We start from the raw sequence: 72,089 nt of genomic DNA, 5'->3' as shown, positions 1-72,089 counted from the left end.
GGTTACCAGAAGGCTAACATAAAACATCTTATAACAGCTGATTTTAAGCTGGTAATATCTTCAATTACATCTATGCTTTGACTTCTTCTCCCACATACTTTATGTTATTGATGTCACTATTTACATAGTTTATATTATGTGTCAATTAATAAATTTTTATAGTTATTCTTAATACTCATATGTTTTAATATTTATACTAAAATTAAGAGTGCTTTTCATACTGCCATTACAATAATACAGTATTCTGTACTTGTCTTATATTCACCTTTATAAAATGAGTTTTCTATTTTCACCTGCTTTATGTTGTTTAGGATCCTTTCATTTCAACTTGAAGAGCTACTCTTAACACTTGTTGCAAAACAGTTCTGAGAATGACAAACTCCCTCAACTTTTGGGGGGCTGAAAACATCTGTATCTCTTCATTTTCAAAAGACTGTTTTGCCAGGTATCAAATTGTTGCCTAGCAACTTTGTCAGGTTGTTGAATATATCATCTCACTACCTACTTTCTTGTAAAATTTCTACTGAGGAATCCACTAATGTTCTTTGGGGACTCCCTTGTACATGACGAGTCACTTCTCTTGCTACTTTTAAAGTCTCTTTGTATTTGACTTAAAATTTTTTAATTATAATATGTCTTTGTAAATTTTGAGCCATCCTGTTTGGAGTCCTTTGTGTTTCATGAACCTGAAAGTATTTTTCCCTTCACAGAGTCATGAAGTTTTGAGCCATTATTTATCTAAGTAAGCTTTCTTTTTCTTCTTCTTTTGGGATTCCTATATTGTATGTATTGACTATCTATCTTGATAATATTTCATAAACCCCTTAAGCTTTCTAGACTGTTTTCTATTCTTTTTTTTTTTTTTTTTTGGTTCCTCTGACTTATCAGTCAAATGACTTTTCTTTGGGTTCTATGCTTCTTTCTTCTGATTGACTGCTATTGAAGCTCTCTATTGAATTATCAGTTCAGTTACTGTATTCTTCAGCTCCAGAATTTCTCTCAGTGTCTTTTTAATGGTTTCTCTTTGCTAATATTCTCATTTTGACAATGTATCATTTTCCTGATTTCATTTAAATGCCTATCTGTGTTCTCCGGTAGCTCACTGAACTTTAAGGCAAATATTTTGAATTCTATGTCAAGCAATTCATAGGTTTCTTTGGGGTTCATTACGTTTTGTTCCTCTGATAGTGTCATATTTCCCTAATTTGTTGTGTCCCTTCTAGCTTTGAATTAGTGCCTGTCCATTTGAAGAAGCAGCCACCTTTTCCAGTCTTTATGGACTGTCACTGGCAGGGAAAGGTCTTCACCAATCAGATCAGCTTAAGATTCTGAGAGTATCTCAAAACTTATTTTTATGAATATGTGCATTTTATTCCTCCTAGGTGGAAGTCACAGGATTGTGCACCTTTTCCCAATCTCACAGAGCCATGGCAGGTGCTGAATCATCTGCTCCTTTCCCTAGAAAAGTCCACCAAAATGCTGGAACATGAGGTGCAGGCTCCACTTCCCTTCCTTCCTCCCTCCTGAAGAAGAAAACTCAGGATTGTACACCCTCTTCCATCCCATTGAAATGTGTTAGGTACTGAGAGCTGCTCTGTTATTTTCCCTTGGGTAGTATACTGAGATTTTGGGATACTAGGTACAGGCTACACTTCTCTCCCTTCCTCCTGAAAAATCTCAGGATTATATGCCATCATTCAATCCTGCAGACCCAAGCTGACTGCTGAGATCCTTGCCATATACTGAGAGTCACCAGCCACTTCCTTGCCTTAGCTGCTCCAAGACATTTCAACTATGCTGGATCCCTCAGCACTCTGGATGAGGTGAGACAGGAATAGTTCCCTCTCCTTGATGCACAAGCTTTCACTCTCTTTTCTCCTCATGGAAAAAGCCACCAAGGGAATCTCACTGTGCTGATTTTGGGGAAGAGGATATATAGATTAAGTAAAAGTATCTTTTTTACCCATTCCAATGTAATTGTTCTTGGTCTTGTGGCTTTCTGGGGTGCTGAAACTTCCTTACTAGAGCTTTGGGGTTGTCATAAAAGTATTATGATCCATATATGATTATTAAATCAGTGTTTTTCTGGAAGGATGAGGGCTGGGACTTCCTATTCCACCACCGTCTTGTAGATGTTGCTTCCTAAATCACTTATTTTGTATTTCTGTGCCTCATTCACACTTGCATTCTATACTCTTAGCCCCACACCAAGCAAGTAATAAGTGGCTAATATATGCTTGTTGAATAAGTGATCTAAATTCAATTTTAATAAACATATACCTCTCTTGTGTTCAGCGTCCTGATAGTTGTGAAGGCAGTACACAGGAAAATATAGTTTCCATTATATAATGTAATGACTTATAATTTAATGGTGCAATTAGATATAAATACCTCTGACAGTCAGATGACTGACTTTTTTTTATTTAAAAAAAAAATATATATATATATATGATGCAATAAAAATTAAATAAGTGCTCTTGATGTGACTCTGGAAAAAAACAATATTCCAGCTTAGGGTAGGCAAGGTTGATTGTTCATGGAATTGGTAGATCTCTAAAAATATCTCAGTGTTTCGATAAGTGGATATTTTAGAAAAGGACATTCTAGAATTATATATATATTCTTTCTGTTGAACAAGGGCCCTCAAGTGGAGTAATATATTTATTTGGGACAACAGTGTTCAAATGAGTATTATTGTGATGTTGGCGATGGATAGGTAAAAGAAAGAATGAAATATGATAAGAAGTAAGGCTATAAAAACAGCACCTCCATAGTAAAGAATCCACAATTGCTAAGTAAATTATTTAAACTTGGTTTTCTCTCTGAACCTTCTAACAAGATTACTTATAACCCCAAACCCACACAAGTGCCACAGAGAAATAGCATAATAAGATAGGATCACTATCTTAAAGATGCTCTCTTGAAGCTGTATTTAACTTTTATTAAAAAAAAAAAAAAGACTAGGGAGTGCCTGAGTGACTCAGTCTGTTAGGCATCTGCCTTTGGCTTAATTAATTTTTTTTTTTACTTTTTTAAAAAATTTTTTATTTATTTATGATAGTCACAGAGAGAGAGAGAGAGGCAGAGACATAGGCAGAGGGAAAAGCAGGCTCCATGCACCGGGAGCCCGACGTGGGATTCGATCCCGGGTCTCCAGGATCGCGCCCTGGGCCAAAGGCCCGCGCCAAACCGCTGCGCCACCCAGGGATCCCTGGCTTAATTTATGATCCCAGAGTCTTGGGATCAAGTCCTACACCAAGCTCCCTGCTCAGCAGGGAGTCTGCTTCTCCCTCTTCCTCTCCCCTTTGCTCATGTTCTCCCTCTCTCTCCCCTTTGCTCATGTTCTCTCTCTCTCTCTCTCTCTCACTCACTCTCAAATAAATAAATGAATACAGATAGACAGACAGACAGACTAAAGGGTAGAGGGCTAAGAACAGCAAAGGTGGCAGAAAGACCAGCTAGGTTTTGGAAATGTCTAAGTAATTCAGTTAGAATTTGCAGTAGAGAGAGACAATGGGAAAAAAAAATGCAGTTAGCTCTGGCTCTAAAAACATCAAAATCAAGTATTTATAAAAAGTTTCTTTTTAATGCTTTCTTTCCCTATGCTCTTTGCATTTATATTTAGATTTTTTTTCATTAATAGATGTTAATGTATGGATGCTTTTGATACCACACTGGGCAACACAATCAAAGGCCTTTAAAGTCACTTGTTTTGCAGAAAAAGATTCCTGGTTTCAATGGGAGTTACATTCACTACCATAAAAAGAGCAGAAACCAACAAGTCCTTGTAAAATCCTACAAGAATCTCTATGTAAATAAAAATACAGTTTTAAAGAACTTACTTCCTTACTTTGCTAAAGCAGATACTAGTAGTCCTGAGCATATTGCTCACAGCTATTTTATGGTGAGAGGTAAAACCAAAGGGGAAAATCAGTGTTATTTACACTTTTTTGATTCATGGAAAAAATTATTTCTTTTTGAAGCTTAAGAAAGAAAATCTCTAATTTTTAAAGAACCCTGTGCAATGAACATACACACACATACACAAGCACCCACGCATGCGTGCACATACAAAGAAATGAGGAGATGCATTTTAATTCATCCACAGGTTTCACTGCAAAACATTTCATAAAACCTTCTGGGTCAAATTTGCCAATGTGGATGCCTGAATTATTTCTGCTAGATAAAATCAAGTCAACCTGTCATTTTGCATTATAAACAGATGATCGAGGATGCACAGTTTAACATCTGTATGCATAGTAAGCAGTTGGGCCAGTACAAACATTTGCTGTGATGTGGACAAATGAGTTTGAATCCACACACATTCTCCATATATTATTCAGATGGCTTCATTTGTAAATTAAGGACTTTAAATATGAAAAAAACAGAAAGAAAATAGTTTGATCAAGTTCAAGTATTTTAAGTCAGAATGTTCCTCGAAAAGAAGCAGATTTGTTAATAAAATGTAGCATATTGGAAATTTGGACACAGGGAACACCTGGCACACAATTTTGGCATATAATTAGATAATTGAATACCTATGACAGCTAGTTAATTGTCATAATCAGTGGATAATTTATTTGAGACATAATCTTATTCATGCCTTTCTTATGTACAAATGGACATGTTGCCAGATGTGCATGAAGCATAATTTCAGTTCTACTTTTGCAATGGGATTTGACTTCCATTAGTCTACCTTGGCAAAACATCACCCTTTAACTGGTGGCTTTCAGAAAATAGTGATTTGGAGACAGCTTTTGAAGAGAGGCCTTTACAAGAGAATCATATTGAGTAAACTAAAAGAGAGTCAGTGGTAAAGGGGATGAATAATTACACTTATGTATTTTGAAATGAAAGTTACTTATAAATACTCATTTGTAGTTTCTCAAAGGAAATTTTTTAGATTTCATCACATATTAAGAACTTAGAAAACAGTACACTAATCTGGAGGATACTAGAGATACATTCACATGTGTAAACATTCTTGCACTCTCTTGTAAGATTTAAGGTCTGCATACTTTAGACACAGGCCATCTTACTACAAGTCTCTGTGCTGCTCACTTGAAATCTCTAAATTTCAGGGGGGAAAAGCACATCTCTAGCTCCTTCTATTGATTCATTTAATGGAGAATTGTTGCCATAGAGAATCAACTAGATTTTCAGTAGAAGTTATGAGTCATACAGAATATTTTGTTGAGTTGAGCCATTCAAATTTGGGATTATTTGATACTACAAACAACATAGCCTACCCTACTAGTTTGATCCCTTAGAAATTCTGTATACATTGTCGTGCTCACTATGATATACTCTTCCTAAGGAAGCACCTGAACCTCTGATTTTTTTTTTATACTTCCATGTGGAAGCATCAGTAAACAACTGATATCCAAACCAAGAATAATGAATGACCAATTTTGACACTGGCCCAAAATGAATAATATGTTCAATTCTAACTGGAAAATGTAAAGTATTGCTGGATGAATTTCCCACCCCAATAAAATTGAAGTTCATTGTATAAATAATAAGGAGATAATGATATAGGAAATAAAATTTTCATCTCTGCCACAATCTCCAACCATATTGACATAAACAGGAAAAACTTGATTCAAGGAAGCTGGTTAATTACCTCAAGTGTTAGAATCAGAATTTGAATATTTGAATCCAGATCCCTACATCTCTAGTATATCACTTCTGTTGTCTCAGTTTTGTATCCTCCACAAACGTATTTATGGTTAAAAGAGATAATGAACTTTTGTGGCATAGAAGTCTTGGTGTCCACCAGAAATTTATGTCTTATTTCCATCTGAGAGAGCTGGTGCTAGAAAGCACAGAGCAGCCAGGCAATACATTTCCCACCCTCTTTTGCAATAAGTGTGTGTGTGTGTGTGTGTGTGCTGTTGCCAACGGAACATAAATAACAATGATGTATGTTGCTTACGGATTGAAGTAATTACAGAATAGAGGCTGGTTGACTAATAAAATAATAAACAAACGGAACTAAATGATTTGTATGTCAATCAGGCATCAGTAGGAGAAATGGTATTCTTTGGGAAGAAGGAACTTTCTTTGGCCTAAAGATATGTGATTTACAGGTCCTATCCTAAGGCTAGACCATGAAGTGATGGGAAAGATCTTATTGAAAAGTAGAAGAAAAAAGTTATTATAAAGTGAGCTAAGAAAGCAGAGTTAGTTAAAAGAAACTCACATTTCAATTAATTATGCAAAGATTATAAGAACAAAGGTTAACTAGCAAAACTTCAGTGGTAACTCTGCAAGCAGATATATTCCCCAGAGTCCATTTAAAGTCTGGAAATACTTCAAATTTTATTTAACTAAAAGTCAAAATAGACAATTAGAGGTCCCAATTGCTCTCAGGCTGTGCTACATAATCACTTAGCTGTTGAGTACTTGAAATGTGACTAGTTCAAATTGAGATGTACTAGAAGTCTAAAATACACATGAAATATTGAAGACAGCATAAAAAGAATGTAAAATACCTTGATAATAATTTTTACATTGATTATAAGTTCAAATTATATTTTGGACATATTAGGTTAAGTTAAATATAATAAAAATAATTTTATCTTTTTTTCCTTTTTAAAAACGTGGCTACTAAAACATTTAAATTAAATAGGAGGTTCATATGACATTCCTATTAAACAATACTCTGCTAAAAGATATACAGTGTGTTGCATTTGCTCTGGCAAATTTAGGGTTGGGGAAAGATATGTAATGACAAACACTTATGCAGGAAAGTCAACTTTGTCAAAAAATTATGAAAGAAAATAAGGGGTTGAGTTGGTTCAGTAGATTTCTAAGCATGTTATTTACAAATGAATAAAGAGTGCCCTCTCCAATCCATGTATCAGTGACTCTTGAATAAAAACAAACAAAACAAACTTTAAAAATACATACACATCCATATAACAGTTTGATATTCTCTCACCAATAGCACTCTTGGCCCTTACATACAGCGTTAAAGTCATTATGCTTCAGTTTCCTAGTATTTAAAATAGAAGAAATTGGGGCATCTAGGTGGCTCAGTTAGTGAAGCATCAGACTCTTGGTTCAGCCCAAGTCATGATCTCAAGGGTCATAAGATTGAGCCCTACATCAGGATCTGTGCTCAGTGGAGGAAGATTCTCTCCCTTTGGGCAATCCAGGTGGCTCAGCAGTTTAACGCTGCCTTTAGCTCAGGGCCTGAACCTGGAGACCTGGGATCGAGTCCCACCTCGGGCTCCCAGCATGGAGCTTGCTTGTGTCTCTGCCTCTCCGTGTGTCTCTCATGAATAAATAATTAAAAAAAAAAAAAAAAAGAAAATTCTCTCCCTTTGCACTCCCCTCAAATAAATAAACAAATCTTAATAAAACAAAGTAAAATAAAATGGAAAAAATTTGCTTTCCTTATATAATTATGGCAATCAAATGTGAAAACATGCATTAAAACATGTTAGGAAGTCATATGAGTGCTCTACAACTGTAAGAAAGAAAATATTTGCAAATTAGGAGATTTAATAACTGAACAGAAAATATTACAGCTCTTTCTAAATAATGTTTGAACCTACAGGTATTACATATAAATGATTTAATGGGCATTTAAGAAATTTTTTTCATTCTAAATCATGCCAAGGATTCAATTAGATTCTCATAATAATAATAAAATTACTACTTCTATCATAAATTTTTTTTTAAATGTGATAACATATTTTTTGCATCAAATGTGTTCTATGTCCCTTCACACTCACTCTAAAGAGTGTAATACAGAGCCAGTCTCAGGAGCCAAGTCACTTACATTTGAGGTAAGCCTGGTATTTTAAAATTTATAAAACATACTGCCATATTCCATGAAAAATTGTTATATACATAAAATTTTGAATGGAAAACATGAAGTCATTAAAAATATATCTAAGGTCGGGATCCCTAGGTGGCGCAGCGGTTTAGCGCCTGCCTTTGGCCCAGGGCGTGATCCTGGAGACCCAGGATCGAATCCCACGTCAGGCTCCCAGTGCATGGAGCCTGCTTCTTCCTCTGCCTGTGTCTCTGCCTGTCTCTCTCACTGTGTGCCTATCATAAATAAATTAAAAAAAAAAAAAGCTTTAAAAAAATATATATATATATCTAAGGTCTTAGAGAATATATTCCACAACTTTTTTTGGGAAGCACAGTGGGTTTTATGTTTTTTTAAAATCTGTATATCTTCAAGGATTATTTCAGATTCTTGATTTCAAACAAATGTCAACTTATGTAACCTGTTTTTAATTTTGTCCTTAGTCACATTGGCATTATGTATATTCATTCAATGTAGACAATTACATTTCTGGTTATCTTATATTTTTGTTTCATATATCATTCTTTGGAAAAATTAAACCACTGTACATATATGAATGTGTCATTTTCCCCATCTGCTCTTCAAATTACAAACAATTTTTAAAAAATAACTTTTGCTAACTGTGTAAGTTAAACTGGAATTTCATGAGACTTTTAATTGTGTTTTTTTAGCTATCAGAGGATCTAAACCTACTTTAATTGGCCACCTTAAACTTCTCTTTTCTCATTTTAGTCCATTTAATATATAAGGTGTCTATAATTTTATTATTGTTTTTAAATAGCTTTTATGTCAAAGATATCACTTCTTTTTCATCATATATGTTTAATATACTTATCCAAATATGTCCCATTTTGTAACTTATTTTAGCTATATCCTCAATTGTATATGTACTTTATATGTACTTTGCTGATGCTTAGCACTTCATCATGTAATTGAGAAATACATACCCCTTTGGTTTTGTTATGTCAGTCTGTATAATGCAGTGGTACAAAGAGGACTCTGCTGCTAAAATTCTTCAGTTTAAGTCCCATCCTTAATCTGCCGTATAATCATATATATATTGTTTAACTCATTTTAGCTTCAATTTTCTAATTTTAAAAGCAAGGGTAATGCTGATATCTCCACAATAGGTGCTAATATAGGCAAAAGTAGCATAACATTTTATACACAAAGATTACTCATCATGATAGTTATCATTATGATAACAATTGAATTCTTATGAACCCATGAATCAGTTTTTCATCTCTCCATTCTGTTGCATAGATATAATTGAGATTTAAAGTCTTGGGTTAATTTCACAATGAATGAAATCTTGCCATTTGCGGCAACGTAGATGGAGCTAAAGAGTATTATGCTAAGTGAAATAAGTCAAAGAAAGATAGATACTGTATGATTTTACTCGTGTGTGGATTTTTTTTTATTTATTTATTTTATGATAGGCACGCAGAGAGAGAGAGAGGCAGAGACACAGGCAGAGGGAGAAGCAGGCTCCATGCACCGGGAGCCCAACGCGGGACTCGATCCCGCGTCTCCAGGATCGCGCCCTGGGCCAAAGGCAGGCGCCAAACCGCTGCGCCACCCAGGGATCCCTCTTGTGGGTGGATTTTAAGAAACAAAATAGATGAACATATGGGAAGGGGGGAGGGAAGAGAGAAGGAAAAGAACCATAAGAGACTCTTAACGATAGAGAACAAACTGAAGTTGATGGAGGAAGATGGGTGGCAGATGAGCTAAACTAGATGGGTGATAGGTATTAAGGAGGGCACTTGTTACGATGAGCACTAGGTGGTGTATGTAAGTGATGACTCACTGAATTCTACTCCTGAAACCAATATTGTATTGTTTGTTAACTAACTAGAATTTAAATGAAAATTTAAAAAGAGAAAAATATAATAAAGTTATGGGCTGGAAATCATTGCAGAAATGCAAGGGAAGACTACCAGCGTATCCTTGTCTCCACATCCAGAATATCTGACTCTATCTTACAGAGATGATATGATATTTTATAAATAAATAGATAAATATGCATATCTATAATTACAAGAACTTTCTGAGATTGAGGATTGGGTTTGCCCTTTTTATTCCAAGGAAATAGCAGTATATTAGGGGGAAGAAATTACAGTAGAACACATTATTGAGACCCATCTGCATTTCTGGAGACTGGTATTGCATTGGTGAACCTGTTGAAGGAAATGTTTTTGTTCTGTTTTGTTTCATTCTGATTTTCTTTAGATTCTAAAAGAGATTAATTGATTGGTACATTTTGGATCACATCCAAGTACTTTCTGGTATCTGAGAGGTATTCTTGTGGGATATAAATTTCTATCCGTGCTAAGTTTGAAATTCTCCATGTTGAACTTCCAAAATAGAGAGCATGTATTCTAAAAAAAATTGGACGATCATTCAATTAAGTCTTAACCTGAGTAACAGTACCTTGCCATTGTGTGCCAGTGATTCCCATTTATCACCTTTGATATCTCTCAAGTACTTTGTCTACAAAGTACTAAGGAGCTGTTCACAATGGAAAAAGCTTGAACCCTGGGATCAGATAGTGTGCAATTCATTTTCAGCTGAGTCATTTACTTACTGTGTGACTTTAGACAATATTTATGTTTTCTGACCTTTCATTTTTATATAAAAAGGAATCAAGGTACCTATATTATTGGACTGATGTGAGCACTAGAGAACATGCATGGCAAGAATGTAGCATGTTATTGCTAAATGAATGTTAGTAATATTAATATAAGGTTAATATTTTCATAAGTTAATTTTTCTCAATTGTTTTGAGAAATGTAATGGCTGTGGCAGAATAATCTGATTTTTTGGCTTTCAAATAAATCACGGTTCAATGATTTTAGAAGAGAATGGCATTTTTAAATTAATAACTCTAGGTTAAATTTTATCTATGGTACTGATTTTAGACAGGTTATTTAAACTTCCTAAATATTACTTTTATCATTTAAAAAATAATAGAAATATCTCATAAAGTTGTAAGATAACATGACACTCTTGATAGTGTTTTACATAGTAACTGTTTAAGGTCATCTGAACCTACTGTTTATATGAAGCAAAAATAACCATCGCAGGGCATTATTAATCCTATTGAGGACCTCAGTCATCATAAACTTGAATTTTTGAAAGATAGCCTAACGTTGTGCTTAACATAAGTATTGGATCTTTACTTAGTCTGCTAGATTTGGCTCTTAGGCAAATTAATATTTTCTTTCTCTCTCACTCTCTCATCATCTGCAAACTAAGAGTGAATGATAGAACAACCAGTTTCAGTGTATTAAAAACATTAAATCTAATAAAATATTGAGTCCCCGAGCACATTGCCAACCATGTAAGTATTCAAAAAATAAATAAAATTAAGCTGGAAATTGAGCTCTACATTATGAATTTTAAAAATATGTATATATTTATTTTTTATTTTTTAAGGATTTTATTTGAGAGAGAATGAGCACGAGAGACAGAGAGAGCATGAGTGGAATGAGGGACAGAGGGAGAAGCAGACTCTCCACAGAGCAAGAAGCCTAATTTGGGGCTCTATCCCAGGACTCTAGGATTATCACCTGAGCCAAAGGCAGATGCTTAACCAACTGAGCTACCCAGGTGCTCCACTAATTTGTTTTAATCATTCATGGTGACTTCAGTGAAAATAATGGATTAGAAGCTTTTCAAAGTCTGCCCCTTTATAAATAAACAAAAACAAACCTAGGAACAAACCTAGGATTATCACCTGAGCCAAAGGCAGATGCTTAACCAACTGAGCTACCCAGGTGCTCCACTAATTTGTTTTAATCATTCATGGTGACTTCAGTGAAAATAATGGATTAGAAGCTTTCAAAGTCTGTCCCTTTATAAATAAACAAAAACAAACCTGTTTATTATTTTTAAAAATAAACAAAAACAAACCTCAATTTTTTAAAAATCTGGAAACTAACCAAAGGCTTACAGCAATATAAGAGCATTTAATCAAGAAAAATGGCTATCAGTAAGAGTATCAAGCTTCAGGGTATTTTAAATTGCACTAGCCCATCTCCCATTCCCCAGATAAGTGGTAGGTTTAAGAATAATGAATTGTGTTACCAGAACTATAGGAAAAAGAATGAATCTCATTTCCAATGAATTACCCCCATTTTTTTTTCTTTTTTTGCCTGATGGATACTTGGAAGATCCCACTCAAAAGGTTTCTCTTTACTTGACCTCACCCAAACTCACCTAGTGCTAAACATGCCTCCCTGGTGGGAACCACTAAGCAGATTGAGTGAACTTCAGTAGCCACCAATGAAAAAGATACAGACTTTATAGAATTTGCTTAGAAAATTACTAAATAAACAAGAACGACTACAACAAACAACAGCCATGGCAATCCTTGGAAAGAGATAGGATCTGTTTCCCAGAGTTGCCACATTATATTTGAAATATTCAATTTTCAAAAAAAAAAATTTTAATTTTCAACAAAAACTTATGATTTATACAGAGAAATAAAAATGTAAGGCCTATTCCCAGGGTGGCAGAGGGGAAGTCAATGGAAATTATCCCTGAGAAAACACAGACATTGGATTTAGATGAAGTCTTTAGATTAGCTATTTTAAATATTTCAAAGAGCTAAAGGAAATCACATCTAAAGAACTAAGGACAATATGAGAACATAAATAAAGAGACATAAAAAGAACCATCTAGATATTATGGAGCTGAAAAGTATTCAGAAATATGAAGCTGAAGTGAAAATTCACTAGAGCATTTCAACATCAGATTAGAGCATGCAGAAGAAAGAAGTGGTGAAGTTGAGACAGGTCAATTGAGGATCAAAAGAAGAAGAGGAAGAGGAAGAAGAAAACTAAGAACAACAAGAAGGACAAGAACAGGAGGAGAAGTAGAGGAAGAAGAGCAGGAGGAAGAAGGAGGAGGAGAGGGAGAAGAGTGAGGAAGAGGAGAATGAGGAAGAGGAGGAGGAGAAAGAGAGGAGGAAGAAGGAGAGGAAGAAGAAAAATCAACATAACCCTAGAAACCTGTTCAACATCATAAGCATAGAAACATATGCATATGGTCAAGAATTAGAAGAGATAATGGTTAAAATTTTCCCAAATTTGATGAAAGATATGAATCTACACGTCTAAAGAGTATAGTAACTCCAAGTAGGATAAACTCAAAGATCCTCTCTGAAACACATTATAATAATATTGGTAAAATAAAAAAGAGAATCTTGAAAGAACAGGAAAGAAGTGTCTTACTACATATAAGGGATCCTCAATAAACATAGCAGCTGATTTCATGTAAGAAATCACAAGGGCAAGAAGATTGTGAGATGACACAGTCAAAGTTTTAAAAGGAATGGTCAACTGAGAATCCTATTTCTGGCAAAACTGTTTTTCAAAAATAAAGGAAAATTTTTTAAATTGCAGATAAAAAAAACTAATATTTTTTGTTGCTAGCAGCTTTCCATTAGAATAAAATCTAAAGAAACCTTTCTGGCAGAAATGAATAACAACATTTAGACAGTAACCTGAATCCACATGAAAAGTTAGAGTATTGATAAAGATAACTACATAGGTAAATATAAAAGACAATGTAAATCTATTTTTGTTTATAACTTTAAAAAATATTTGATTATTTGATTTAAAAGGCAACTGCATAATGCAATATTTGTCAATCTAAGTTGACGTGCATGCAATATATAAAGATATAATTTGTGACAAAAGTATAAAGGAGGGAGGAAAGTAAAACTATATAGGAGCATGTTTTATACAATATTTAAATTATAGGATGCGGTAAAATCAGTGCTTAGAGGGAAATCTATAATTTTAAGTACCTACATTAGAAAAGAAACAAGACTTCAAATAAAAAACCTAACTCCTTAGGAAACCAGAAAAAGAAGAGCAAACTAAATTCAAAGCAAAGGAAGAAGAAAAAAATGATAAGAACAGAAAAAAACATCAGACAAGTAGCTGAAGAAAAAAAATAAGTGGCATATTTATTTTTGGCACAGTGTGGGCAAACAAGTGGTTGACTGAACATGATTTAATCTTCCACTTTTCACCTATTTTGGCACCATTCAGAGACATTCATAATGAATGTAAAGCAATAAGATTAAATGGGTCATGAAAGACAACAAAAGTCTTGCTTGCCTTTTTTCTTCTACTTAGAATATGTTTGCCTCTGAATATGTGTCATTTGCATTTCAGACTTAAGCACATCTGCCTCAAAGCCTTGGATAAATGGTTTATGATAGAGGTATACCTGAGACAGTTCCCTTGTATAAGATCAGAGAAATAATGTTGGTTAGTTTACTTCATTTACATTACTTAAAATAATTTCACTGAGAGTAACTGCTACTATATTTTCACAATTATTCTTATGTAAGTTCTAAATTTATATTAATAATCTGTTATAAAGCTTCTTTCATGTGTAAAGTATTTTTCACTTATTGAACACTCATAACCATATGATTTTACTAAAAGATGTCACACCCTTGGACTTCCACAAAGCATCAAAAGTAGTTCTCCAAAGTCCTCTAACTAGTATGAACTTTACCACAACCACGGAGAGCAAATATGCCACCTCTGTTCTTTAATTAATCATTCCAACTCTTCATGACTTATTAGCAGAGAGCTCACCAGTCCCCATCAAGACTCATTTTCCTTGCCCTTTAATTATCCAGGATCCCAGGGTAAGCTTACCTAGTCCAAAGTTAAGTCAATTTTCTCCCGACAGTAAGAGTAGAAGGATCTGGAGACTGGCTTAAGTACTACTGCTGTTATTCTTGCAGCAGAATCCTACACAGTCCTTTGGAAATTTGTCCACAGGATAATACCAGGTCCATATGCTTACCATAGTTCCTAACGTGGTGCCACTTGTGTGCCCCAAATTATAGCTGTTATAGTTTGTACTCACATATATAGTTAGTATTCCCCAAAGCAAATTTCTTGTCAAGTATTTGGATTCAGATCAAGTGCCAGAGTAGCCACAGTTAAACCTACAGTAATTCAGGTTACTCAAGTTTAGATTTCTAAGATGATGTATTTCTAGGAAACTTATCATACGTGCTTGCCACCAACCTTGGCTGGAGCTCTGTACTTCACTAAAGTAAATCTCCCTAAAACTGAAATTAAAAAACAAAAACTTATTCTTGATAGCTCTCAAATTCTTGGATTATATGTTTTGAAAGAGTAGAAACTAGCACTTGGGCTAGTATCATGCCTTTTAACAAAAGATCTGATTATTAAAATATTATTTTCATGTACCTTCTATGGCAAAAAATTTAAATAAAAATGCTCTCTTATATTAAATGAGAAAGAGGAAACATTGTTCATTTACTTCCAGGTAGAACCTGAGGTTCTTGGGCAAAGTCTTCCTTTTCATTCCCACTTAGCAAGTTTACATATGAGGGATCACAGGAGTTGTGACTGCGCATGCCACAGAAGGGTCCATCAAAAGCTAATCTCTATGCCTGAGGTTATTTAAAGGCTCCTAAACAAAAGTTACAATCTGTATAAACTGAAATCTCAACCTGCAAACATAAGAAATGCTGATATTTTAAAGACTTCCTTTGAAAGGAATCCTTCACTAAAAATTATTGCCTTGGCAGGTATAGTCTACCCCCTAGAAAAACATCATCCAAAAAACTAGAGAGCCATCAAAACAGTATTTTCATTCATAAGTCTTCAACATACCTCTCATTCCTTTGTTCTTTTAAATTGATTCATTTCCAATAAATGAATTTAGAGTGAGCTATATACCCAAGGATATAAAGAGGAATTGGACTTGTCCATAGATATGCACATTTCAGTAGATATGTCAACAAATGACTAGAAAACTATATAATACATGCTTTAATGGGACTATGAACCAAATACCAAGGAAACGCAGAGAGTGGCTGACTGCCTACAAGAAAGCATCAGAGCAGAAATAGAATTTGAGTTGCTCCTAAGCTAGGTGTGAGCCTGGCCAGACTCCACACCTGCCATGCTACTAATTAGCAGGATTGATTTATTTGATTATCTATGGTTTAGCACTGTCTCCTTACTTTCATACATCTCCCCTCTGGAAGGTAAAAGCTTTGCCAGAGAATAACTTTCTCAAATAATGATAAATTTATACTTGTGTTTTTATATTAGAACCTACAGATATGCTGTGAATATCCACTTACAAGGAGTACCAAATGATTCCTTAGGCAAAGATGAGGCAGTAAGTCACTCTAGGCAAAGGGCAATATATATATTTCTCTAAAAATACACATAAAGGCATTAAAAGAGGTAGAAGTTTCAGAAATAGATAAAATAATTCCACTGGATTTATTAATAGAGACACTGCCACTGCTCATTATAGAAGTTAAGGGTGGAGGAGAGGAGTTGTGAGCTGTCTAGAAAAATAGGTTGTGAGGTCCTTCTGTGTGTAGAGATAATAGAGACAAACATAAAAAAAGATTTTGTTCAAGAAAGATATATAGCCAAGTTTGAGTTTTAGAAAGATAATCATCTAGACGATAAGGGAACATTGAAGATGGACTAAAATGAGAAGGAATGATAACAGGAAGATCAGGTAGGACAGTCTCACAATGAGAAAGGTGGGAGGAAGAATTATTGATCAGATAAGAGCACTTGACCTACAAAGGCAACTGGATTTGAGATTCTATGATTGGACAACAAATGATTTGGGACTGATTCCCTGATATGGGGAGATGAAGGGAGAGTGTTTCATGAACAACTTGGAGGATAGTGGTTCCATAATCCAGGATAGGGAGCAAAAGATGGAGAGCAGATTGCGATGGATGGTGGAGAAGAAATTGTTGGATATGGTAAATGTTAAGTTCCAGGGGCCAGAGTGAGACTTTGATGGTGCATAGTAGGCAACTAAAAATGTGAGTCTGGAGCTTTATGCAAAATTTGGAACTAAAAATCCAAACATAAATAGTTGCCAGTATAAATAGAGTAGTTACAGTCATGACTAAGAGAAAACAGAATTTGGAGTGAAATGCATAGTAGCCTAGGATGAATCTGGAGAACAATATTTAACTGGTGGCAGAGAAAGAAAACTCAAAGGAGGAAATTGGAGATATCTAGTTAGAGATGAAAGAAAACAAAATTCAAAATGAGTTTTCATTCATTAAGTCATTCTATAACATTTATTATATGCTTGCTACATGCCTGGTACCTCTAGAGTTGGAAATGAAAACATACACAAGGGAAACATATTTCCTGCTTGCATAGAGTTTACGTAAGAATGAAGAGATAAAAGTCATGAAATATTATAGAATTGAAAATAGTGAGATTTGCTAGTATGAAGGTCGTTGGTAACTTTAACTTTAGAGAGAATATCTATAATAAAGAGGAGGCCAAAATGCAGATTATATTGAGAGAGAGAAAAAAAGAAATGTGGCAATTGGATACAAGCACTTATTTCTATACCTTTCTGAAATGACATAACAAAAGTATAAACCCACTGGGACTGGAAGAAAAATGGGAGAATGATAGCAGTAGCATTTTTGTGGCTGAAAAGCATCCAAATGAGTAATTATGATTGAGATTGCTGAAGAGAACTGAAATCAAAGCTGATGGCTGCAGAGAGGCCAGTTACCTAGCCTCTAGATTCGACCAGATTTATAAGTTGCTCTAAATATATTGTAAAAGTCTTATCACTGGAAAAAATATAAAATAGTAAAAAGTATAGTTTCACTTGTTTATTCATATAATATTTACCAAGGACTAGGCAATATGCTTGGTAGGAAGAATACATAAAAGATACAATTTATGACAAAACATACAATCCAGAGAAATGTTTTCTTTTTTTTATAATAAATTTATTTTTTATTGGTGTTCAATTTACCAACATACAGAATAACACCCAGTGCTCATCCCGTCAAGTGCCCCCCTCAGTGCCCGTCACCCATTCACCCCCACCCCCTGCCCTCCTCCCCTTCCACCACCCCTAGTTCGTTTCCCAGAGTTAGGAGTCTTTATGTTCTGTCTCCCTTTCTGATATTTCCCACACATTTCTTCTCCCTTCCCTTATATTCCCTTTCACTATTATTTATATTCCCCAAATGAATGAGACCCTATAATATTTGTCCTTCTCCGATTGACTTACTTCACTCAGCATAATACCCTCCAGTTTCATCCACGTTGAAGCAAATGGTGGGTATTTGTCTAATGGCTGAGAAATGTTTTCTTTTTAAAATTATTATAATTAAGATGGGTCAGCCCAGGTGGCTCAGCGGTTTAGTGCCGCTTTCAGCTCAGGGCCTGATCTTGGAGACCCGGGATCAAGTCCCACATTCGGCTCCCTGCATGGAGCCTGCTTCTCCCTCTGCCTGTGTCTCTGCCTCTCTCTCTCTCTCTCTCTCTCTCTCTGTGTGTGTGTCTCTCTCATGAATAAATAAATAAAATCTTAAAAAAAGAATTCACTTTAAAAAAATTATTATAATTAAGAAATATAAGAAATCACTGAGAGTTAAACATTAAGAGATGTCACTGTAGCACATATAACTGTCTTATTCAATACAGTAGCCACTAGCCACATGTGGCCTTTGAATATTTGAATGTGGCTAGCAAATCTAAGAATGTAACTTTTAATTTAATTTAAATTTATTTATATTTAAAAACTTAATTGGCATAGAATATTTTTTGTTATACTACCTTATTATTTTGGTAGAGCTACATTTCATTTTAACTGTTGGATCATATAAGATATTACTGTTATATTATAATGCATATTTTGGAAACACTCATTAATTCTAGGATTATACATAAGTCTATCATCAATTTAGTTTGTATCTTGATTAAATCAATTTGAATATTTTTATGTATCAATGTAACACTGTAACGTATTTATTTTAATTTGAATATTTTATGAAGACAGCAAAAGTTGCAATGGTACCTGTGTAAACTGTAATTGACAATTAAGTTGAAATATTTGTTATTTTAATTATAACATAATTAAATTATTTTTAATTACAAAATACATATGGCTATTAAAATTAACTGCAGCAGAGCAAAATCTAAAGGTTGCTTCATTTGCAAAAACATTCTTAAGGATAATAAAGAGAGAACAGTGTTAAGTGGACATAATAAATTTGAAAAAAAATTTTATCTCAGTAGCCAAAAAAGAATTGAAGAAATTAGTCATTTAAAATAAAAATTAAGGTGCCCGAGAGACTCACAGTCAATTAAGCATCCAACTCTTGATTTTGGCTCAGTCACAATCTCAGGGTTATGAGATCAAGCCCCACATTGGGCTCCACACTGGGCATGGAGCCTGCTTAAAATTCTCTCTCCCTCTCTCTCATCCCTCCCCACTCTAAAAAACTGATAAAATAAAAATTAAATACTAAAAAAATTATAAATTATTTTTAACAGGTCTAAGATTATAACATTGACCGGCCATAAAACAACTTGGGTTCTTGTACACACACACACACACAAAGCTATTTTTAGATCAAGAGATGGTAAAATAAATTATTTCAGTTTTGAAAATTTACTGAGTCATGAGGAAAAGATTTTTATTTTTCAAACTTGAGAGATCTTTAGTGAAGCTACCAAACAATGGCCCATAGTACACTTTTCCAAGAACGTCAAAGATTGGTTGATTCAAAATTTGAAAAATTGCAATATCCTGTTTTTTTTGTTTGTTTTTTTGTTTTTGTTTTTTTGCTTTAGATAAGTCATGCAAAACAAAACACTATCCAATTAAATATTTGGGCTCACATACTATCCAATTAAGTATTTGGGCTCAATGGACTTTCAAATTTATAAAGCAACATTGTCAATTTGCGATCTAAAATATCCACCTTAGGGCATCTTTACCTTTGAATATTTTGCATCTTTCAAAGAAGGATTTCAGCTGAATATAAAAAATAATTTTTTTAATCACAATGAACAGTACCCTATATTAGGTCAAAAACACGGATTTATTGAGATTTTTTTTTAAATTTTAAACCACATTTTGATTTTTTTAAAGATTTTATTTACTTATTCATGAGAAACGTAGAGATAAAGGCAGAGACATAGAGGTAGAAGTAGGCTCCTTGCAAGGAGCCATAAGTGGGACTCCATCCACAGACTAAGGATCATGCCCTGAGCTGAAGGCAGATTTTTAACCAACTGAGCCACCCAGGTGCCCCAATTTACTGAGATTTTAAAACATGACATTGATATTTCCCTTATTGCTTTATCCCACTATATAACACATGTTAAAAATATTTATGCTTTGGCTTTTGAAGTAGATGATCAAAAGTGTCATAAATACATGAACCATAGCCAATTTTTGGAAAATTTAAAGATATACAGACGATACATTTAATAATCTTTAGTGCTTTGTCAATGCTCATTGGTTAAGGCATGGAAGAGATTTAAAAATTTACTGCATTATAAAATCAAAATCAGAAGTTTCTGAAAACAAGAGAAATCCTTGATATTCAAGAATCAAAGATATATATAGCAATATGAATTAGTATTTATTTCACTGCCTATGAACAAATTAATGTATTAAATGTATTAGTATATTAATATTAATACACTATTAATATTAATTATGCATGTTTAGTTTTACTTTGTTAATGTAATATTAGAAAATGTTAAAATAAATAAGTGGCTCACATATTTCTATCAGATAGTTCAGATTCAAGAACCGCATATAATTAGAACACAAATAGCAAAATGATAATCATACTAATATTTAATATCTGATACCAAAAATTAGTTAAACACCATCTATGCCTAAAAGAATATTTTCATATGAGCAGAACTAAGAGAAAATTTTTTTAAAGTAGAAGAAAGACAAGTTGTTTCAAATAGAAAATAAACAGGAATTTTGAGGAAGGCTAGAGAGCAGAAAAGAGAAAGGAGAGGGGAGGCTCAAGACTATGTTGGCAGAAACTTTGAGACACTTTACGAAACAACCAAACTAATAATGAATATTTTGTTGTCTTCAATATGAACACTAAACATGAACACACACATGCCCAACATTACAAAAAATCTTCAGTGTTGTCTTTGGGAGAAATATTTTTGTGAGTGGTGTCTTTGGGAGAAATCAAATTTAACAATTTCACATCTAGACTTCAGCAAAGCATAGTGGGAAAGAAGATAATTCTTTCTCTATTCCAGTGGATACCACAGATCAGAGCAATAATTAGCTAGGAAAAACATAAACTACTCAGGATGCATAAAGAAAACAAAAAGGATATGGAGCCTCCATTACATGTAGTCACACAATTTTGTTTGCATCAAGAAAATCTTAATAACTCAGCTGACTTCTGTTACTCATTTCCAATTTATAATACTTTTCCATGTAAGAATTTCCACTTATTCACATGTTGACCTTCGTTACCATTATTTTTACTTACAATTGGCATATTTAACCAAAAGCAGAAGGTATTCGAGAAAAATATTTTCCCTGGAAACCAACTCCAGAAAACAATTTGAGTAAGAAGTTTGTAAAAAGTGAATGAGATTAGATTTATTTACTATAATAGAGATTGTTAGTTTTCACTGTAGAATATGCTTTTGTCTTCCATAGTAATAGCAGCCCTAATTTTATACAGGTATATGGCCTTCATGATAATGAGTGTATTTCTCAACCTCCCTTAGAGTCAGCTATGGTTGCCACTAGTTCTGACCAATGGGATCTGAGCCAATGTGATGTGTGCTCTTTTGAGAGCACACTCTCTCCTTCCCTTTGTGCCCTTCCCACGGGATGGCAAGTAGTACTGAATTAGAGAAGAACCCTGGAGATCGAAGGGCAGGGGTGAGATCTGGGTGAAAGATCTAATCTAGCTCCGAACCATTTATGCACATATTGTTACCTTTTTAAAAAATTGTTTTGTTGATTAAACCATTATTATTTTCACTCTTTGTTAGAAGAGCTCATCATAATCCTGCCATCCTACATTTCAGAAACAAGTGTAAAAGTTTGTTTTCTCATATATATTTCCACAATCTTTTCAGAAATTTCATATAATCAAATTTGTACATTTCTGTTAAGAATACAAATTGGGGGGTGGGAATAATCAGAGATAAGGCACTTATTTTAATATGGCTGGCAAAATAAGTACACAAGTGACTGATGTTTTTATAAGATAGTCTGCAAGGCTCTATCTAGGAGAATTTAATCAACTTGCCTAGTGTTTCCTCTCTAAACAGAAATTTTCTGTTGTGTAATTTACTTTATTAATATTTGTTTTTATTTATACTTATAATTCTGATAACTACCGCAATCAGCACTTGGTGTCTTCCATGAAAACACTCTATGACCACCCTAATTTCACCATATATACTTTCTCTCACCTAAAACCTCTCAGAGGCTTTCCTCAGGACTTTTAGTTTCCTGATATCATGGCTTCATATCAGCATACTACACGAAGAGATGAAAGCATGCACAGGCTTATTGTTTTATGTAACATATGAACATTACAGAATTAATTACTGATTAACTTGCCATTATACTTGCTAAGAGGAGGGAAATAATTCTTTATCACTCCTGAAAAAATGTCACCATAGTTATGATGCTCAAAATGTAACTCTCATATAGTTTAGAAGACTTTCATCAATATGCTATAAGGAGAAAGAAGAGAGAAGAAGGACAAAATCAGAGAGGTGTCAACTAGAATTTAATCTTCAGTCACTCATCCATCCATCCATTTTATCCATCCATCCATCCATCCATCCATTCATTCATAAATATTGGTGAACACCTAAAATGTGCAAAGAATTATTATATGGCCTCAATATTTGTATTCCTCCAAAATTCATACATTGAAACTCTAATTCCCAGTGTAATGTTGCTTGGAGATGGGATGTATGGAAGATACTTAGGTAATGAGGATGGAGCCCTTAAAAATGGGATTAGTGTTCTTTTAGAAGAGAGCTCACTTAGCCACCTCTATCATGTGAGGATACAGTTAGAAGTTGGTAGTTTGCAACCTGGAAAGGGACTTGGAAAGGGCCTCCACCAGAAAACAACCATGCTGGAACATGATCTTGGACTTCTGGCCTTAGAAACTGTGAGAAATAAATTTCTGTTGTATACAAGCTATCCATTCTGTCCTGTTCTGTTATAGCAGCCCAAATGGACTAATACAAACTGTTTAAGTGCTTGAGAAACAGCAGTGAAAAAAATAGTCTCTTCCCATATATAACTGATATTTTATCAGGGAGATATACATTTTTTAAAAAAGGACTATAAAAAGAAATGCATGATTTTATGAGAGCTTAACCATGACACTGACCAGATCTGGAGAGTTCTAAAACATTATCTAGAAAGATCAGTGTTTGAGCAGAGCTCTGAAGAAGGCAGTAAATTAGGAAAAAAATAGAAAAGGAGAGCATTTCAGGCAGAAGGAAGGTATGTATGAATGTCTGAAAATAGAAAGGACATAAAGTTTTTAAGGAACTTGAGTTGACTTTTATGACTAAAATTAGGAGAGCTAGGGAGAAGTTAGCACTAGATAAAGTTGGTAATGTAGGCAAAGGCCAGATCATACCTGGTCTTGGAGGCCATATTAATGATTTAGTATTTATTCTAAAGACAATAAAAAATATTTAAATCTTTGAGCACAGTGATGGTGGTATGTGTGTATTCACAGTGACAGAATTATATTTTGCTGTTTCAGCTTGGCTGTAGTGGGAAGAATGGATAAAAGAGAGGAGAGAAGATTTTAAGAATCAGTTAAGGACATCTGCCAGCTGAGAAATGATAGAAGTGTGAGCATGGATGTTGACAGTATAGGTGGAATAAAATGAAGAGATCCCATTTACTCAGAAGTGACAGAATTTTAGATATGGTAGAAAGGAGTGTTATAGATAACTCTGAAGTTCGAAGTTCTTCGTTTGCATAATCACATATAAAATATGGTCATTCACTAGAAAAGAACACATTAGAAGAGGTGTGGCCTTAGTAGGAAGATAATGAATCATACTTTGAATAAATTGAGTATGAAATTCCAGTAGGACACTGATGATGTAGTTATGAAGACAGAAATATATAGAGGTCTGAACTATTCAAAGAGGTCTAAGTAGAAGGAAAGAAAGAGATAAAGAGAGAGAACACTCCATGTGTAAATGGTAAACAGAGCCATTAATTTATCCATTTCACAAATATGTACTGAGGATCTATTATGTCTCAGGAACTATTCTACACACTGAGAATACATCAGTAAACAAAACTGACAAAAATTCCTGGGCTTATTAGCTCACATTCTATTATTAGCAGACATGTACATAATTGGTAAGTGTATTATATAATATGCTAAAGGCAGTATATACAATGGAGAAAAAATGCATGGAAGCTAAGCTTCAGAGTTCTGAGAGTGGGCACTACAATATTAAGTTGTCAGGGTGGAGATAATTGAGAAGATAGCATTTGAGCAATGACTTAAAATAAATGAGGTGCATATGTATTTAGAGAGTATTACAGAGGGAGCAACCAACACAAGATCTTAAGAGAAGACAGTTCAAGGAATAAAAGTCATTGTGGCTATTGCAAAATAATGAGTAGCGGAGTTGTAGCAAAGTCAGAACAGAGAAAGCAGTGGGTCTAAGCCATTGTAAGGATATTAGCATTTATTCTGAGTGAAGTAGGGAGTCACTGAAGGATCTGAATAGAAGATTCACTTGTATTTTTAAAAGACAACTCTGGGCATGATCTGGAGAATAAATGCTAAGGTGACCATTTGTCCCAGCTTCCTGGGACTGAGGGGTGTCCTGGGACATAAGACTTACCTTAAACCCAGCTAAGTCCCAGGAAAACCAGGGTGGTTGCTCAACTTAATAGTAGATGAGAAGATGAAGAATAGAAATGGGACAATGAGTTTTGAGGCTATTGCAGTAATATCAAGCAATTGTAGTGCTTAGAACCACAACGGTAGTCATAAAGATGACAAGATATGATCATTTCATACATTTATTCTGAAATTACTGTCAACTGGATTTGCTGACAGATTGAATAGCACGATATGAGAGGAGAAAAGTCAAGGATTACTCCAACTGAATAGAATGATGCTAGAAGGAGCAGTGACATGGGTGTGAGCATGGTGGTATAAGATGTTCCTCCTTTTGTCCCTATTTATTTTTTTAACACTGAATTAGATACCCACCTATTAACAAAAGCACCTTTGTGGGTGTTATGGCCATCTAGTGCCAGATGCCAAGGGACCTGGAAGGAGTCTTACCCATCTGTGTATCCAATAATAACCAGATAGACCTCCATAAAGGCTGCAGTATCAGCAGAGCCAGCAAACACGCCACAGCTCCTCACACAGTAGTACTGAAAAAACTTGGAGAGTGCCACCTGGGCAAATTATCATGGACAAAAGAAAATTTACAGAAATAACAGTTTTCCCCAAAAAATTTCAGCACACCATTGGAGCAGTAAAACAAATGGATAAGAAAACCAAAATCAAACCAAAACAAAACAAAACAAAACAAAACCCAAAGATAAGTTTAGTCACAGTGGTAAGAGGAACTTTCCCAGGGTCACCCCACCCTCACAAGGCAACATAGCATAGAGGTGAATTGTATTATGACAGCATTTTTCTATGTATTTATTGGCCGTTTGGATGTCTTCATTGAAAAAATATCTATTTTGTTCCTCTAGCCACTTTAAAATTAGGTTGCTTTTATTTTGGTCATTGCATTGTATGAATTCTTTATAAATTTTAGATATTAACCTCTTATCTAATATATAGTTTGCTTATATTTGCTCCCATTCCATATAGATTGCCTTTTAAAAAAAAAAAATTTTTTTTTTTTTTTGGTGCAGAAGCTTTTTATTTTGATGTAGTTTTACTTACTGATTTTTGTTTTTGTTGCTTGAACTTTTGATGCCACATCCAATAAAAAAAAATAATTGCCCAGACCAGTTTCAGCTTATCCCCAGGTTTCTCCTAGGAGTTTTATGTTATCAGGTCTTCAATGCCAGATTTCAGGTTGTACTACAAAGCTGTGGTCATCAAGACAGTGTGGTACTGGCACAAAAACAGACACATAGATCAATGGAACAGAATAGAGAACCCAGAAGTAGACCCTGAACTTTATGGTCAACTAATATTCGATAAAGGAGGACAGACTATCCACTGGAAGAAAGACAGTCTCTTCAATAAATGGTGCTGGGAAAATTGGACATCCACATGCAGAAGAATGAAACTTGACTTCTTTAATCTATGTTGTATTAATTTTTATGAGTGGTACAAAACAAGGGTCTAATTTCATTTTTCTGTGTGTGGTTATCCAGTTTTCCCAATCCCATTTGTTGAAGTAACTGTCTTTTCCTTATTGAGTGTGAATCTAAAAAAGCTGAACTTGTTAAAAACATTGAGTAGAATGGTGTTTATCAGAGGGTGAGGAGTGGGTAAATTAGAGAAATGCCTAAGGGTACAAACTTGGAAATAATAGATAGATAAGTCTTGGTGATCTAATGCATGCTATAATGATTATAAACATCAATAGTGTGCTATAAACTTCAAAGTTGCTAAAAGACCAGATCTTAAGTGTTCCCACAACAAAAAAAGAAATGCTAATTAAGTGACATGATAGAGGTGTGTGTTAATGCTATGGTCCTAATCATACTATAATATATAATATATCAAATCAACATGTGCACCTTAAACATACATAATTTTATGTGTCGATTATATCTCAGTAAAAATAAAATGTGAAAAACAATGATTGAATTGCCATTAACTGAGATGAGCAAGGCTATCAACAGAAGTGAATATTTAGAGGGAAGTATTTATTTGGGCCATGTTGAGCTTGAAATGTGCATTGGACACCACATGAAGATATTAATTAGGTAGTCAGATATATAAATATGAAGTAGAGGGGTAAGGTCTCAGCTAGAAATCTACTTTGGGGACGTAGAAGCAAGAAAACCGTGTTTAAAGTCATAAGATTAGCTGAAATCTTATAGTTAAAGAAAATAAGGACTACCAGAGATCACTGGATTTATCGACATGGTGATTATTGGTAACTTTGCAAAGTCCTTTCAGTTCAGTGCTAAGTGAATCAGACTACAGTAGCTAGAGTAGGGAGTGGGATTTAATGAAACTAGAGACGGTGATGAATCAATACTTTTCAGTAAACTTTTTATTCATTCATTCATTCATTCATTCATTCACTTAAAGTAGGCTCCACACCCAGCATGGAGCCCAACATGGGATTTGAACTCACAATCCCGAGATCAAGATCTGGATGCTTAACCAATAAAACCTTTTATTTTAGAATGTTTTTAGATTTACAGCAAAATTGCAAGATAGCAGAGTTCCAGAGTATTCCACACCTAATTTTTCTTATTGTTAACATTCTACATTAGAGAACACTGATCTCAGGCATCTCATTCTAAACAAAGAGACAATGGGTAGCCAGGCTTACATAGCTAGAGGGGAAACTGAGGTCAAAGGGTTTAGCTTTTTGAATCAATCGCTGATTCCTTTCACTGGTTTTGTCTCTCTGTCAGTTTGTTAAAGATGAAATGGACCTGATATATAAATGATTAGAATAATCCTGAAGACAGAGGATGACAAATGCTTTGAGATGTGACTTCTTAGAGTATAATTGACATTTTGATGGTTTTAGACAAACTGTTAAAAGCTATTTGGCTTAATGCACACCACATTGTCAAGATATTCTAGGGAAGTTCTAATGTGCCTTTCCTATTCTAAAAAATGAACACTGGCCTTATAACTGAAGTTATTATTACCAGCTTATGTCCACTATAATGGTACTTCTATGTACCAGGCTATACAGAGAAATTCAGTTTAAATCTTTTATCCCATATCTAAATGCTATATATTGACTGATAATCTCTTATGGCTTCCCACCAAAAGGTGACAGAACTTAAGGTGGAGGACTTCACAACTTTCTCTGATGACTTCACTTCAGCTCATCTTACTGTAGCACATTAAGAAGAGAGAAAAGTGAAATTCAGTATTTACTATAGTGACTAGAACATTTTGGCTCCTTCCAATGATGGAGAACATATCATTCAGTAACATTTGTGATTGCAAATATATGAAATGAATTAATATGTTAAAGAATTCAATTTGAATCAATATGATGTTTTAAGAAGTTTTCTCAAAGAGATTTGGAGCCAAAAAGTAAAGATTTTAAGAAAACTACCTGGGAGGAGAAATAAAAATGCACTAAAGTGCATTAGAAAAAGTTCAAACAAAAAAAAAAAAAAGAAAAAGTTCAAACAAATCTAGGAGGGCAGTTCATGGTCTGAGCTTTTGAGAGCAGTTGTCAAGGACAAAAGCAGAGTGCAAAGCAGAACTTGCTCTTGCTTCCTGCCTTACTCCATTTTTTTTCACATCAGGGAGCTGGGAGCATTCTCTCCTTCAAACTAATGCATAATTTCATTTTCTTTCTCTAAAACCAAGGCTGATGTACAACACAGCCAGGTTTCCCCCAGATAGAAGAACCATAGTGTAAGAAAAGGCACACTTAGGTAGATCAGGAGACTTCACATTGTTGTAATAAACAGCTTGTAAGGTACATGAAATCGGGGCCAAGCAACCTGGCAATGTCCTTATTTTCTGCTTCACTGCTCTTCTTTGATCGAACCCTTTTCCACATGTCTTGCCTCTTCTTTTATTCACCTTGTACCTGTATTACTGAATGCTGATGAGGTCTGACTTGGGTCAGCTCCAGCCTCTCATTTTCAGGTAATTTGCTTGGGCACTAAATACTGGCTGAAATTGCAAGAAAATTTGTAGGTTAAACATCACCCCCATGGATAGAGGAAAAAGATGCTACCCATGGGTGTAGAGTAGCTCTGCAAACCCTCTCAGTTGGAAAGAGCATACCTGGAATATCCAGAGGTTAGGAATGTAATGTGAGACTGACAAACACTCAAGTCAGATGTCACAGCTTTTGTCTTTCACTAACAGAACAAACTAAATTTAGAGAATAGCATGTACACTGTAGAAAAAAGCTCATGACAACAAAAGGCTAAAAAATAAACAAACAGGCCTGCATGTTGCCTAGAATCTTGCTAAGTTTGCTCCATGTGATTCCACTTCAGGAGCATGAGTCATTTTATCTAGAAGAGGGGAGAATATTTCAGGACACAACATGGCAATATTACTCTTTGTTATTTCATGCAATTCCAAACACTTTAAGGACACCTGCACACTGGGGATATTTTTTCGATTTGCATTTTAGTTTATTTGCATGCTATCCTCTCTGCAGCCTCAGAGCATAGTCCCATCATTGACCTGTCCCATTGTAGCAGTGTCGGGCAATAGAGAGAGCCCTGGAGCAGGAGTCTACAGACTCCTGAGCAGGACACAGATGTTCCACTTAGCAGACACATACATCTGTGCAAGGCACACAATCATAGCTTGTAAACTGGGGATGAAACATTGGAAACATAACATTTCTTATGTTATTAGAAATCACCTGTTATTTTCACCTCCATTTTGTTGAAAAGGAAGCTTCCTATAGAGATTATAATTTGTTGAAGGCTACACAAGGATGGAATGATTGGAAGAGTCTCAAAATCTGTTCCTTTTTCTTTAAAATGGGAATGATACCAGCTTCACTGGCTTCAAAAAATGTCACAGAGGAGGGATATAGGTGATAATATCTGTGAAGTATAAAACATGATACAAAAATAAGGAGGCGTTACATGTAGAGACCTGAGTGATTTTGAAAGAGGAAATGTCTCCACCAAGAAAAAGCACAAAACCTATCATTTACCCAGCTTCTCTACCCCAGGCCCCACCCCAAACTGTTCTGTCCTAGAGAGAGTTGCCTCTGTGAAGGTTAAAGCCTTCTTAGAGGCTTCCCACAACCAATGATTGATTGGTCAGTGTAGTGTATAAAGGTCTGACTCTCATCCCCAGCATGTAGAAAAAGTGAATAGCTATCTCAGTCATTTTCATCCATTAGGATGGTTAAAAATTTAATTGAGACTGCATCACAGCCCAAGCTTTCCTTATGCCCCATCTTTCCTCCTCCCCTTTCTGATCTAGGAGTATTGCTCTCAAGAGCATTCCCTAATAAATTTGCCATGCACTAACCTCTCTTCAAGTGACTGCCTGGGGAACCTGACCTGTAACACCAACATCTTTACCCAAAGACAAGGAGTATGTTTTATAAACATTGTTGCATTGGTTAAGGTGCATTTTTGTTCTGTGAATAAAACTAATTTTTATGATCCCACCATTGCAATTGGTATCTATAAAGGAGCTATGCACTCAAGGATGGTGACTAAATAGCTAAGTAGGCGAGCACCCCCTGATAAAATGTAGTTTGGAGAATGTGGCTCACTCCAGATGGTGTCAGTGTCCTTCTGCCTCCCATGTCTAAGGTCACCAGTCTAAGGTCACTGTTTCTAAGGACCTCTTGTGTCCTTCTGCCTCCCAAGTCTAAGGTCACCAGTCTAAGGTCACTGTGAAGTACACTTAAGTCTGGATTACAGGCTGGTCATAGGCTCAGGGTGCAATTCCAAATCCATTGCACTTTAATACTGTAAAAGTATCCAGATGAAACAGGACTTATTGTCCTCTCTCCCTATAATGGCCATTTTAAGAAAGAAGAAACTAAAACTTAAAAGAATTAAATAACACAAGGGCCTCCCCTTTTATTAAATAGCAGAGGTGGAACATGACTAAAGCTGTGTCTAAAATTCTTGGTGGAATATGAGTGAAATCATATGGTATTTGTCTTTCTCTGACTGATTTATTTTATTTAGTATGGTACCCTCTAGTTCCATTCATGTTGCTGCAAATGGCAAGATTTCATTCTTTTTGATGGCTGATTAGTATTCCATTGTGTCTATATCCCAGATGTTGTATTATTGCCCAATATTTTTTTTTTACTTTGCTTTTTGTGTTTTTGTGGTCCTGAATTGTTTTAAATGTCAAACATTGTTGTATATTTTTAATAATAAATTCTGATTCTATTGCATTAAAAAAATTCTTGGTGGATATTTCAATAAATATTCATGGGAAGACTTGTGTTTGGGGGCAGGGGCCTCATGTAGATGCAAGAAAGTGACCCCTCATGGTACAATGTGAGTGACATCATAACACCTATTGAGTGAGAACAACAGCTTTGAAAAAAAGAAGATTCTGGAGGAAACAGGTATATCCTGGACTATTCCAAAAAAAAAGAAAAGGAGCATAGCTATCGTAAAAAAAAAAAAAAAAAAAAAGGTTCCACTCCACCACTATCCCACCCCAGTGACCTCCTAGGTACCAGAGTAGAAAGAATTGAAGGAGGAACCGAAAAGTTTATTCAGGAAAAAAGAAAAGAAGCCCCTGTATCTTGCTGAAGTTGAGGTGAAAGGACTCAGAAATAGCAAAATAAATGGTATCCCCAGAACTGTGTTTTTCTTCAAATTGAGTGTGGGGTGGAAAAAGCTAGCTTTCTAGCTGATACCAATTGCTCTCACAATATCTTAGTCACATTTATCCATGCATCTTCAGTGAGCTGTGCCACATCAATATGCAGTCAAAAGCCCAGGACAAGGTCGGCTATGATAATAAATTGTTCTGCATAATGATGTTCCATGTCCATGCCCCCACTGACAGGACATCATATCACTGCTTTGTTAATCTGATTGCGAAGATTTTGTCAGGCTCTGCCAGGTGTGGAGAGCTGCTTCCTGAGCCTTGAGCCCTGATTAATCATATCCTGCACTGTCAGGTCTGGATCCTGAGCAGAGGAAAGACATGAATCTCTCCTTATAGGTTACAAACCCAAATGCCCAGCCTATTGTTGTTATACGGTAACACTGGCCCAGAGGCTCCAAATCTTTCAGTTTTTCAAGGAAATCCATATTGTCTGTAACCTATGGGTTGGATGCCATATGTTGGCCAAACAAAATAGATCTGCATATGGCACATAATCCTCAGATTACCTTATAATATATATAGTGCTCAGTTGTTATCAAACACTTCATTACTGTTGGTATCAGTAGAATCTTGGAAGGTAGGTAAGATAAATACCATTCCTATTTTATATGTGAGGAAAATGCGATTTATAGGAGTGAAGGGGCTTGCTTATAATTATATACCCAGGAAGAGGAAAGACTAAATGCTGGTTTGAGCCTGGACTCACGGTCTTTTCAGCAACCTGCCTTCTATATTAAATACACTGTTTCTCTATTAATGTCTTCTCCCTAGGAACTGCTTTCATTCTCTTGATCCCAGTCCCACTGATGCACTGCTTTGCTCAAATTAGTGGCTTCAATCTGTTAACATGGTGCTAGACTTACTGTTTGGCTTAACCTTCGGCTTCATTCTTGAAATCACAAGTCTTCTGGGTTTTGTCCTCTGGCCCTGTTCACTACTGCTCAAGCCTAGCCTAGCTGATGCCCAACTAAAAGTAATAGTTGATTACTGATTCTTGGTTTCAGCTCAGGTCATGATCTTGGGGTCCTGGGATTAAGCCCTGTGTGGGGCTCAGTGCAGAGTCTTCTTGTCCCTCTCCCTCTTCTCCTCCCTCTTGATTTCTCTCTCTCTAAAAATAAATAAAATCTTATTTTAAAAAGTAATATAGTGTGACACATGGCTTATTACATTGCTCATTATTTAAGTCAATGCCAGTGGAATACAGAAAAGTGAAATTTAAATGTGGGTTGACAATTCACTATTAGACAATTAAGGCTGGAATAGGGGATCAAAATTTATATATACTTTGACTCTTTACATGTTTATTTTCCTTTCCAGTTCTGATAAGCAGCCAAGTCTCACAAAGTAAATGCTAATTCTACCACTTCTGAGATGAGAAACGCTGAGCACTGCTATCAGAGAAAAATAATTTAAATGCCTACCTTGCACTTCACCTCTGTTGAAGAACCTTTATAGAAGTTTTCATGGGGTGCCTAAAGCAACAGAAGTACTATCATTAGAAATATACAAAAACCAGAAATGATATAGAAATGATTCATAATTTGTCCATCACCTATGCTTTGAAAATTGGAAGCTGAAAACTCAAAACATTCTAGTAAGTGTCAAAGCTTAACCATAAGAGGTAGATGTTGACAAACAGCTGTGGTAATAACAAAAATATCTGCCATTTTCCTGAGCTTCTACATTGTGCAAGACTCTCTACTCAGAACTATGAAGATGATACCAACAATACTTATAACAGCCCTCCAAGTTAGGTTTTAGAATTTCAACATACTATGTTTGATAGAATTGTGATCTAGAGAGACCACACAATTAGAATGTAATGAATCCAGGATTTAAGCAAGGCCAACCGAGAAGGACCACATATAGCATAGAGGCTCTAAAGATGGTAACACTCATAAAAGCCACACGTGTTAAAAAAAAAAAAAAAAAAAAAAGGACTCTGCAAGGGGCTTATTGATAGCCCAAGGCAAACACAGTTTTGAGATAAGTACAGACGTTTAAAGTAAATACAAATAAAGTAAGGGCTGTATTGTATGCCTCTGAAGCCAATCTATGGCTGCACTGAGCACCATGAATCTCTCTCCACAGTCTCCCTTTCCTCCATGTTTCACATTTTCTCTATTCTTTCAGGCAAGTGATTAATTTAATTTAGTTTTTTTTTTATTTCTCATCTTTTCTTTTCCTTAACACATTCCTTTTAGAAAACAAGTTTATTTGGCCAAATTTAGTAGGGATATGTCCCCATTCTACCCAGGGAGAGTAATGAACGCAATCAGGCAGAATGGAGACAGCATCAGTTCCAGAAGGAGAGCTGATGGCCCATAGGAAGATAGACACTGAAAAGACAAAATGAGAGAGAGCTATGATTAGTTAAGAACTTCCTTCTGCAATTTTATTCTCTCCTTCATTTATTGTCCTTATAAAATCCCAAAGTTTCACTCAAATGTATACTCAAGAAATATCCACCTAACCTCTCAAATTGCTTAGATTTAGGAATTCAGAGGAAAGGGAAGAACTGTGTCATCTTTCTGTTACTATACTTTGAAGAGGTCCCACTTTATGTTTTTTTATGTATCCAAAAAATGTGCAGAGAAAGAACAAGCCTTCAATAAATTGTTATTTATTCCTAAAAGACAATTCTGATTTTACCCTATCTTAAATCAAGGTAGCCTACTACTTTGAAAATCAAATGGAACACATATACCCATAGGAACTTAAGAGCAACAAAACACAGAGATTGAGTCCCAGGCTCTCCACTCCTCAGAAACTAACACTTTCAAGCATGGGGAGGGGGGTGATCAGCATTTGTGTCAGGCTGGCTCTCTGTTATACCAATGTGTATAGAAAAACATGTGGCTTTACTTCAGCAGTTTTCTTGGCCAGAGAATTATTGCTTCCTTCACTTTGTAAATTTGCTGAGTCCTCAGGAAGGACAGCTTAAAAAAAAATCAATGCCAGGTGGTTCTAGAAGAAATGCTTACAAGGATTCTGATGTCATTTTACCTTGGGAGAGAGTGCAGGGGATGTAATATCATCACTGTTTATCAACAGAAATGAAACATCCTAATATCTACTCTTCTCCTTGAGATGACAATGAGAGGTTCCAGACAGAAATTAACACATCCCCCCCCCATTAGTAGTAACTTTTGTCATGAGAAGAACTTCCCTCAGTGGCTTCCCCAAATTACTCACACAAAGCAGACAACTCTGTTGTGAAGTACAGGTTGGCAAAATGAAATATACAATATAGGGACCCTAGTCTTTTTGTTATATATAAATTTATTTTTTATTGGTGTTCAATTTGCCAACATATAGAATAACACCCAGTGCTCATCCCCTCAAGTGCCCCCCTCAGTGCCCGTCACCCAGTCACCCCCACCCCCTGCCCACCTCCCCTTCCACCAACCCTAGGTTCGTTTCCCAGAGTTAAGAGTCTCTCATGTTATGTCTCCCTTTCTGATATTTCCCACTCATTTTTTCTCCTTTCCCCTTTATTCCCTTTCACTATTTTTATATTCCCCAAATGAATGAGACCCTATAATGTTTGTCCTTCTCCAATTGACTTATTTCACTCAGCATAATACCCTCCAGTTCCATCCACGTCGAAGCAAATGGTGGGTATTTGACATTTCTAATGGCTGAGGAATATTTCATTGTATACATAAACCACATCTTCTTTATCCATTCATCTTTCGATGGACACCAAGGCTCCTTCCACAGTTTGGCTATTGTGGACATTGCTGCTATAAACATTGGGTGCAGGTGTCCTGGAGTTTCATTGCATCTGTATCTTTGGGGTAAATCCTCAGCAGTGTAATTGCTGGGTTGTAGGGCAGGTCTATTTTTAACTCTTTGAGGAACCTCCACACAGTTTTCCAGAGTGGCTGCACTCACATTCCCACCAACAGTGCAGGAGGGTTTAGGGACTCTAGTCTTGAGATGCTCCTTAATTCATCTATTACTTTATTAGACAAATATTGGGGGGGGGCAATTAATATGTAATAAGCACTGTGCTACATATTGGGATTCAAGTGATCATAACAATATAAATAATGACAACTTATTTATTAAATGCTTCATAACATTCAGTAAGCCATGAACCATGCCTTAAATTCACATTCATTTTCTTATTAACTGTCTCCAAAAAAAAGTACTGAGATACAAATATTACTTTATTGCATAGATTTAAAAACCTAAAGCTTAGAATAGGTAAACATCTTGCCAAAGGTCCCAAAGATAGAACTCGATGGTATCAGGATTCAAATCCATGACCTCATCTGGAGGTTTTCAAGAGATGTGGCATATCAGTAGATTCTGAATATTGTATTTTGTTAAAAAGGGAGAGTTGATCAGGCAGTTATCTTTAAAATAAACATATTAGTAAAGGTGATCACACATTAATTCAATTTATCTTTAGTTTTACTATAAGTAAAGGGAGTTGGGATCACTCACTTATCAAGAATACTCAGTGTGGCTATTAACCTAGTACTAGAAGTCCTAGCCTCAGCAATCAGGCAACAAAAAGAAATAAAAGGCATTCAAATTGGCAAAGAAGAAGTCAAATTCTCCTTCTTCGCAGATGACATGATACTGTACATAGAAAACCCAAAGACTCCACTCCAAGTTTTCTAGAACTCATACAGCAATTCAGCAGTGTGGCAGGACACAAAATCAATGCCCAGAAATCAGTAGTATTTCTATACATTAACAATGAGACTGAAGAAAGAGAAATTAAGGAGTCAATCCCATTTACAATTGCACCCAAAACCATAATATTCCTAGGAAGAAACCTAATCAGAGTGGTAAAGGATCTATACTCTAAAAACTACAGAACACTTCTGAAAGAAATTGAGGAAGACACAAAGAGACGGAAAGATATTCCATGCTCATGGATTGGAAGAATTAATATTGTGAAAATGTCAATGCTACCCAGGGCAATTTACACATTTCATGCAATCCCTATTAAAATATCATAGACTTTCTTCAGAGAGTTGGAACAAATCATCTTAAGATTTGTGTGGAATCAGAAAAGACCCCGAATAGCCAGGGGAATATTGAAAAAGAAAACCAGATTTGGGGGCATCACAATGCCGAATTTCAGGTTGTACTACAAAGTTGTGATCATCAAGACAGTGTGGTACTGGCACAAAAACAGATACATAGATCAATGGAACAGAAGAGAGAACCCAGAAGAAGGCCCTCAACTCTATGGTCAACTAATATTCGACAAAGCAGGAAAGACTATCCACTGGAAAAAGGACAGTCTCTTCAATAAATGGTGCTGGGAAAATTGGACAGCCACATGCAGAAGAATGAAACTGGACCATTCTCTTACACCATACCCAAAGAGAAACTCAAAATGGATGAAAGATCTAAATAGGAGACAAGAATCCATCAAAATCCTAGAGGAGAACACAGGCAACACCCTTTTTGAACTTGGCCACAGCAACTTCTCACAAGATACATCTATGAAGGCAAGGGAAACAAAAGCAAAAATGAACTATTGGGACTTAAGATAAAAAGCTTCTACACAGCCAAAGAAACAGTCAACAAAACTAAAAGACGACCTACAGAATGGGAGAAGATATTTGCAAATGACATATCAGATAAAGGGCTAGTATCCAAGATCTATAAAGAACTTATTAAACTCAACAGCAAAGAAACAAACAATCCAATCATTAAATGGGCAAAATACATGAACAGAAATTTCACAGAGGAAGACATACACATGGCCAACAAGCACATGAGAAAATGCTCCGTATCACTTGCCATCAGGGAAATACAAATCAAAACCACAATGAGATACCACCTCACACCAGTGAGAATGGTGAAAATTAGCAAGACAGAAAACAACACATATTGGAGAGGATGTGAGAAAGGGGAACCCTCTTGCACTGTTGGTGGGAATGTGAACTGGTACAGCCACTCTGGAAAACTGTGTGGAGGTTCCTCAAAGAGTTAAAAAGGGAACTGCCTTACGACCCAGCAATTGCACTGGTGGGTATTACCCCAAAGATACAGATGCAGTGAAACACTGGAACACCTGCACTGCAATGTTTATAGCAGCAATGTCCACAATAGCCAAACTGTGGAAGGAGCTTCAGTATCCATCAAAAGGTGAATGGATAAAGATGTGGTCTATATATACAATGGAATATTACTCAGCCATTAGAAATGACAAATACCACCATTTGCTTCGATGTGGATGGAACTGGAGGCTATTATGGTGAGTGAAGTCAGTCAACCGGAAAAGGACAAACATTATAGGGTCTCATTCATTTGGGGAATATAAAAAATAGTGAAAGAGAATAAAGGGGAAAGGAGTGAAAATGAGAGGCAAATATCAGAGAGGGTGATAGAACATGAAAGACTCCTAACTCTGGGAAACGAATAAGGGATAGTGGAAAGGGAGGTGGGCGGGGGGATGGGATGACTGGGCGATGGGCACTGAGGTAGGCACTTGATGGGATGAGCTCTGGGTGTTATGCTGTATGTTGGCATATTGAACTCCAATAAAAATATATATATACAAAAAAAAGAATACTCAGTGGGAATTGCTGGTTATAGAAAAGATAGAGATTCAAAGAATAACTGATATGGAGCAGACTTAGAAATCTTCATGTCACTAGTATAGAAGTTATTATTTTTAATATAGAACAAATATATTTATTTAAATTTAGTATAGCATAAAAATGTATTTATTTCAAATAAAAATTTGATTATAAATACATGTTTTAAAAAAGCTTACAATGAAATAATTTTCAGGTATAAAAAGAAATGAAATATGGATACATGTTACAACATGTGAAAACATTAAGCTAAATGAAAGAAGCCAATCACAAAAGACTAACAATTATGTGATTCCATTCATAAGAAATTTCCATAAAAGAAAAATCTGTAGAGAAAGAAAGTAGTTTAGTGGTTCTCTAAAACTGGGGTGACAAGTGAGGTGTTAGAGTACTAGGTAGAGAATTCAGAGTTTCTTCTAAGATGAAAATATTATAAAATTGACTGTGGTAATAGTTGCACATATCTGTGAATATGCTAAAAATCATGAAATTGTATGCTTTAAATAAATGAGTGACTTGTATATAAATTATATCTCGATAAAGCTATTTTTTTAAAAAAAGGCCAGTGTTGAAGCATAGAGCCCCATTCCTATCCTTTCCTTCTACAATGAGACCTCTGAGTCAATTCTACAGAGCTTTATGTTAAAAACAAAACAAAACCCAAAAAATTCACAACACTATTTTAAGCAATTTTATGAAAGACAGAACAGAAACCACTTCTCAAAATTTGTGAGGTAGAGCAGGAAAAACCTTATTTCTCTTCCTTATTCACTCTAGACCTAAAGAAGATTATTGATGAGTTAGTCATGCCATTAAATTAAATATACAATGGAATATTACTCAGTCATTAGAAATGACAACATGTAAACCATGTTGCTAAAGTTTGGAGCTTTCCCACTCATGATGGAAGGCATTAAAGTTCAGAGCTGATATGGAATATTCTCTTTATCCACTGTTCCCTTCAGTCATTTGAAGAGCAAAACGGGCTTGGAATTGTTTCCACGTAGGAGGTAATCCTTTTCTAGAAAGACTTAAAACAGCTCAATTTAACTCAAAGGCCTAAGAAAAAGTGTTCTCTCCCCTCCTTTTCTTGGCTTGGTGTTTCATGGAATTATTTTTTTTACCTTTAAAGTAGTATGATATCATGTTATCTCCTTTTCACTTCTCAAAGATTTTAAAGATGGGGCTATGCCAATCTCTTTCAGTAGCCTGTTTCAATGTTATGTGTAAGACAAGCAAGGAAGTCTCTACAATGGTTAGTCAAGTCATCCCTACTGTGCTTATGCCAAATTGTTCTTTTTGTCATCCCCCAAAATAGAGAAATACATCTTACCTGCTCTAAGAGATCTTTATTTTCTACATTTCATATTAGAATGAAAGTGAAAAATAGAATCTTGCTAATGGGCCATGAAGCTTCCAACCTCCAATTTTATTCTGATGAAGCATAAGTAAAAGTAAAAACTCTTGGTACACTGAAAAACAAAACTACCATATAACCAAACGTCAGACTCTTGGCTGCATCACCATTAATTTAACACTAATTAATCACTGGGGTGTTAGGAAGGTTGCTTCATGTCAAATGAAGATTTCATCTCTTGATACAATTACTGTTTTACAAAAGAGAGGTGGTAATAAGATACTTTTTGCTTCACTACTGTCCATACCTGAGCCAAATCTGCATCAATAAGAATATTAAGTAGTTGTTCCTCATCTCCGGTGATGCTGATTTTGGAAAAAGAAAAACCCACTTTAAGATGAAGGAAGCTACTGAACTTCCAGGGAGATGTGTATATCCAGTCCTTCCAGATGGAAGAATGGGGTTACACTCTCTTAGGCAGCTGACTGCCACAAAACCAGATGAGCTCTTGGATCCTATCCAGAACATACTGTCCATTGCCCACATTCTGCAACATGTATTCAAGCCTTCTGCCCACTTTTAAGTTGGTCTTTTGGGGATAGTGATGTCTGCAAATGGTGGTAAAAGAATTTTAGTGGACATTCCCTCCCAAAATAATCAATTTGAACAATTATCTGCATGAAAATGCCATTACAAAGGTTAAGAATTCCCATGAGAGATTACAACACCTAAATCAAGTACAGAAATAAGAAGACACAAAGAGGAAAGTAGGAAAAATGGATTTACAGTACTCCCATCACACTTCCACTAAGCCTGAGCAGACCTACACGTGGAGACATTCTCCCTATGGGAGAAAGAGTGAAATGAGTACCTAATTTCATCATAGACCTCCTCCCCCATGAATGCTCCAGCACCAGGCCAACTCCTGTGGTTCTAGGTAGTTCCCAGTGGATTTAGGCCTCTGGATTACCCAGTAATCTGCTGGCTCCATTGGTCCTAGGTGGCTTCCATGGCCCGAGATGACTTCTATGACACCAGGTTCCTAGTTGGTCACCATGAACTCAGGCCCTTGGCCTACCTTGGCATCATCCCTGGGTGGTTCCTGGGGCAACAAGCTCAAAATCAGCCCCTGTGGATCCAGATCCCAGCTAGGCTCACTACCATAGGCCTTTGGCCCAACCTGGCAAGTTAACAGCCTAAAATTCAGTTACATGTATGGGGTTTTTTATATAAGAATCATGGTAACCAGAATACAAAAACCTAAAATAGATACAGAAAAAATAAAGAGAAGAGAATCAAAGAATACCACTATATGAAAAGGATCAATACGTAAAGAAAAACAGCAAAAAGGAAGAAAGGAACAATGGAACTACAAAACAGCCAAAAAAATTAAGATGGCATTAGTAAGTCCTTACCTATTAATAATTACTTTAGATGTAAATGGAATACATTCTCCTATCAAAAGGCATGAAGTGGCTGAATGGATTAAACAACAAGACCCAATCATATGCCAATATGATCAACAACAATGCCAATCAACAAAAGACTTCAACTACAAGGACACACACAAATTGAAAGTGAAGAGATGGTAAAAAATATTCTGTGCAAATGGAAACTAATAGAACGCAGGGATAGCTATATGTTCAGGCAAACAGAAGACAAAAACTGTAACAAGAGACAAATAAGGTCATTATATAATGAAAATTGGGTCAATTCATCAAGAATATATAACAATTGTAAATAAATATGCATTGATTATTGGAACATCTAAAAAATATAAGAAAATACTCAAAGATCTGGAGGGAAATATAGACAACAACACAACAGTAGTTGGAAAGCTTTCAATATCTCAATTCCAGCAATGCAGAGATTAGCAAAAAATCAATAAACAAACATTGAATTTGAAGTATACTTTATGCAAAATTGATCTAGCAAATATAGAACATTTCATCTCCAAAGTATCTGAATACAATTTTTTTTTCAAGTAGACATGAAACATCCTCCAGGATATGGAGATTAAACAATATGTTATTGAATAACCAATAGATAAAAAAAAACCCAAAATTTATTTATTTATTTATTTATTTATTTATTTATTTATTTATTTATTTAAATTTGAAAACAGTTATGTGCTTTATTTTTTTTTAATTTTTTATTGGAGTTCAATTTTCCAACATATAGCATAACAGCCAGTGCTCATCCCTCCAAGTGCCCCCCTCAGTGCCCATCACCCAGTCACCCCAACCCCCCACCCACCTCCTCTTCCACTACCCCTTGTTCATTTCCCAGAGTTAGGTGTCTCTCATGTTTTATCACCCTCACTAATATTTTCATTCATTTTCTCTCCTTTCCCTTAATTCCCTTTCACTCAAAAAATTTTTTAATCTTGAGATAAAAATGAAAACAAAGCATATAAAACATAAAAGATGCAGCAAAAGCAGTTCTAAGAGGGAATTTTTATAGTGATAAACTTCTACCTTAAGAAAATGATGAAGATCTCAAATAAGCAACCGAACATTATGCCTAAATTTAGTAACTAAACCCAAATTTAGCAGAAGGAAGGAAATAAACAAAGAGCAAAAGTAAATGAAACAGAGACCAGAAAAGTAATGGAAAAGTTCAGTGAAAATAGAGATGGTTTTGTGAAAAGATTGTTGACAAACCTTTAACTAGACTAAGAATAAAAAAGACTCAAAATCAGAAATGAAAGAGAAGACATTATAATTGACACCACAAAATCAGAGGATCATAAAAAACTGTTATTGATTATAACACAACAAATTGGATAATGGAAGGAATGGATAAATCCTTAAAAAATACCATCTACCAAGACTGAATCATGAAAATGATCAGGCTAGTTACTAAAATGGAGATTAAATCAGTAATCAAAAATTCCCCAGGGGGAAAAAAAAATCCCAGAAGCAGATGGTTTCACTGGTAAATCTTGCTAAATATTTGAAGAAGAATTAACAGCAATCCTCCTGAAACTAACGTTTGAAGAAATGAAATTGAAAAAAAAAAATTGAAGATGAAGCAATACTCCTAAACTTATTTTATGAGACCAATGTTATCCTGATGCCAAAACCAGACTAGGACACTATAAGAAAACTAAAGGCCAATATCGCTGATGATTATGCAAAAATTCTCGACAAAATACCAGCAAACCAAATTCAATAGCACATTAAAAGATCACACACCATGGTCAAGTGTGATTTATCCCTGGGTTGTAGGGATGGTTCCACATAAGCAAATCATTAAATGTGATTAAATTTAATTAATAGATTGTAAGAGAAAAATGATATGATCATCTCAATAGATGCAGAAAAAAGCAGTTGAAAAAAATTCAATATCATTTTATTATAAAAACTCAAGAATTTTGATGTAGACGAAGCACACTTAAGAATACAGTCCATGCATAACAAATCTATAGCTAACATGATACTCAACGGTGAAAGTTTGAAAGCTTTTCCTGTAATACCAGCAATAAGACAAGGATGCCACTTTCACCACTCTTATTCAATGTAGTACTCAAAGTCCTAGCTGGTATAGTCAAGATAAAGAAATAAAAGGCATCCAAATTGGAAGGGAATAATTAAAATTGTCTGTTTTCAGATGATATTATCTTTTATATAGGAAAGCCCACATACATACGTTAGTAGTAATAAATAAATTCAACAAAATTACAGGATATAAAATCAATATACAAAAATTGGTTCTGTACACTAACAATGAGCTGAGAAAAATAAAAAGACCAATTCATTTATGATAATATCACAAATAATAATATACTTAGGAATATTTTTTTTAAATATTTATTTATTTTTTTTTTATGATAGTCACAGAGAGAGAGAGAGGCAGAGACACAGGCAGAGGGAGAAGCAGGCTCCATGCACCGGGAGCCTGATGTGGGATTCGATCCTGGGTCTCCAGGATCACGCCCTGGGCCAAAGGCAGGCGCCAAACCACTGCGCCACCCAGGGATCCCACTTAGGAATAAATTTAACCAAAGAAGTAAAATATCTGTATACTAAAAATAACAAGATATTGATGAAAGGAATTGAAGGAGACACAGATAATTAGAAAGATATCTCATGTTCCTAGATCAGAATAATCAGTATTATTAAAATGTCCATACCACCCAAGGTAATCTACATATTCAGTGCAATCCCTATCAAAATTCGAATGGTATTTTCACAGAAATAGAAAAAAAATAATCCTGAAGTTTGTATAGAACCACAAAAAACCTGAATAGCCAAAGGAGTCATAAGAAGGAAGAACAAAGTTACAAGCATCTCAATTCCTTATTTCAAATTTATTGCAAAGTTATAGTGATCAAAACAGTATGGCACTGGTATAAAACCTGACATAGATCTATTAAATGGAATTCAGAGTCCAGAAGTAAACTCACAGATAAATGGTCAACAAATAAATATTTGATGAAGGTGCCAAGAATACTGAATGGGGAAAGGATAGTCTTTTCAAATAAATGGTGGTGAGAAAACTGGATATTAACATGCAAAAAAGTGAAATTAGACCTCTATCTAATACCACTCAGACAACTCAAAATTAAAGTCTTAAATGAAAAAAAAAAAAAAAAAGTCTTAAATGTAAGATCCCAAACTATAACAGTATTAGATGAAAACGTAGGTTAAAAAAAGCTCCTTGATAGTGGTCTTGGCAATTTTTATTTGGATATGCCCCAAAACATAAGCAACATTAGTAAAAAAAAAAAAAAAAAAAAAAAAAAACAAGTAGAACTTCATCAAATTAAAAAGCTTCAGCAAAGCAAAAGGAACAATCAGCAAAATGAAAAGGCAACCCATGAATGTAGGAAATACTGGCAAAGCATATATCTGATAAATAGTTAATATCCAACATATATAAGGAGCTCATAAAACTCAATAGCAAAACAAGAGCAACAACAACAAAACCCAATCTGATTAAAAAATAGTCAGAGGACTTGAATAGATATTTTCCCGAAGACATCTAAATGGTCACTAGGTACATGAAATATACCCAAAGTTAAATGAAATCACTATCTGGAAAAGATATCTTCACTCCCATGTTCATTGTCACATTATTCACAATAGTCAAAACATGGGAACCACCTACATGTCCACCGAAGGATGAATGTGTAAAGAAACCAGGGCATGAAACACACAGAGGATTATTACTCAGCCATTTAAATAAAGAAGGAAATCCTGCCTTTTGTAACAACATAGATGTATCTTAAGGGCATTATGATAAGAGAAACAGTTTATATATAAACTTTATGTATACATAAACGCCGAATTCATAGAAAAAACAGAGTAGAATGGGGGTTGTCAAGGAATAGAGGATGGGGGAAATAGAGAAATGCTGGTCAAAGAGTACAAACTTCCTATATAAGATAAATAAGTTCTGGAGATTTAATGTACAGTATAATGACTATGATTAACAATAAGTAATTATATACTTGAAAGTTGTCCGAAAGATCTTACATGCTTTTTCCACAAAAGCAATTTTAATTATGTGAACAGATGGAGGTGTTAACTAACTTTGTTGTAGTAATCGTTTTTGTAGTATATACACGTGTCTAATTATCACATTGTACACCTTAAAGTCACATTTCATATGTCAAATAGTATCTCAATAAAGCTGGAAAAATAAACATATAAGTAAAATGTCTTTTTTTTTCCTATTGATTTATAGAAGTTCTTAAATATCTAGATGCTTGGTACTTGCTTGATTTATACTTTTTCATTATTTTACTTTCAACCTTCCCATGTGTTTGTTTTATAAATGTCCCTTTTTTAAAGCATAAAGCTTGACTTTTTGTCCTCCCTTAATGTCCAGCCTATCAGCAATTCCTGTAAATTCCCCTTCATTAATATTCTTTGACTTGATCCCATTGTCTACACTCAGTGCTACAATACTTGCTCAATTTACTGTCTTGTCACTTGGACCACTATTTTTTAATATATCTTTTTTATTCAGATATATTCTCCTTCAACCCAGTCTCCATTTTCAAGCACATCTGAGATTCTTGAAATGTAAAGCTGATTACATCACTCTTGAAGTTAAGAACTCTTTAATTATTGCTAATATAATCTCCAAATCCCAGCATGGATTACAACACCCCTCAGGATCTTAATTCTGCTAATCTCACCATCCTTACCCTATGTCATTCTTTTCATTGATCTCTATGCTGTAGCCATACATTTGTTCTGTTCCTCAAATATGCCTTCTGACCTGTGAGCTTTCACATATCCTGCTTCCTGCATCTCTGATATTTTTGTCTAACAGATGTTAATCCATTTATTTAAGGAAACCTCAACTGCTCCCATCCACAAACATACATATTTCAGATAAAGTTAGCTATAACAAGCTCCAAAAATTTACTAATAACGTCTGCTTTTAATACTTTTATTTTGGTGCTTTATGAAATGTATAATATTTATAAAAAATATATACATAAATAATAATAAATAATGCATAGCCACATTTTCAATATTAAAAAGTAAACCAATCTGTACCAGTTCATACTCTGTACAAATATACAGAGTAAAAATGCAAAAATTTCTCACATAATTGCTCTATTTGTCCTTCTCCAAGAACATTATTTCTTGTCCCAGAGATAAGTATTGCTATTGATTTGATATATAGCCAATGGACCTTCATTTATATGCACTTAAGTATAGAAAGGTTTTTTATTTCATTTTCATAAAAAAGTATCGTATCTATTATTTGATGATTTTTCCCACTGGATGATATGTCTTGGAATCCTTATTTTTAAATTAAATATGTCATCATTTACCTGTTCACCTATTGAAAAACATTTGAGTGATTTCTAAATGTGAATTATTAGAAACAACGCTTCAGTAAGTTCCTCTATACAAATGTCATTTTGCGAAAGTGCTAACATTTCTATAAAATATATATCATAGAAATAGTATTGCTAAGTTATAAAATATGCACGTTTTTGTTGCTATTTTCTTTTTTTTTCAAAATATTCTTAAGTATTCTTACACTTTCCCCCTTCCATTGAACTTTACAATTTGTCAGTTCTATTAAGAAACTGTGCACACAAAAGAATCCATTAAAAATGATATGCTAGAAGAATGACATTGAAAGGCATTTAGAATATATATTATTACATTTTAAAAAGTAGATAATAAAACTTTTTAAAGTGTGGTCCCATTGGAAGAGAAATAAATCTATTTATCTAGACAGTCCAAAAAATAAATAAACTAAAACATTACTAGTGATTATCAGTGGTGGATAGGAACACTGATTTTTATTTTCTTATATTTTTAACTGACTCTTACATTTTACATAATGAACATTATGACATATAATATAAAACAGTATTTCTTCTCAAAACACAAAATGAAAGTCTGCTAACATGGGTATCTCTAGAAGAAGCAATGTATCTGAAAAACTCTTCAACTGAAACAAAGAAATTAGTTTAAGTACAGTCTATTTGCTTCCAGAAGGAAGAGTGGATGTGGGCTGCCTAATTTTATCGTCGAATTTTCATGTAAATAAAATCCTTTCCTCATTGCCTGAAGATATTATGTTGGGTGGCAGTAAACAAGAAAAGATGAAGTGGAAATTCAATAAAAAATTTTTATTTCGACAGAAAACCCTAATATTGTAGTACACATAAATGTGCTAGCTGGTCTCACTTTAAATTTATGACCACAAACTTCAAGTAGGCCCTCAGGGCTGCCTAGCAATCCTCCTCCATTTCCCCACCCAATTTGCTCTCCCTTCTTTGGAGCTCTTGCTACTCATTTCACAGAGAAAAAAATGCAATCAGAAAATAACTGCCATATTTTCATGCTTTTTCCAAGTTTACCAATTTGCCTCTATTGACATATACTCCACCTTCCATTTAACAGAAGGAACAGATTAATTTGTATAATCCTGAACTCATTTACCCACCTGTGTCCTGGAGCCTACATACAGCCTTTACAGTTACACCTTCTCTTCTCTCTCTCTCTATTGCATAAATACAATGAGCATAAACAACTTCTAAATAGGAAAAAAATTATAGTTATATTTAGGTTTTATTCTACATACTTTTTTCTGCATGTTCATTATGACAACAGAAAACAGAATTAACACTTGTCTTCTTAGGATCAATGAATTGTCAACATACAAGGAAGCAATATCCTCATTTTTCTCAGCCCTTGGATCTCGTCTATTAACAGGACCTCAAAGTCAAGCATCCCACTGTCTTACCTCTCACAGTTCCAACTTACTCTTTCCAGTAACATGTATCCAATGAATTTTAAGCTGACAAGAACTTTTAATCTGTGAGCAATATACATTTTTACTGCCTGTCACCCCTGTCAATCCCTTGTCCCCTTGCCTGACAGCCCTTCTTCATTACATTATTCCCAACAGCCTTCAAACATGATGTGCTATCTCATACATTAAAAAATTATTTATTCATCACTATCCAATCACTGTCCCATTTCTCTAATCTTTTCTTTAGGCTATCTAAAAATAATTTTTTTTGCATCTTTTTCCAATATCTGTCTTCTAACTCGCTCTTGAATACTCTCTGAGAAGGCTTTCATTCCTACCTCTCTACTAAAACCATTTTGGTTCAAGTCACCAAGGACCTCACCACCAAAGTCCACATTACCCAGTTCAACAGTCACTTATCAGTCCTTTTTTTTTTTTTTCAATCAGTCCTTTTTAAATCCAGTTTCTTAGTGGCATTTGACAAAGGTAATCATGCTTGCTTTTGAAATACTCTTTACCTGTTCCTTGAGATCCCATACTCACCTAGCTTTTCCTTCTACTTAGTTTACTATTAGGATCTTTCTTTACTTCCAAACATCTAAATATTGCAGTACCCCAGGGCTAATATCTAGGTGTGAACTTGACCAGATCTGTGGTTTTAAATATCTACATACAAATTTCTCCAAAAATATGTGAAGTTTCAACTTCTCTGATATAAACACTCACAAATCCTACTGTCTACTGAATAGCTTCTCTTAAGTTTCAAGTAAACATCTCAAGTTTAATTTGTCCAAAATTAAAATTTTACATCCTTCCCCATTTTTTTCCCCATTTGTGTTCTCTAGCTCAATAAATTATATCACCGCTTAGGTACTAAGGCCAAAAAACTTGGAATCACCCGACTCATTGACCCTTTTATTCTTTATACTCTGCATCCAATCTATTAGAAAATAAGTTGTCTTCATCTTCAAAATAGATCCAATCTCCAAACTTGATCCATCACATCTACAACAACCAAACCCTACGATTTCTCACCTCAGCTACTGCAATGCTGTCTGAACTGTCTCTTCTCTCAGTTATACTCACTATGGTCCATTCTCTACAGTGCCATTGGAATGGAAATATAGTATATAAATTACAGCATGGTAGTGCTCTGCCTCAAACCTTCCAATGCATTCCCTCCTCAATGAGAATAAAATTCAAGGTTCTTATCCTGGCCTTGGAGCCAACAGCTTCCTCTACAACATGATCTTCTGACGCTACTCCTTACTAAGCATGCTCCATCCCTACTAGCTTGGTTGCTATTCCATAAACCTGCCAAGCATGTGGTAGCTCCAGGCTTTGGGGCACACTAAGTCTTCCAGCTACTTTTTTTTTCCAGCCGGGCCTCTAACTTTATTTAGGCTTCTTCTCAAATGTTACCTCCCCAGAAAGGACTTCCCTGACATTTGTATATAAAAACTGCAAACTCTCTACCACCCTCCCCAAAATAAATAAAATAAAAATAAAAATAGCAAACTCCCTGAATACTGCCTATTCTCATTTCCTAAGCTGATTTTCTGATTCTCCATTATATTTGTTAATACTAATTTTATATAATACATTTTCTTATTTTCTCACCAGACTGAAATGTCCATTAACAGAGGACTTTGTTTTGTGGCTATATTCTTAATGTCTAGATCAGTGCTTGATAGGTAGTTGCCACTCAATAAATATTTGTTGGATAAGTGAATGAAATAAATCATGATTTATATGCCACCTACATTTTTAATCAGCAGTTTTAAATTCACTAACCTCATTGCTAGGGCATGACTTCAAGCTTAGACATTTTATCCAAGAATTACAAAGCCATGTTAACAAGGTGTCTGGAAACTTAAGGACATTTTTAATATAAAAATCATCATAAGGATTGAGATAATATACTAATGTGTAAGAAATAAATGGCTCCTCAGGAGCCCACCCTGCTCAGTGCTTTTGGGTAGCAATGTAAAACCTCCGGTCTTTTCAGAGGAATGTCTTTCCCCAAGGCTCCTAGTCCATTGGCAGGCTGTGGTTATAATTTTGTTTGAAAAAAATCCCAGGACTTGGAATGCTGAATTCTATTCCCAGCTCTGCTAATTACTAACTGTGTGACTTTAGCCATGTGGCTCCACCTTCTCTGGGTTTCAGATTTCTCACCTGTAAAACTAAGACAATTATACTGACATTGCTTCCCAGGGATGTTATGAGGAACAGTTAATGATAATAATCATTAAAGAATTATTTCCATCTCCATTGGCTATTAATTAAGTTCCACTATGTGCAGGACTCTATTAACTCTTTAACAGGCAGAGTGGATGTGTAACATAAAACAATTCAGACATCTTTTTCTGCCTAAAGAAATATCTGCTAGAAAATATAAGAAAGCAATAGCATTATGCTGAAAAAAATAACTGCTCTCTTTATGGCCATAATTTCCTGTCATGTTTCCTCTTTACCCCAAACTTCACTCTCTCAGCTGTTAATTGGTAGGAGGATATTATGACATCATTTCACAGAATTTCAGAGCCTTGAAGACCCCAGCAGTTCTCTGCCTCTAGCTATACACTTTAACTTAGAGATAAAGTAATTGACAACTAGAGAGATTTGAGAGTTTTCCAAACTCACCAGGCTGGGTCTCTAATCTCTGATCCCCAATTCATTGTGCTTATTGATATATTAGGCTGCACTTTATTGTCCCAAACAATAACATGGTGGACAGATAATATTTCAGGCAGCATGAATGGCCAGCTCTTTTTTGATGAGAAGCCCAGTAATTTAAGGCTATTGGCTTACAGTTAGTTTTGGCCCTAAGGATGAATTCTAATAGAAAATAATGAATAAAAATTCACATTTTTTGAACTCCATAATGTTTTGTATTGAAAAATTCTACTAGCTCTTTATATCTACTATTTCAGTTCACCCTCATGATAACCATACAAGAGAGGTATTGTCATACTTAATTAACAAAGAATAATGTTTGTATATTTATTCAGTAACTGAAATTCCAGAAGTTTAAAAGAATGCATTCATTAAGCAATAGGGTTAAGATTTGAATCCAGATTTATCTAGTTCCCAAATTCTTATTTTACCATTACACAATATAGAGGAAAATTTGTTTTTTAATGGAAACTTAGACATTATCAATAGCAAGGGTCAGCATACGTTTCCTTAAAGGACCTAACAGTAAACATTTTAGTTAGGCTAGAGACCATTAGGTTGCATCTATTCAATTATGCCATTTAGCATCATAAGCAGTACATAAACAAATAGGCATGGTTGTATTCCAATAAAACTTTATTTACTAAACAGATGGTTGGCCCTCAGCTATACTTTGCCAACTCTTACTCTAGAGCTTACTTTTGAGTTATGGGACTGACTCTGTGGGAGCTATCTCACAACTAGCACTGTTACTTATAGATAACTGATAGCAGTGCTAAATAATTCATGTCTATAGACATGTACACTTTGTTTCTCAGAGGTTCATTTGACTTTCTTTTCCCACTGTAGAAGCCAATTTTTCCTTCCATTTTTACATTCATTCCAATAAGCTTCATTTACACATATGCCTGTTCTTTTGATTTGCCTTTGAACTGGCTTGATACATGCTGATCCCCTTATTTTATTAATGAATTAAATAAAATCTTTAATACACATTCAATTTATACCTGTCTGAGAGTCATTATATTGCCTTTTTTGAAAGTGATCCTTTAACAACAGTACAGTAAAAAGCATTAGCACACTCCCTCTACTACATCCTATCTTGTAAAAGTGTATCCATGTTTAAAATGACTTCATCTTTTTTTCCTCTTCTTCTTCTTAGCTTGAGGAGAAATGAGAACACAAATGTTTCTGGACCCCCGCAGAGATTTAGAGAGCTTCTCTGTGCCAGACACCCTCCATTGGCTGCAAGGTGCCATTATTTTCCTCCTCCTATGCAATATGAAGGTTGCTTCATATCAATCATGTCAGTACAAGTCATAACAGAGAACATCAACTCAATTTACTTGTCTTTTACAATCCAAAGTTGATAAGAAGGAAAAAAGTTGCCAATGTGATAAAGCAGTTTCCTCCACAGATTTGACAGAAGTATTCTCCATTTTATGCTTAGCTGGTGCACTGAAAACAAAGCACATTGATTCTGGAAATAAACATATTTCTTCACATTTACCATCTACCTCTCCCTCTCTCAGCTCCTTCTTGAAATGCACTGTTCAGTAATGGATTCACCAGGGCTAGCAAATGACAGCTATTTATTAGCAAACCTTAGAATCTCAGAGTTGGGAAGAAACCTTAAGGGTCATCTCTTTCATGACAACAACTAAAACAATAGTAATATCACAACAATAATAAGATCTAAAATCTCTTTATCATTTGTGTCAGGTAATTTCTTAAATGTTTTCTTTATAAAATTCCTATGGTAGAACACCTGTTATCTTGAAAAAATTATTTATAATCCTCTCTTCACTCTGAAAAGTAACTCAGTTTTGAAGATAAATTATATGATTACTCATTTATGTATAATATCTTATTTGACCTTCACATAATTTTATGAAGTAGGTATGATGGTGATAAATACAGAAAAGTAATATGTCTAATGTGCCTGAGTGGCTCAGTTGGTTAAGGGTCTGACTTGGAATTTCAGCTCAGGTCATGATCTCACCAGTCATGAGATTGAGCTCTGCATGGGGCACCACACTCAGTGAGTGTCTGCCTCAGATTCTCACCTTCTGCCCTTCCCCCAACTTGCGTTTGCTCTCTCACTCTCTCCCTCTCCTTCAGATAAATAAATAAATCTTTAACAAAAGTAATGTGCCTAAGTGCATGAAACTAGTGAGTAAAATTGTGATTTGAACCTTGGAAGTCTGAGCATTCATTAACTACTATGTTTTTTTCCATTTATATACCCATCACATCTGGAACAGTATACCCAAGTGGTTGTTCACGGAGAGTGAAATCATTATCTGTGATAAGAACCAGTTCTATCTTTGGATAATGCTGTTGAAGTTCACTTGCTTATTAGGCTGAAATCTATTCTCTCATAGTTTCAGAAACCTGGGCAAAAAAAAATTAGAACCAAATCATAAAAGGTCTTATTCCATGTGAAGAACATTATATTGTATTTGAACCTGAAAGCAAGAAGAGGCAAGAAAGTTGCATTTTCTTTTTTAAAGAATGTTAAGGTCAGAGGCATTGATTATGAATTATACAGGAGGAGAAAGAGAGTTTCACTAATCCTGAGGACAATCATTAGCATTTTTTGCTCTTTCACAGCAATTTAGAGCTTTATATTTGCTTTTACACTTAGAGCCAAAGTTCATAAAAAAATGTGGATGAACAGCTATGTTGTAGAATGATGGATGTTAAGGGCTGTTGAGATCTTTATCTTCACTAATACATAGACACAATTTAGTAGATACTAGATAGATTGCAATGATCTCCTGAACTTGACCAGCAAGTAGAAGCTCTAATATCATTAAGATAATGAAAACATACACACAAAATGTGTTTTCTCTCCCTTTTCAGAGGTTTATGTGGCAGACCTGTCAAATTCATCCTATAAAACATTATGTCTTGGAGATAGTTTTGTTTTAGAGAGGTTTAGCCAACTGCATAAAACCATGAAGTTGAGATTCAACCAATGGAGGATACACAAACATATGAACATGTGTGGGAAATGGGAAAATTCATTGGCCAATAGGGGAAAATTTTCAAAATATCTTGAATAGCTGTAGCTTTGTGTGATGAAGCTAAAGGAAATATGTGTGAAGAGAGCCAAGTCCTCATTTTGAAAAAACATTTCCCAGATGCATTTTCCTTTTTCTTCCTGGGTTTTGTGATCAGATTATCCAGCTCTAAAGTAGCCAAAACATCCACTTGAGTATATTTACTACTTTTAAGAGCATTACATTAAATTCACTGTTTTTCATTTAAGAATGGGAGAAGTTTGATTGCCAACTTTAGAACCCTCTCAAAAACAACAGCTTTGGAGTTCAGCGTAGCACGGAAGCTTTTTAACTTCACGTTCCATTTGCCTGTGGCAACATCTGACCTCTTTCCTCAAGCCTGCCATTTAAATTTCTTCTTTATTCCCCTCGCAGCCTTGGAAACAAGTCAACAATTACTTTTAAACAGGAATCTTTATAGTTTAAATATCACACGCTCTTACTTGGTTATGAAAACATTTTACCTTTAATTAAGCTTTTTTCAAAAATCCATGTTTTCAATCAAAGAGAAAATGTGCTGTGAAGTTCAAAAATGATTCACCATTGGAAAAGGTGATGTGTTTTAGAATGTTTCCGAGGGATTTTGTGGAACTTGGAACAATAATTTGTTCCATTTAAGGGGAGCTATCTCAGTCCACTCAGCTTCTCTAATGCAATACCACAGACTAGGTGGCTTATAAACAACTGTTTCACAGTTCTGGAAGTCCAAGATCAAGTTGTTGGCAGATTTGGTGTCTGATAAGGAATTTTCTCCTGGTTCACAGATGGCCATCTTCTCATTGTGTCTTCACAGAGTGAAAGGGAGAACTTTGGGCAGTAACTCCATTCATAATGGCTCTACCACCACATTGGGGGTCAGGGTTTCAAGGTATGAATCTGAGGACACAAAGATCCAGTCTACTGCAAGAGCTATTTGCTTCTATACATTCTAAATATCAGTGCCACCACTTTGCACAATCTAAGGAGCATCATTCTCATCAGATTCATTACACAATGTCATGTGGCCTCCTGGACTTAGTAACTCCATGTAACAATTTTGATGACATGGGCTATGATCACAATTGCCAAGGTTGTCAGATAAAAGGAACATGATAAAATTATTAAAGGGATCAACTGTAAGGAAGTGTGCATCTCAAGTTAGAAGACAATGATTAACTTCAGGATGCATAAGTGGTATGGAAGTGGAAATCAAATTTTCTGTGTTCTTGGATCTTCAAGTTGAATCATCTTGGCAAAAAAAAAAATATTTGTAATGGTGTAAAACTGAACAAAATTCTTGCTATTAAAGAACTAAAGTGCTTCTGATACCTAAGGAAAAACATACCTTTGTTTATACTTTTGTTTACAAACATTTTTTACCTTTGTTTATAAACTTAATAAATTATGGCACTAGCTTCTCCATTTCCTAGAATTTAATTGTTTTCTTGCTCACCTATCCACTTGTCCTAGTAGAACTGAGTTCATATTCAGTACAGATTATTACACGATTTCAGTTTATTGCCAAATAAGTTAACTTTTCTTTTTAAATTCTCTGAAGTTCCATGATTACAGAGGTCTTAAAATGACCATCATTTATAGCCTAGTGACAAGGTTGTCTATTAGAAACACCTGGCAGACATATCTGAAGTTTGGATGGGATGACCACTCAAAAGCAGGTGTTTACCAGAACAGGGCAATAAGTGGTATTGCAATTAGGGATGTCAAGGGTATATTTAAAACCCAGTGCATGGCTAGTGCCAATTAAAATACACCGACCTAACCAAAAGCCCATAACGAATTGATCTCACAATGTTCAAATAAATAAATTTGACAGAACTTGGCCATGAAATAAATGTCTATTTTAGCCCAGGAGTATGCTCACAACCACCTCGGGGCTGGTAGGGATTGAGAGAAATGTTATTAAGGAACAGAACTCCAGATGGTCCCACAGACAGAGTTTGTTTTGTTATAATAAACACAATGGAAGGCTGTCAAGCTCTATGAATGACAGATAAATACAACAGGCAATAAATGAGATGCTAACACTGATGCCTTACAGAAAGAAGCTGAGCAGCTTCAAGTAAATATGGCATATAAAAAGGAAAGAAATTTGCTGGAGAATGAGGAATAAAAATATTCCCAGTGAAGGCCCAGGAAGAAAGAGGAGACAGCCTATTTCCATGTATGTTATTTGTGCATACTGCTGTCCCCAGGATCAGCATACACTTATTATTATTTTAAGTTTTAATTATGAAATACTTCAAGCATATACAAAACTAGACAGAATGATAAAATGAACTCTCTTGTACCACCAATGAGCTGTTCTCAATTCATGGTTAAACTTGTTTTATTCTGATTCCCACCCACTTTCCACATCTCTTATTTTTTTAAATCAAATATTAAACATCATATAATTTCATGTGTTATGTACTTGTTATGTTTGTAAAATATGAGGTTTTTCTAACATCTAAAAATTTTCAGAATATCTAAAAATGTAACAACAGTTTCTTAGTATCATCAAACATGCAGACAATTCAAATTTTCAGTTACATCTCTCTCCTTCTCCTTGGGATTTATCTACTCAGGAAATGTGGTCCTATAGAATAGCCACGATTTCGATTTTGCTGACTGAATCTTCATGTTTTTTTAACATGGTCCTCTATGTTCTACATGTCCTATAATTTGATAGCTGGATTTAGAAGCTTAATCAAATTTAGTATTGCTTTGGTTTTGGTATTGTTACCTCAGAGATAATATTGAGTTCTTTCATTAGGAGCATAAATGTCTAGTTGCTTCTCATTTTGTGATATTAGCAGCTGCTGATCTTTAGGGCAGAAAGCCATTAAGTGCTTAAAGGTTGTAAAATGACATATAAAGTGCATATACATTGAAATATACAAATGAGATGGCATATCACTGCAAAATTACAATATCATATTTCTATTTTTTTTCATTTACTAGCAGAATATTTCTTTAAAAAGACACTTATCCTCAATGTGTTTCCCCATGACACAGTTAATATTAAAGGGGAAGAATAAATGATTCTTTTAAGTCTTAAAAATAGGGTTTTGAGTTGATTGGAGCACCTGGGTGGCTCAGCAGTTGAGTATCTGCCTTTGGCTCAGGTTGTTATCCTGGGGTCCTCAGATCGAGTCCCTCATTGGGCTCCCCATAGGGAGCCTGCTTCTACCTCTGCCTGTGTCTCTGACTCTCTCTCTGTGTCTCTCATGAATAAATAAATGTTTTTTTAAAAAATAGTGAGTTGATTAATTATCATTCTTTGCTGGTGATCAATCTTTTTAAAAATGATTTTTAAATCATTGATTCAATGTACTTGAAGTTCTAAATCTTACTTGTAATTGTTACTTTGATTGATTTAAAAATTATCTTAATTTTGGCCATGAGAGCCATTTCAAATTCGTCTTTTTAATTATTTTGACCCAACTCTAGGGCCCAAAGATAACTTCCTTGCCATCAGATCTGTAAAGTTGTTACAGACTTACACACCTATTGTCCTAGATCTGAAATCAGCAATTTCTCCAAATGCCCTGGTTATTTATGATGTGGCCACAATATAGAAACTAAGGATACTCATGTCTTCTAATTTGTTTTTAGTCCTCTTCATTGGATAAATCAAGACATATTTTTGTGATATAATAAGTAACAAAATCATGAAGATACTTTAAAGTCAAAGTCCGTATTACAAGATTTTTATATAACTTCTTCTGTCTTACATTTTCATCTACTCTCTTTAATGTTGAAAAAGTCTAGATGTCAAGAAAAGTGGAGATGCTAATATTAAAATATCATGTGATTACCCATTAATTTTATTCCACTTACACATAGTGAAACAAAATTATAATACTGATAACTACACTAAAAATATTACCATAAATTGTATAAATTTTTATTTTGTAGTTCTTGCAATTCAATATAATTTTTAGTATTATCAGATTAATGTGTTCCAAATGACTTAAACTAATCTTTTTCTGTGTCACCAGGGACATGCCTTGGTTTGGCCACTTAGTGAATCATTTGAAATTTTAGAAGCTTAAAAAATATTTAACATTTCATTTTTACAGTAGATATTTACATAGTTCCATATTAAATCTACCAAGTAAGTCACATTTTAAAAAGCATAAACTCTATCCCTGTTTCTCTCTTTCCTCCCTCTCTTACAGGTTAATTAATTAGTTATTTGATAGTTTATCCTTCCATCATTTTTTAGGAAGAACAAATATCTATAAAGTACCACCTTTTATGTAGAGGGTAGCATATCATATTTTAACATATGTTTCTTTTAGAAAAGTTTGCATTTTGTTCCCATGTTTACTTTCATATTAACACTATCTTATGATATATTTTCAAGAATTATTTTCAATTAGTACTTTACTAAGAAAAAACTGAAAGTAGCTAATGAACTTTTCTTCTTTTACTTCAACATCATTAGGCTTCAACTATAGCATATAATTTGAAGTAGTATCATTTTATCTACAGGTAATAACTGGTATAGTATATTTTAATGTGCTCTTCTTACTGTCCTCTTTTTTTTATTTTTTGGGAAGATTTTATTTTTAAGTAATCTCTACAACCCACTTGAGGCTTGAACTTACAATCACAAAATCAAGAGTTGTATGCTCCACTGACTGAGCCCACCAAGCACCAGTGTCCTTTACTTTTTTTAAATAATTGAACTGTATCTTCGTCAAAGCATATACATAATATACTATACTTTCTCCCTTTTAATCATAATTTATTCTTAGTTCCAAATACACTATTTTTATATATTTAGTCTTTTTATATCTATCTTCCTAATAATTTTCGTAAAGTTCATTCTATAGCAAATGCCTTAGAAGTCTCAAGGGAATAAAATTCTCTGGGTTTTTTTTAAGATTTTATTTATTTATTCATGAGAGAGAGAGAGACAGATAGAGAGAGAGAGAGGCAGGGACACAGGTAGAGGGAGAAGCAGGCTCCATGCAGGAAGCCTGATGTGGGACTCGATCCCAGGTCTCCAGGATCATGTCCTGAGCTGAAGGTGGCGCTAAACTGCTGAGCCACACTGATTGGAGAAGCCTCCCAATCCTTCTCTGGGATTTTGCTAACTTTAGTTCTACTTTTATTTTGAAAATGAGTTTTTAGGGATGCCTGGGTGGCTCAGCAGTTGAGAGTCTGCCTTTCTCTCAGGGGTGGTCCTGGGGTTCAGGATCCAGTCTGCATTGGGATCTCTGAGGGCTAAAATAGACTAAGGAAAATAATAAAGACTATGCTTCTCCCTCTGCCTATGTCTCTCACTCTCTGTGTCTCTCATAAATAAATCTTTTTTAAAAAATAGTTTGTAAAAATATAATATACTTGATTCATATATTCTTTCCCTGAATATCTTTCCTTTAGTAAGCATTGTCATCTGAAAACAAAGGTTGCTATTAAAAAATTCTGATGACATGATCATTCTTTAATAAATGACTTGCTCTTTTTGTTTAGATTGCTAAAGAGTATTTTTAAGGTTTATTGTATTTTTACCAGACTAAGTCTTAGTGTTTATCATTCTAATGAATTTTCAATTTCTTTAATTTCTATTATTAGTATGTGGGTTCTTTGAATTTTCTTCTTTGGGAATTATACAAATATTGTATCCTCTTGGCATATCTTCTACATTTACCATTTCCCCTTCTTCATCTTTTATTTATCTTGAAGAATTATCTGTTGTTTTAATTACCATTTATGCTTTTTTTAGTTTAATATTAATTTCTGAAATATTTTTCTTTTATTTCAATTCTGTCTTGATTTCTATAATTTCACTTCTGATTTTTCATAATTGTAGTTCGCATTTTTATTTCATAGTCTTTGTTATTTTCCTTAGTCTATTTTAGCTCATTTTGAAATATTGGGTTATAGTTTCATCAGTTTGGCATGCTATTTTTACTTTTTTGGTCTCTAGGTATGTTATGTGGTTCTTCCCCCAACCCCCCTGCCTTTTTTCTTATAATACCATTGTATGGGATTCAAACACAGTATTTTCCTATTCCTAATTTTTCTGTAATTTTAATTTTCCTAAATTTTAAGGAGGAGGTTTGGATCAAAGAGATCATTTCAGCTTCACAGTGTATAGCACCAGTTTCTCTTGCTTTTGTAAAGTGGCTAAAAATATGGTGTCATACTTGCAAAGATCTCCAGGCACTGATTCTCTTGCCCATATCTATCTGCTCTTCTCTTTCCTTCACCCTGTCTTCAATATAGATCCACATCTCAATATTCTCTCCTTAGTGTTTGGTCTTGTTGGAGAAGGTAATTTTGTCTTGTTGGTTTTCAGACTTCATAGGGAAAGCACAGACTCTTCTGCTCCTTCAGATCTTACCATGAACCACTTCTAGTGTGCAATAGTCTTTTATTTTCAACTACTATGTTCAAATTGCCTCCAGATCTTTGCAGTATCTGTTAGCTATTTGGGTTCTATTATTCTTAGTTCTTCCAGATGTTCTATTCATTATTTTTATTTTACACTTTACAGAGACTGATAGTACTTGTTTAGCTGTTACTGGTTTGTCTCCAATCATTCATATTTAGAAGTTCATTAAGATGTATTTTACCCCAATTTTGTTCTACATGTTTTATGTTGGCTTCTCCACCATTTTTCTAGGGATTTTAAGTACACCACCATCATCCATCCAGCAGTCCCAATGACTATACTTTCAAAATAAACTAGAAAACACCTAAACCTGAAAAGTATTTTTTAAATACTTTTACATGGATCTCATATTAGGCTTTTTTGATTATAGCTCATAAGTCATCAAAATGTATTTTATATATGTAAATCTTTAAAAATAATCATTTCACTCTAAAACATGGTTTTCTTAATTAGATCTATGCTTCCAGATAGGAAGTTAAATCTCATTAGTAGTTCCCTGGACAATGTTTTGTTGTCGAAAGAAAAACAAAACCAAAAATGTACAATTATTTTGCTTCGTCTGAGTGAAATTGATAAAAATTGATAAAACCGAATTTTTTACATAATGACTGGGGTCTTTTTACATAATAAAAGAGGCATATCAAGGATCAGGAGTCATTGCTTTGCAGAACATTTAATCTTATCAGGTAGGCATCAAAGTCTTTATTTGTAAGTAAATAAATTACAGTAAAAGTATTTGACAGGTTTCAATACCTATTTATGACTGCAGTCATCACAAAACAAGAATGGAAAAATCTTTTTGTTCCATAAATTCCTTATAACTAAAATTACCACATGGAGGTATTTGCTCTAGCAAAATCAAAACTATATTTTATAAAGTTTTAGGAATTAAGGGAGTATAAAGGATGAGAAATATTGGTACAAATTAAAAAAAAATAGTCTATTGAAATAAAACCAAAGCCCAGAAAGAGAACCAAATAGACACAAAGACTGAAGTATAGGGGCACCTGGGTAGCTCAGTGGTTGAGTGTCTGCCTTTGGCTCAGGTCATGATCCAAGGGTCCTGGGGTAGAGTCCTGCATCAGGCTCCCCACAGGGAACCTGCTTCTCCCTCTGCCTGTGTCGTCTGCCTCTCTCTCTCTGTGTGTGTATCTCATGAATAAATAAATAAAATCTTAAAAAAAAAGACTAAAATATTTGAGATGCATTTGCATAGAAGTCAATGAAGAATGGACTAATCAATAAATGTGACAATTGGTTAACTACATGGAAAATAAATAAGCACAACTGGAGCCTTACCAAATATCATAAAGAAAAGCCAATTTCAATTTCAGGTAGACTCAAAGCTTATATGTATAAAACAAGTTTTAATAAAATATAAAAGTAAAATTAGTATTCTTAAAGATGATACAATCACAAAGACATGGACTATTAGAAACTTTGTATATTAAAATATATAACCTTTTATAAGTTGAAGAATGCACAGACAAGGCACACACTGGAAAAAGTATATAAAACACTTAAAAATGATACAGGGTTATTATCTAGAACAGGTAAAGAGCTATTTTGTATCAACACATAAAAGAAGGAAAGAAAAATTTATGTAAGAACAGATTAATGAGTTTTCTGTCAATATAAGAAAAAAGCTCAACCTTAAAGTAATCAGAAAAATAAAAATTAAAATAATGTGTTATCATTTTTCAACAATTAGATTGGCAAAATAGGCCAGGCAATTTAAAAGATGCAGTAAAAAAGGCATATGCTACAAAACATCAAGGTGTATTTATAAAGACGTAGCAATTAAGAGGTATGGTATGAACTCGAGGATATACAAACTAACCAATAAAATAGAATAGAGAGCATATAAAAGGGCCTATGCATATAGTGTCATCTGATTTTTGACAACAGCAAAACTAATTTTGTGAGTATAATTTTTTGAATGAAAATAGTCATGTGAAAATATGACTCTTACCCCATACCTTCAACAAAATAATCAGTTCTGGATGATCAAATATTAATTGTGACATGTAAAACAATAAACTCTTTGGAGAAAAACAGAAAATCTTTATTCCCTGAGTGTAGTTAGAGATTTCTTAACAGGGTCCCCAAAATGCTATGTATATGTATTTTTAAAAAGGCAAATGGCTATATTTTAAGAATTCATAATTACCTGGACACCTGGGTGCTCAGTCAGTTACACAGCTGACTCTTGACTTTGGCTCAAGTCATGATCTCAGAATCCTGGGATCCAGCCCTGTGTCAGGCTCCATGCTCAGCAGAGTTTGTTTCAGGATTTTCTCATCTGTCCCTCCTGCTGCTTGCTTGCTCTCTCTGTCTATCTAAAATAAATAAACATTAAAAGTATTTATATTTATCAAGATACTGCCACCAGCTAGCCCCCAAGACCTGGTCTTCACTGCCTACCTGCTTATACTCTCTAACCTTTGTCTTACTTTTTCCTTACATTCTTCTTTCTAGCTTTCCTCTTAACTCAGGGAAATGAAACCCAAAGCAACACCCTAGTTGATGGCAACTGCCCTGAGAAGACCCCTGGCCAGCCCAGACCAACCCAGGCCATTTGAACCAAGCCTGACTTGTGTCTCCACAGACCTTTAGAATGACCTACAATCATCTTTATCTCATTATAGCACTAAAATCTTCACCCAAGGAGGAGCCTCAGTCTCATTTACATAATATACAATATGTGTCTAGGCATGTTTCTTTAAGGCACATGCACGACTTTAGGCTCCCCTCACTATGACAGGGCTTCCCTATCTAAATATTCATCTTAACCATAAACAAAGGGAACCACATTCACCCTCTCTCGGAAGGGTTGGGGGCCACAGGGGGTCACAGCTTTGGAAGCTATTCCTTATGAGCTTCGTATCTGCTGCAAATAAAAGTTTTCTTTGTGCAACAACTCGAATTGGAACAGTTTCCAACTCACCAATGAGTCAATGGACCTTCTGGTTATAACATGATTAGTAGAATGAAAAAGCAACACATAAAATGGGAGAATATATTCACTCTTCTTGTATATTTTTTAAAGATTTTATTCATTTGTTTGAGAGAAAGAGAGAGAACACAAGCTGGAGGGAAAGGGAGAGAGAATCTGCAGCAGACTCTGCACTGAGCCCTAAGCCTCACATGAGATCATAAAACCAAGAGCTGGCCACTCAACCGACTGAGCCACCCAGGCACCCAGCACTCTTCATACATTTAACATTCTTAACGTTTTATTCTGAGTATGGATCCATACTCAGAATAAAAAAACTCTTGCATCAATAAGAAAACTCTGACAACACAGTAGATAATGGGTTAAGGACTGACCAGACACACCACAAAAAAGAATCTAAACATAGGAATTGGTGTTAAACTTTCCAAGAAATGCAAATTAAGTCCTCAATGAGAACCACTACACACCTGCCAGAATAGCTAAAGTAAAAAGTCAGAAAATAACCACTATTTTGAGCACAGCAGAATAACCAAAACTCTAATGCAATGCTGAGAATGTAAACTGGCACAGCCACTCTGCATCATTGTTCGGTGGCACCTACTGAAGCTGAAGACATGCAAACCCCAGGACTTTCTACACGTGTTCACCAGAGGGCTAACACTGAACTATTTACTGCAGTACTACTAGAAAGAGCTTCCACCTGGAAATATTCCAACTGCCCATCAACAGTAGAATGGATATATAAATATTAGTATATTCACAAGTAGAATTCTATACAATAATAATGAATATTGGTAACAACCTATAATGTCACGGTTTAACCTCAGAGCATAATGTTCAACCAAAGAAGCCATATGCAAAGAAATACATAGCATGTTCCATTAAAAAAGATAATTAAGACACGTGAAATGTTGGTATGCTGTAAGGAAGCATGATCGTTAACCATTATGAGATAATAACTAGAGGAGAGAACAACGTTAACTTCCTGAGTGATGGTATTTCATTCTTGATCTGGGAGCTGAGCACATGAGAAGGTGTAACTTATGAACACCTACTAAGATGGACATTTATTATATGTTTACTTCTTTGTATATGTATGTACTCAGGAAACAAATATTTAAGCAAAAATGACAGAACTAGGAAAAGAAATAGTCAAATTCAAAATTACAGTTGGAAATCTACCATACTTCTCTCAATAATTAATGGACAAAACTATGTTCAAAACAAACAAAACCTCTGTGTGAATGTAGAAGCTTTGAACAATGTGACTGGGAAACGTAACTTAATTGAAGAATATAAAGCACAGCAAGAAAATTACAGAATAAACTGTTATTTGCCAAGTGTATATCAAACATTAAACAAAAATGATATGGGCTGAGTCAAAAAGCCAGACTCGACAAACTTTAAAGGTTTGAAGTCATTCAGAAACTATTTTCTGCCACATTAATGTTAAGCTAAAAATCAATAATAATAAAATAATTTTAAAAGTCTCCAAATAATTGGAAATTAAGCAATATACTTTAAAATACCCCACGTGTCAAGGAAAATTAGAATGAATTTTAAACGGAATGAATGAGAAAAAAGATATGCCAAAACATTGGATACAACTAAACCTCTGCTTAAGACGGAACTTGTATTAGAAAAGAAGAAAAACTGAAAATCAGAAATCTAAATATATATCTTTAGAAGTTAAGAAAGAACAGCAAATTAATTCTCCTTCCTCCAGTGTAGATGGTAGAAAATAATAAAGACTAAAGATTCATCAAAATGTATACAGATATGCAACAAAGAAATTTTTTCTTAAAAATGGTTTTTGAAAAGACTAACAAAATACACAAATCTGTAGTAAGAGAGGCCAAAAAAAGAGAAAGACAAAAATATTAGTATTTAGACAGGAAAGGGGGGTAAAAATAAAGATCCTACAAATAATAAAATATTAGTAAACTACTACCCAAAATTTATGCCAACAAACTTGAAAAAGGATATTAAATATTCAAATTCCAAGTGGAATATAACTTTTCAAAACCAGCATAAAAATAAGTAGAAAGTTTGTATTGACCAAGATCTCTTAAATAATTAAAATCTGTAGTAAGTACCTACATATTCAATACATACCTACATATTCAAAATATCTCTAGAGTTTTTAGGGTTTCAGAGCTGATTTCTTCCACATGTATAATAAAGAAATAATACTAATTTTATATCACATCTTCCAGACAGTAAAAAAATAGTATATAATCCCCAACTCATTTTATGATGATGGCAGAACTTTGATACCAAAAGCAAGTAACATTATTGACCAGAATACATCACTGTACAAGTACAGAATCACCTGATTTATAACCAAAGTGACACTATAATACATTGGGTTAAATAAAGCCTTTTCAGGAAACAGTGCTAAATCAAAGGGAGTATTTGATCCCTAACCTTACAGTAAACAAAACAATCAATTCTAGATTGATAATAGGTATCAGTGTGACAGATAAACCAGTAATATATTTAGAAGCAAATACTTTTTAAAAAAGAATTCATTGATTTATTTGAGAGAGCATGTGTACTGTATGAATAGAGGGAATAGCAGAGGGAGAGAGAGAAGCAGACTCCTCCTCATCATGCAAAGAGCCCAACTTGGGGTGATCTCAGGGACCCTAAGATCATGACCTGAGCCAAAGGCAGACACTTTACCATATAAGCCCCTAGGCGCCCCAGAGGTAAACACTTTAAACTGGATCTTGAATCCTTTTCTTTAGAGGAAAAACTAAGTCTGACTACATTAAAGTAGTAGTATCATCCATCAACTTGTCATTACAGAACGTGAAAAATCAAGCTACAGTGTTAGAGATAATATTTGTTATACATTTGTTCAAAAAAGCAATTCATATTTATAATATACAAATAACTACTACAAATTAGTAAGGAGGGGCAAACAATCAAATTTTAAAAAGGGCAGAATACTTGAAGAATTACTTCACAAGATATCCAGATCCCCAGTAACATATAGGAAGTGTTCAGCTTTATTAGTCATCATGGGAATGGCAATTAGAAGAACAATTAGATACCTTTACACATCTACCAGAATGGAAAAATGGAAAAGTGAGACAAAGTTGTCAACAAGAATGTGGAGCAACTAAGACTCTTATACACTAATTCTGAGAATAGAAATTATATAACCATTTTGATAATATCTGTGAAAGATAAACAAACTCACTCAATATGACTCATCAATTCTGATAACCAGATTTGGACCCATTAAAAATGCATATATATGTTCAGCAAAGGTCATCTACCAGTATTTCTATCATAGCACAATTTATTTTTTTCAGTTGTAGTGTTCGATAAATTTATCAGTTGTGTATAACAGCCAGTGCTCATCATATCACATGTCCTCCTTAATGCTCATCACCCAATTACCCCATCCCCCTACCTACACCCTCTCCAGTAACCCTCAGTTAGTTTTCCACAGTTAAGAGTCTCTCAAGGTTTTTCTCCCTCTCTGATGACTTCACATTCAGTTTTCTCTATTTTACCTATGATCATCTGTGTTGTTCCTTATATTCCACATATGAGTAAAACCATATGATAATTGTCTTTTTCTGCTTGACTTATTTAGCTCAGCATAATACCCTCCAGTTGCATCCACATCAATGTAAATAATAAGTATTCGTCCCTTCTGATGGCTAATACTCCGTTGTATATGTATATCACATTTTCCTTATCTATTCACCTGTTGAGGAACATCTTGGCTCTTTCCACATTGTAGCTATTTTAGACATTGCTGCTATGAATATTGGGGTGCAGGTATCTCTTCGGTTCACTACATTTGTATCTTTGGGATAAAAATGTAGTAGATCATAGCATAATTCATAATATGTTAAAGAAACAAATGTACATCTATAGTAAAATAAATAAATTACACTATAAATTTGTAGGAGTTTAATACCACAGATAAGTTATTTCAGGCAACAGGAACAACAGTTCATGTGAGTTAACAGTACCTGATGCGGAGGCTGAACTACACGGAATGAATACACATGCTGGCAGGGTCTGAACTAACCCGCCAATGAATTTGAACTTTTAAATGAAAGCAGTTTGTCTAAGAGCCCCATTTCAGGGGCTGCATATCTAGGGGCTAATAGAGAAAGGAATTGGGAAACACAGGAGCTCACAGAAGCAACAGCTGCTGCTTATTGTGTGTTCACCATGTTTTAGAAACACAAACCCTATGAGAATGAACAACTACATAAATCTGTGCAAAAATCTCCATGGGTGAAAGAAGCCAAGTGACAAACAAAAATATACTATGTGATTTCATTTAGATTACATAAAAACTAGTTCATAGAGGTAGAAATCTGAATAATTACTACACTTGGAGGAGATAATAACCTAAAGGGGGAGGTTGTGGAGGCTTGTGTTTTGGGGGAGTTGGCTGCACAAGTATGTTTAATTTGTGGTAATTGAGCTTATGACCTGTACCATGCTCTGTATGTGTGTTACACTGAAATGAAGAGTATTAAAACATGTATTAAAAACCAGATGGTATCTATGACATTGACAAAAAAATTATAAAATCAAATAACAGGAAGTGTTTGCAATTGGTTGTAATATTCTACCCAATAATTTTTTTCCTGAATATATATATACTCCAGAAATCTTCCATGCTGATTACCAAGGCATATGCATGAGGTTGTTTGTAATAGCTTTGTTGGCAGTAGAAAGTGTTGGCAACTACACTGTAAACAGGGAAATGGATAAGTAAAATACAGTGGATATACAAGAAGGAACACCAGATAGCATTTAGAAGTAATTCACTAAATTAACACACAATAAAATATAGAGTTCTTAAATATAGGTTAAGTGAAAGAGAAAGAAAACAAAGGGCAACTATTTCACAGAATTGTCCCTCAAGTATATCCACATGATAATCCCTGGAATCTGTAAATACATTATGTTACATTGCAAAAGAAACTTTGCAAAGATGATTAAGTTATGAACTTTGAGACTGGGATATTTAAGTTATGAACTTTGAGACTGGGATATTATCCTGAATTATCTGGATAGGCAAAATATAATCTTACAAGTCCTTAAAAGTAGAACAAGAAAACAGAAGTCACAGTGTTGCTATATGAGGACTCCACTCACCCTTGCTGGCTTTGAAGATGGATAAAGAGGGTCATGAGCCAAGGGGATGCAGACAGTCTCTAGAACCTGAGAAAGGTGAGGAACAAAATCTTTTCTTGCTACTGGTGCCTCCAGAATCAAATATAGACTTGAAAACACCTTTATTTTAGCTCAGTGAGACCTGTATCAGACTTCTAACCTACAAAAATAAGATAATAAATTTGTGCTATTTTAACACACTGTTTGTGGTGCTCTGTTTAAGCAACAATAAAGAACTATTATAAACGTCAAAGATCATGAGGATATAGGCTAAATGGGAAAAAATAAGAAACCAAATTAAACAAAAGATGAAACCTGCATAGATGTTTAGTAAATTTGATTTTTTAAGGGATTACATTACTACTAACCTAATTAATTATTTATAAGATTAGAATAGAGAAAGCTCTGTCACCTAAAAATTCAGAAGTTCATTTTTCTTAATGTTATATAGAAAAGGGTTCTTCCTCAAAGCATGAAGCTAAAAGGAAATACATTAATCACATTTTATACCTTTTGAATAGAAATCATATTTCATAAAACAAATGTCAAGAAATATTCAGACAGGCATTGAAGGGAGTATCACAGCTCTTGCACAATGTGAGAATTCCGGGAAGTCAGGCAAGGTACAGCCGACTGGCAGTCATTTCTACTTTATATGTGACCAAAGGGGCTCTTGTTCTCACTACTGTTTCTCCATTATATGAGAAAACTTAAAATGTGGTTCTACATTTTTATTCTCCCTTCCAGTAAAAAGGGGCTCCTCTCTCATCTACTTGCCCTGATCTGGATTTTTCTTTCTTTTTTTTTTTTTTTTACCTGTCATCACTTTCTTAGAAAACAACATGAAAAGCAAATTTATTTTAATCAGGTATTGCTCTGACCTAGAGCTTTGCTTCTGTTTTTTTTTTTATTATTATTATTTATTTAATCCTTTCAAAAATCTAATAGGCTTAAAAAAAAAATCTTCCCTTTGTTGATTGCTAACTCTAACCCTTCTTTAATGCCCATCACACTTTACTTAGTCAAGTAAAGTAACATACTCAAATCATACAGTTATTAAGTAATGGAGCCCGGTTATGTTTGTTCTGATTCTAGAGCTGATTCTAAAGCTCTTTTCATTGCATAAAATTACATTGATTTTAATTTGTATAGGGCAACATATCTTTGCTACCAAGGCACTGAATGAAATAACTATTGATTATCAAGATTGCTTTGCAAACATACAACAATGATATACAAATACTCTGAATTACTTTAAACAAGAATAGGGCTGAAATAAAAAATTTAAGATCAAATAAAAAAAAAATCCCAACCTCTTGTTCATTGTTTCCCTCAAATTCTAAGAAGTATTAATAGATAAAAACTGTTTCAGAGTGTTTCAGAGTAAAACTAAATAAAAAAAATTGGTTGTCCCATGGTATTATAATTAAACTATTGCTCATGCTGTCTATTGAACAAAGAAGCTAGTTCAAATTGGGATTCCATTTTTGAATGTAAAATTCATAGAAACATTATATAAGAAGTGGACCTAGCAACTTTGTTAATATGATTGTTCTGTATTTTAAGGGAAATTTCTATTGATTCACTCTGCTCAATAACACAGAAACCCCCATTTATAGAACCTTGGTCTCAATGAAGCAAAATCAGACACATGAAATCAATAAAACCCTCTTAAATGTTATACAAATTAGTGTAAAACGAAGTTCCATATCATCTCACCACATTACCCATGGTCTCTTAGAAATCTATGCCTAGACTAAGCTATTTTTTTCTACCTGGCTCTTATAGTTCATAAATGGTTTGAGTTTGCTTAGAGAGCTTTCAACTCTCTAAGATGGTTAGAGAATTGTTAGAAGAATTGTTTATTCGAGTAATAAATCTCCGTGTGTTCTGACATCATCTCAGGGGTAGTTTGGGTGACTAGTTGTGTATTGACTAGGTGGTCACTCACAGTAACATGGAACGTTTCCTGATGTCTTCTATCAAGCTCTTCTAATAAATTTCTGTGTTGAAACTACATTGCCAAACCAGAGCCTTTTTCCTTTTTTAAAAAATTTTTGTATTTAAATTCAATATAATTAACAAATACTGTATTATTAGTTTCAGAGGTAGAGATCAGTGGTTCATCAGTTGCATACAACACTCAGTACTCATTACTTCAAGTGCCTTTCTTAATGCCCATCACACAGTTCATCCCCTAACTTACCTCCTCTCCAGGAACCCTCAGTTTGTTTCCTATAGTTAAGTCTCTTATGGTTTGCCTCCCTCTTTGTTTTCATCTTATTTTATTTTTTCTTTGCTTCCCTTATGTTCATCTGTTTTGTTTCTTGAATTCCACATATGAGTGAAATCATGTGGTATTTTTCTTTCTCTGACTGACTTGTTTTACTTACCATAATACCCTTTAATTCCATCCATGTCATTGCAAATGGCAAGATTTCATTCTTTTCGATGACTGAGTAATATTCCATTGTAGGCATCAGGGAAATACAAATCAAAACCATAGTGAGATACCACCTTGCACCAGTCAGAATGGCTAAAATTACCTATCCAGGAAATGACAGATGTTAGTGAGCATGTGGAGAAATGGGAATCCTCTTACATTGTTGGTAGTAATGTAAGCTGGTGTAACTACTCTGGAAAACAGTATGGAAATTCCTCAAAAAGTTAAAAATAGAGCTATCCTATGATCCAACAATTACACCATAGGCATCTACCTCAAAGATACAAATGTAGTGATCTGAAGGGCCACCTGCACCCCAATGTTTATAGCAGCAATGTCCATATAGCCAAACTCTCGGAAAGAACCGAGATGCCCACTGAAAGAGGAATGGATAAAGAACTGGTATAAAAAAAAAAAAATAAAAAATTAAAAAAAAAAAAAAGAAGTGGTATATATATATAATGGAATACTACTCAGCCATCAAAAAAATGAAATCTTTCCATTTGCAATAACATGGATGGAACTAGAGGATATTATGCTAAGTGAAATAAGTCAATCAGAGAAAGACAATTATTTTTTTAAATATTTTACTTAAGTTCAATTTGCCAACATATAGTATAAAACCCAGTGCTCATCTCATCATGTGCCCTCCTTAGTGCCTGTCACCCAGTTACTCCATCCTCCCCACTCCCCTCCCCTTGTCTAATCCTTTGTATGATTCCCAGAGTTAAGAGTCTCTCATGGTTTCTCTTCCTCTCTAATTTTTTCCCACTTAGTTTCCCTCCTTTCCTTTATAGTCCCTTTCACTATTTCTTATATTCCATATATGAGTGAAACCATATGATAATTGAGAGACAATTATGATATGATCTTACTCATATGTGGAATTTAAGAAACAAAACAAGATTATAGAGGAAGAGAGGAAAAAATAAAACAAGCAAAGTCAGTGAGGGAGACAAACTATAACAGACTCTTAATCACAGGAAATAGACATTAAGGAGGGTATGTGATATAATGAGCACTGGGTATCATATTAAGACCGATGAATCACTGACCTTTACCTCTGAAACCAATAAAACATATGTTAATTAATTGGATTTAAATTAAAAAAATAAAGAGGACCTACAAGATTTTTAAAAATGCTATGAGCATACAAGGCAAAGTACAGAAAAAAAAATCGCTCTTTGGGAACAAAGAAGTGGATGGACACTGGGAAATGGTTTCATAGAAAAGAAAGACTTATAATGAATACTACCTGGGCTATACAGACTATACCTAACCCTGGGAAATATTCTACTGCCAAGAGATATTAAATCCAGAGAAATAGCCTTCTAATAAGTTTGTCCTAATTAGATTTGTGTCTATGAGTGCTATATACCTTACATTCCTCTAAACGACATCTCATACTGCTCATAATTTAATTACATAACTGTTCTGTGAGCTAGATAGGGTAAAAATTGCATTATTTTATAAATAAAGACTCTGAGGCCCAGAGAGACTAATGACTTGCCCAGGGTAAACAGCTACTTAGTGGTGTCTCTAATTTTGACTATTGATTTTAAAAAAAAGAGAGAGAAAGTATGAGAGAATAAGATGTAATCATGTTTCAGGGTAAAGAGCCTGGGAAACAAGAAAATGCATCAGACATTTTGATCCTAAGTATTGAAAATGAAATGGACTAATTTAAGTGGAGACACAATTTACTGAAAGGCTATTGGGTGGGAAGCTTACAAATTCCTAGAAAGAGTTAAATGTAAGATCTCAGCAAGAACAGAATTAAAAACCACAAAGACTAACTGGGGCATATAATGGGGAGTTTCCTCAGGGTACCACAAGGCCTGAGCTTCAACTGTTTGCAACCTTGTATTGCCCTCTTAAGAGTTCCATTTTCAGGTGTCTTTTCCCTACCTGGTTGGCCTCACTTGCTTTATGTGCCAGAGGATTGCAAATCCTGCAGGGACCTCATGAAACAAAGAATGTGTGGTCCTGAAAAAAAAGAAGAAAGAAATATGTTATTACTAAAAAAAGAGGAAGTAATACTAGGTAAACAAACACTCAT

The 72,089-nt window shown here is 34.6% G+C and overlaps 1 long non-coding RNA gene across 1 annotated transcript; it reads right to left on the bottom strand.

Moving 5' to 3' along the window:
• Nucleotides 1–28,016: 28,016 nt before the first annotated feature.
• Nucleotides 28,017–53,902, bottom strand: LOC140614469 (uncharacterized). The gene is made up of 3 exons (XR_012015320.1): nucleotides 53,551–53,902; nucleotides 32,600–32,650; nucleotides 28,017–28,508 (listed from the first exon to the last, which is right to left on the bottom strand). It is a non-coding gene; the product is annotated as an uncharacterized lncRNA (long non-coding RNA).
• Nucleotides 53,903–72,089: the final 18,187 nt, after the last annotated feature.

The sequence above is a fragment of the Canis lupus genome, chromosome 22 (genome assembly GCF_048164855.1).
Source record: "Canis lupus baileyi chromosome 22, mCanLup2.hap1, whole genome shotgun sequence".
In the NCBI taxonomy this organism is placed as follows: domain Eukaryota; kingdom Metazoa; phylum Chordata; class Mammalia; order Carnivora; family Canidae; genus Canis; species Canis lupus.
The sequence above is the reverse complement of the archived record's forward strand: the minus strand, read 5'-3'. Positions and strand labels throughout refer to the sequence as shown.